At 44.1% G+C, this 66,406-nt stretch overlaps 2 protein-coding genes across 3 annotated transcripts in view; one reads left to right on the top strand and one right to left on the bottom strand.

Annotated features, from left to right (window-relative positions):
• The first annotated feature begins 24,983 nt into the window (after positions 1–24,983).
• On the top strand, positions 24,984–37,143 carry LOC120035053 (CD209 antigen-like protein D). The gene is made up of 6 exons (XM_038981814.1): positions 24,984–25,086; positions 27,398–27,497; positions 35,192–35,229; positions 36,436–36,581; positions 36,686–36,789; positions 37,137–37,143. Exons 1-6 carry the CDS (start codon positions 24,984–24,986, stop codon positions 37,141–37,143), a joined length of 498 nt encoding a protein of 165 aa, XP_038837742.1.
• A 26,770-nt stretch (positions 37,144–63,913) lies between these two features.
• Positions 63,914–66,406, bottom strand: part of LOC120034957 (CD209 antigen-like protein E) — a 7,832-nt gene continuing 5,339 nt past the window's right edge. For both annotated transcript variants that reach the window (XM_038981674.1, XM_038981676.1), the window contains one exon: positions 63,914–64,192. In XM_038981674.1, coding sequence (XP_038837602.1) covers positions 64,045–64,192 — 148 coding nt within the window. In that variant the 3' untranslated portion in view covers positions 63,914–64,044. The remainder of the gene's footprint in view (positions 64,193–66,406) is intronic.

The following is a 66,406-nucleotide window of genomic DNA, read 5'->3' as shown; positions in this document are numbered from 1 at the left end:
TTAAAATCGGAAATGATGGCTGGATTCACAATATGTTTATCTTTCATTTGCTGTACAGCATGTATTTTTCATAAATGTCTTATGATGAGTATTTATGTATTTCACGTTGCTCTCTGTAATTATTCTGTCTGCTTTGGTGCTATTTTTGATGGTGGCTGCAATGCAAAACTATGATTTATACCTCCAATATGCAAATTTTCGAACAAAAGATAAATGTATTGTATAACATGTTATAAGACTGTCATCTGATGAAGTTGTTTCTTGGTTAGTGACTAATTTTATCTCTATTTTGTTGGTTTTGTGAAAGCTACCTATGCGGTGGAAACATGGTGAAAATATGCGGTTGTGTGTTTGGCTATTGTGGTTAGCTAATAGAAATACATATTGTGTTTTCACTATAAAACATTTAAAAAATCGGAAATGATGGCTGGATTCACAAGATGTTTATCTTTCATTTGCTGTATTGGACTTGTGATTTCATGAAAATTATATTATATGATATCCCTGTCCCGTTAGGCTAGGATATGCTAGTCAGCTTTTCTGATGAGGAGGATCTCGGATCCGGGAGGGTGATGAAGTAGAGTTAAGTAAAAATACTTTAGTGTTCTACTTAAGTCGTTTTTTGGGTTATCTGTACTTCACTGTTTATATTTTTAACAACAAACTTTTTCTTCACTGCATTCCTAAAGAAATTAATGTACTCGTTACATTTTGAATGCTGAGCAGTTCAGGAAAATGGTCCAATTTACACACTTATCAAGAGAACTTCCATCCCTGGTCATCCCTACTGACTCTGATCTGGCAGACTCACTAAACACAAATACGTTGTTTGTAAATGATGTCTGAGTGTTAGAGTGTGCCCCTGGCTATCCACAAATAAATAAAATAAATAAAAATAGTGCAGTCATGTTTGCTTAATATAAGGAATTTGAAATGATTTATACTTTTACTTTTGATACTTAAAACTTGTTATGGCTGCAGGGCGGTGCCGGTACACTTATGACAACAGCCCGTCTAAGTGCATGGCGCGAAATTCAAAATATATTTTTTAGAAATATTTAACTTTCACACATTAACCTGTTTGGCGTGCAAGCCCGACGTCGGTACACTTATGACAACAGCCAGCTCAAAGTGCAGGGCGCGAAATTCAAAAGATATTTTTTAAAAATATTTAACTTTCACACATTAACAAGTCCAATACAGCATATGAAAGGTACACATCTTGTGAATCAAGCCAACATGTCCGATTTTTAAAATGTTTTACAGGGAAGACAAAATATGTAAATCTATTAGCTAACCACGTTAGCAAAAGACCCCACTTTTTTACTCCAACAGTTTTTTACTCCATCAGTAGCTATCACAAATTCGACCAAATAAAGATATAAATAGCCACTAACCAAGAAACAACTTCATCAGATGACAGTCTGATAACATATTTATTGTATAGCATATGTTTTGTTCGAAATATTTGCATATTTCAGGTATAAATCATAGTTTACATTTCAGCTACAATCAGAAATTGCACCGAAAGCAGCCATAATATTTACAGACACCAACGTCAAATACCTAATTACTCATCATAAAACATTTCTGAAAAATACATAGTGTACAGCAATTGAAAGACAGGCATCTTGTGATTCCAGACAATATTTCCGATTTATCAAGTGTTTTACAGCGAAAACACAATATAGCGTTATATTAGCGTAGCCACAATAGCCAAAAACACAAGCAATTTCCCAGTAGCAAAAGTAAGCGATCGTAACAAACAGGCAAAAGATATATAATTTTTGACTAACCTTGATTTTCTTCCTCAGATGACAGTCCTATAACATCAGGTTATACATACACTTATGTTTTGTTCAAAAATGTGCATATTTAGAGCTGAAATCAGTGGTTACCCATTATGCTAACGTAGCTACTATTTCCCACAACGTTCGGATATTTTACTGACACTTTTTCTGACACACATATTCTGACCAAATAGCTATTCATAAACATAACTAAAACATACATGTTGTATAGGAAATGATAGATCCATTAGTTATTAATGAAATCACAGTGTTAGAATTCTAAAAATAACTTCATTACGTTATGCAGCTTCGGTATAGCTTAGAGTAGCCAAAACGTTGGCTGCCCACGACTAGTACACAGTTCGACAGATATATGAAATAGCATCATAAATGTTCTTACTTTTGCTGATCTTTCATCAGAATGTTGGACAAGGTGTCCTTTGTCCAGAACAGTCGGTGTTTGGATTTAGAACCTTCATTTTCCCTCTCGATTTAGGAAGCGCACTTGCCAAGTGGCACAAAGTTCTCCAACGTCAACAAAGTCAGAGAACGGAACACGGCAAAACTCCCGAAAATTTTTCACTAATCTGATGAAACTATATTGAAAAAACATACTTTACGATGATATGGTCACATGTATCAAATAAAATCTATCCCGGAGATGTTAGTCGTTCATAACGACAGCTAAACAGAAGGCAAATCCATGTCCTCTTTCGCGCGCTCCAGAAACAGGATATGGACGGTCACGTCAAACAAAGAGCTTTTATTCCACCTCAGACCAAGATAAACACGAAATTCTTTCTCTCACCGCCTCTTGACAACCAGGGGAAGGTGTATGAAGTATACGTAGACTCTTACGTATCATGCCCATGTATAGGCAGGAAGTTGAACAGAGCATCGATTTCTGACATTCCACTTCCTGGTCAGGAAGTGTGCTGCAGAATGACTTCTGTTTCACTCAGAGAAATAATTAAAACGGTTTTAGAAACTAGAGAGTGTTTTCTATCCAATAGTAATAATAATATGCATATTGTACGAGCAAGAATTGAGTACGAGGCCGTTTGAAATGGGCACAATTTAACTGGCTACTCAATACTGCCCCTTGCAGCCATAAGAAGTTAACAAGTCCAATACAGCAAATGAAAGATACACATCTTGTGAATCCAGCCAACATGTCCGATTTGTAAAATGTTTTACAGCGAAAACACAACGTATGCTCGAATTTTAGCTCACCACCAAATACAAAAAACGACAGACATTTTTCACAGCACAGGTAGCATGCACAAAACCAACCAAACTAACCAAGAACCAACCAAATTAACCAAGAAACAACTTCATCAGATGACAGTCTTATAACATGTTATTCAATAAATCTATGTTTTGTTCGAAAAATGTGCATATTTCAGGTATAAATCATAGTTTACATTGCAGCTACAATCAGAAATTGCACCGAAGCAGCCAGAATAATTACAGAGACCAACGTGAAATACCTAAATACTCATCATAAAACATTTCTGAAAAATACATGGTGTACAGCAAATTAAAGACAAACATCTTGTGAATCCAGCCAATATTTCCGATTTCTTAAGTGTTTTACAGCGAAAACACAATATAGCATTATATTAGCTTACCACAATAGCCAGAAACACAAGCCATTTCCCAGCAGCAAAAGTTAGCGATCGTAACAAACCAGCAAAAGATATATAATTTTTGACTAACCTTGATAAGCTTCATCAGATGACAGTCCTATAACATCAGGTTATACATACACTTATGTTTTGTTCGAAAATGTGCATATTTAGAGCTGAAATCAGTGGTTATACATTGTGCTAACGTAGCATCTTTTTCCCAGAATCTCCGTATATGTTTCTGAAACTCAGCTATTCTGACCAAATAACTATTCATAAACGTTACTAAAAAATACATGTTGTATAGGAAATGATAGATACACTAGTTCTTAATGCAATCGCCGTGTTAGAATTCTAAAAATAACTTCATTACGACATCCAGCTTACGTTATAGCGACAGAGTCCCCAAAATCTGGGCGCAAACTATTAGTAGACATGTTCCGACAGATATATGAAATAACATCATAAAATGGGTCCTACTTTTGATGATCTTCCATCAGAATGTTGTACAAGGGGTCCTTTGTCGGGAACAATCGTTGTTTGGTTTTAGAATGGCATTTTCCCCTCTTGAATTAGCAAGCACACTTGCCAAGTGGCGCGAAGCTCTCCATCATCAACAAACTCAGAGAACGGAACACGCCAAAACTCCCGAAAAAATTTAAATAATCTGATTAAACTATATTGAAAAAACATACTTTACGATGATATTGTCACATTTATCAAATAAAATCAAAGCCGGAGATATTAGCCGTCTATAACGACAGCTTTTCAGAAGGCAATCCCAGGTTCCTCCTCGCGTCTTCCTGAAAACAGGAAATTGGTGTCACGTCATGCCAAGAGCTTTTATTCGACCTCAGATCAAGTTATACACTCCATTTCTTCTCTCACTGCCTGTTGACATCTAGTGGAAGGCGTATGAAGTGCATGTATACTAATAAATATCAAGCAAATTTATAGGCAGGCCCTAGAACAGAGCATCGATTTCAGATTTTCCACTTCCTGTCAGGAAGTTTGCTGCAAAATGAGTTCTGTTTTACTCACAGATATAATTCAAACGGTTTTAGAAACTAGAGAGTGTTTTCTATCAATAGTAATAATAATATGCATATTGTACGAGCAAGAATTGAGTACGAGGCCGTTTGAAATGGGCACCTTTTATCCAGGCTACTCAATACTGCCCCTGCAGCCATAAGAAGTTAAGTATATTTTAGCAATTACACTTACTTTTGATACTTAATATATTTTAGAAATTACATTTACTTTGATACTTAAGTAACAATTATTATTTATTATTTATTATTTTGCGTGTGTAAATCTTGGTGGGGCAAACTCCCCCAAATTTTACACAACACAAAGCAATACATGATTTGCACTATAACATTGGCAAACGGCGCCCACAAACTGCTAGGGCCTACATAAAGCTATCCCAACAGCAGAGTCCCAACACCTTAACACTGCTACACCTGGCTGTCAGCGGAGCCTTGTCTGGCAGCAAGTTCATCCAGCCTCATTTACTGCCTTTTTAAAATAATTAGCTGATATGGCTAACTTGCTTAAACAAATATGGTTTCTACTGACAATTGAGATGTACGATGTAAGGGAACGATGAGCGGATAAGCGGCAATCCGTAATTTCGATTAAGACAATCATGAGCGAGCTAAGATGGACGTAGTCAATTTAACTATTTGTTCAGCACTTTGAAATGTACAGCGACATAATTCAGAACATGGGCCGTTCTTACAGTGTTCTGCCTGTACACCAAGTCAGAACCGTAGGATAAATGAAGTGGGCATATAAGCAGACAATGAAAGCTCTTACAATATTCGATGATGACATTTCTCTAAAACTGGCTATAGGCTACATGTGCACCACCAAGTCAGAACAGTAGGCTAAGTTTTGAAATGGAAAGGTACCAAATTATTAGGATGAGGCACATAGGCTAATAACAGCTTACTACACAACATACACTTAGTATTACTTTCTTAACTACAGTCTACATATCTCCCTGGCATATTACATATTCATGTGCTCCTTCTCTGGTTCAGGCTGTTGAAGAGCTCAAAACTGCTTTTCGGTCACTGCAGGCCTCCCTATATGGTCTCAAACTGGTCTTGAATGCACAAAAAACTAAATTCATGACCTTTACCAGAGCTAGAACTCTGCCAGTGAACGTTAGCATTGTCACATCTGGTGGCTTATCCACTGAAAAAGTGTCATCGTACAAATACCTAGGTACTTGGTTGGATGACAAGTTGTCGTTTAAAGTTCATGTGGATATACTTGTGACAAAGATTAAATTGAAATTGGGGTTTTATTTTTGTAGTAATACTTGCTTCCCGCTTATGGCTAGAAAGAAGCTTGTTCAGGTGACTTTTCTCTCTGTAATTGATTATGGTGACTTGTTGTATATGCATGCAACCTCCTCCATCTTACAGAGACTGGACTCTGTTTATCATGCATCCTCCTCTGTCTTACAGAGACTGGACTCTGTTTATCATGCATCCACGCGCTTTATTACAAATGCCAAGTCACTCACCCACCATTGCACCTTCTACCAAATGGTAGGTTGGACCTCACTTTATATGCGCAGAAAGCTACATTTGTATGTGTTCATCTACAAAGCCCTTTTGGGTAAACTCCCTCTTTACCTCTGTAGTCTGGTCTCCTTCACCACCAGCAGTTACCATACCCGTGCTGCTGGTGGTTGCTACTTAAAGTCCCCAGGACATTCACAGTATTAGGCAAGACTGCCTTCTCTTCTTGTGCACCAGACGCATGGAATAATCTACAATCCATGCTTCATCTAGATATGTTAGTGCCACTGAATGAATTTAAAAAATGATGGGAGACTCTGTTTCAGAGGAGTGTAATGCTTTTTTTTTAGGCTGGATCATGTTGTTGTATTGTATTGCTGTATGTTTTAATTATGTAATGTATTGGTTGTTGCTGCCTTCTTGGCCAGGTCTCCCTTGAAAAAGGGACTCTGGGTCTCATTATGCTTTTCCTGGTTAAATAAAGGTTAAACTAAAATAATTTATGCAGCAGCATACAAGACATTTTTGGATTCACCTTGTTTTGCTGTGCTCACCTGAACAGAAAGGTGGCTTGGCGGTCCTTCTTGTGGGCAAATTTTGTCATGAAACTTTGTCGACAAAGTCTGTCATTCTCTGGATTTATGGTGCTTTCAAGACAACTGGGAACATGGAAAAAACAAGGTTGAATCATGACGTCAGTGATCTTCAGGTCGGAGCTCCAGAAAGAGGCTCGAGTTCCTGACTTAAAATTCCGAGTTGGATGACTGTTCAAAATGTATTTTTCCAGTCGGAGCTCGTTTTTTTCAGAGTTCCAATTTGTCTTGAACTCACTGAAGTCTGATTTTCCCAGTTCTGAGTTTCCAGTTGTTTTGAACGCGGCAGAAGTCATGCTGAATGGACAGCATAGACAATGTATTCAAACTTTTCTGGCCCACCTGCCCTGAATTATGAGTTGCCGCTGAACACAGGTAGTCTAGACTCTAACTAACCACCATATAACCAACTAAAATATCCACACAATCCACTAGCCAGCCAGCCATATATCAAGAGTTCGAAGATTATGAATATGGTCCTGCTTTAAATGACGGCAAGCTTATAAAGCCTTCATAAAGCCTTTATAAACACTACATACATTTACATTTTACATTTAAGTCATTTAGCAGACGCTCTTATCCAGAGCGACTTACAAATTGGTGCATTCACCTTATGATATCCAGTGGAATAACCACTTTACAATAGTGCGTCTAAATCTACATGTCTCACAAATGACCTATAACCATATGTCATGCTCTATAAAAGGTTCATAAATGTGGCATAACTGTGTGACATAACCACCAATGTCAAAAGTGACCTAAACCACTACAACAAATATGACACAAACTCGTGCTTTATAAAGGGTGGCATAAGCATTGCTTATTAAAGGCTTTATAAATCATATTACATTGTGGCTTCACAAAGCATGTAAATTGTATATATTATATTACTCTAAAACATTTCTAGGATGGTCCAACCTCTTTCCCTCTTGGGTGCATAGTCAATATTGGACATGACCTCATCTTCCCCCAAAATGCTCTGCTGCAGGATGACACACACTCTGAACTGCACAGCCAAAAAAATGTATTTAACAGAAAAACAACAAAAAAGTGATTTCTTGTGTTCACAATAATGCTTAAACTGGGAATGACTTTTGAGTTCTGGGATAAATCCAAGAAACGTAGATTTTTGACTGTTAGTTTTTAGCTGTTAGTGATATGTATTAATACATTTGTGTTCACATCATAAAGCGTGTGTGTGTGTTTGTGTGTGTGTGTGTGTGTGTGTGTGTGTGTGTGTCTGTGTGTGTGTGTGTGTGTGTGTGTGTGTGTGTGTGTGTGTGTGTGTGTGTGTATGTGTGTGTGTCAGAACCAAGATGATTTGGAGTAGTCCTACCTGAGACTACGGCATCAGGTATTCATCTTCTGTTCTCTGACTGGGCCCAGCACTGCGTGGTACGGCTTGTTATATTGTTTACATTTACATTTACATTTAAGTCATTTAGCAGACGCTCTTATCCAGAGCGACTTACAAATTGGTGCATTCACCTCATGATATCCAGTGGAACAGCCACTTTACAATAGTGCATCTAAATATTTTAAGGGGGGGGGGGGGGGGGGGTTAGAAGGATTACTTTATCCTATCCCAGGTATTCCTTAAAGAGGTGGGGTTTCAGGTGTCTCCGGAAGGTGGTGATTGACTCCGCTGTCCTGGCGTCGTGAGGGAGTTTGTTCCACCATTGGGGTGCCAGAGCAGCGAACAGTTTTGACTGGGCTGAGCGGGAACTGTACTTCCTCAGAGGTAGGGAGGCAAGCAGGCCAGAGGTGGATGAACGCAGTGCCCTTGTTTGGGTGTAGGGCCTGATCAGAGCCTGAAGGTACGGAGGTGCCGTTCCCCTCACAGCTCCGTAAGCAAGCACCATGGTCTTGTAGCGGATGCGAGCTTCAACTGGAAGCCAGTGGAGAGAGCGGAGGAGCGGGGTGACGTGAGAGAACTTGGAAAGGTTGAACACCAGACGGGCTGCGGCGTTCTGGATGAGTTGTAGGGGTTTAATGGCACAGGCAGGGAGCCCAGCCAACAGCGAGTTGCAGTAATCCAGACGGGAGATGACAAGTGCCTGGATTAGGACCTGCGCCGCTTCCTGTGTGAGGCACGGTCGTACTCTGCGGATGTTGTAGAGCATGAACCTACAGGAACGGGCCACCGCCTTGATGTTAGTTGAGAACGACAGGGTGTTGTCCAGGATCACGCCAAGGTTCTTAGCGCTCTGGGAGGAGGACACAATGGAGTTGTCAACCGTGATGGCGAGATCATGGAACGGGCAGTCCTTCCCCGGGAGGAAGAGCAGCTCCGTCTTGCCGAGGTTCAGCTTGAGGTGGTGATCCGTCATCCACACTGATATGTCTGCCAGACATGCAGAGATGCGATTCGCCACCTGGTTATCAGAAGGGGGAAAGGAGAAGATTAATTGTGTGTCGTCTGCATAGCAATGATAGGAGAGACCATGTGAGGTTATGACAGAGCCAAGTGACTTGGTGTATAGCGAGAATAGGAGAGGGCCTAGAACAGAGCCCTGGGGGACACCAGTGGTGAGAGCACGTGGTGAGGAGACAGATTCTCGCCACGCCACCTGGTAGGAGCGACCTGTCAGGTAGGACGCAATCCAAGCGTGGGCCGCGCCGGAGATGCCCAACTCGGAGAGGGTGGAGAGGAGGATCTGATGGTTCACAGTATCAAAGGCAGCCGATAGGTTTAGAAGGATGAGAGCAGAGGAGAGAGAGTTAGCTTTAGCAGTGCGGAGCGCCTCCGTGACACAGAGAAGAGCAGTCTCAGTTGAATGACTAGTCTTGAAACCTGACTGATTTGGATCAAGAAGGTCATTCTGAGAGAGATAGCAGGAGAGCTGGCCAAGGACGGCACGTTTAAGAGTTTTGGAGAGAAAAGAAAGAAGGGATACTGGTCTGTAGTTGTTGACATCGGAGGGATCGAGTGTAGGTTTTTTCAGAAGGGGTGCAACTCTCGCTCTCTTGAAGACGGAAGGGACGTAGCCAGTGGTCAAGGATGAGTTGATGAGCGAGGTGAGGTAAGGGAGAAGGTCTCCGGAAATGGTCTGGAGAAGAGAGGAGGGGATAGGGTTAAGCGGGCAGGTTGTTGGGCGGCCGGCCGTCACAAGACGCGAGATTTCATCTGGGGAGAGAGGGGAGAAAGAGGTCAAAGCACAGGGTAGGGCAGTGTGAGCAGAACCAGCGGTGTCGTTTGACTTAGCAAACGAGGATCGGATGTCGTCAACCTTCTTTTCAAAATGGTTGACGAAGTCATCCGCAGAGAGGGAGGAGGGGGGGGAGGGGGAGGAGGATTCAGGAGGGAGGAGAAGGTGGCAAAGAGCTTCCTAGGGTTAGAGGCAGATGCTTGGAATTTAGAGTGGTAGAAAGTGGCTTTAGCAGCAGAGACAGAAGAGGAAAATGTAGAGAGGAGGGAGTGAAAGGATGCCAGGTCCGCAGGGAGGCGAGTTCTCCTCCATTTCCGCTCGGCTGCCCGGAGCCCTGTTCTGTGAGCTCGCAATGAGTCGTCGAGCCACGGGGCAGGAGGGGAGGACCGAGCCGGCCTGGAGGATAGGGGACATAGAGAGTCAAAGGATGCAGAAAGGGAGGAGAGGAGGGTTGAGGAGGCAGAATCAGGAGATAGGTTGGAGAAGGTTTGAGCAGAGGGAAGAGATGATAGGATGGAAGAGGAGAGAGTAGCGGGGGAGAGAGAGCGAAGGTTTGGACGGCGCGATACCATCCGAGTAGGGGCAGAGTGGGAAGTGTTGGATGAGAGCGAGAGGGAAAAGGATACAAGGTAGTGGTCGGAGACTTGGAGGGGAGTTGCAATGAGATTAGTGGAAGAACAGCATCTAGTAAAGATGAGGTCAAGCGTATTGCCTGCCTTGTGAGTAGGGGGGGAAGGTGAGAGGGTGAGGTCAAAAGAGGAGAGGAGTGGAAAGAGGGAGGCAGAGAGGAATGAGTCAAAGGTAGACATGGGGAGGTTAAAGTCACCCAGAACTGTGAGAGGTGAGCCATCCTCAGGGAAGGAACTTATCAAGGCGTCAAGCTCATTGATGAACTCTCCAAGGGAACCTGGAGGGCGATAAATGATAAGGATGTTAAGCTTGAAAGGGCTGGTAACTGTGACAGCATGGAATTCAAAGGAGGCGATAGACAGATGGGTCAGGGGAGAAAGAGAGAATGTCCACTTGGGAGAGATGAGGATCCCAGTGCCACCACCCCGCTGACCAGAAGCTCTCGGGGTGTGCGAGAACACGTGGGCAGACGAGGAGAGAGCAGTAGGAGTAGCAGTGTTATCTGTGGTAATCCATGTTTCCATCAGTGCCAAGAAGTCGAGGGACTGGAGGGAAGCATAGGCTGAGATGAACTCTGCCTTGTTGGCCGCAGATCGGCAGTTCCAGAGGCTGCCGGAGACCTGGAACTCCACGTGGGTCGTGCGCGCTGGGACCACCAGGTTAGGGTGGCAGCGGCCACGCGGTGTGAAGCGTTTGTATGGTCTGTGCAGAGAGGAGAGAACAGGGATAGACAGACACATAGTTGACAGGCTACAGAAGAGGCTACGCTAATGCAAAGGAGATTGGAATGACAAGTGGACTACACGTCTCGAATGTTCAGAAAGTTAAGCTTACGTAGCAAAAATCTTATTGACTAAAATGATTAAAATTATGCAGTACTGCTGACTGGTGAAGTAGGCTAGCTAGCAGTGGCTGCGTTGTTGACTATGTTTGAAAGTGTTGCTGGCTAGGTAGCCTCGATAACTGGCTAGGTAACCTCGATAACTGGCTAGATAATTACTCTAAACTACACAATTATCTTAGATACAAGGACAGCAAAGACAACTATGTAGCTAGCTAACACTACACTAATCAAATCGTTCCGTTGTACTGTTTCGGTAGAAGTTGGCTAGCTGGCTAGCTAGCAGTGTTGACAACGTTAGGACGGCGAAAATAGCTGGCTAGCTGACTTTGTTTAAAAGTGGAGCTGGCTAGGTAACCTCGATAACTGGCTAGATAATTACTCTAAACTACACAATTATCTTAGATACAAAGACAGCGAAGACAACTATGTAGCTAGCTAACACTACACTAATCAAATCGTTCCGTTGTACTGTTTCGGTAGAAGTTGGCTAGCTGGCTAGCTAGCAGTGTTGACGGCGAAAATAGCTGGCTAGCTGACTTTGTTTGAAAGTGGAACTGGCTAGGTAACCTCGATAACTGGCTAGATGATTACTCTAAACTACACAATTATCTTAGATGCAAAGACAACTATGTAGCTAGCTAACACTACACTAATCAAATCGTTCCGTTGTAATGATTCGGTAGAAGTTGGCTAGCTGGCTAGCTAGCAGTGTTGACAACGTTAGAAGATTCGATAATTCGATAATAATCTAAACTACACAATTATCTTTGATACAAAGACGGCTATGTAGCTAGCTAAGAAAAAAGTGCTAAGATCAAACAAATCAAACCGTTGTACTGTAATGAAATGAAATTAAATGTAATACTACCTGTGGAGCGAAATGCGAAATGCGACCACTCGCTCCAACCCGGAAGTCAATTTGTTGTTGTGTGCGTGTTTGTGTACTGAGGATTATGTAACTTGGTTGGGGGCTTGTGTTGGGGGCTTTGTTGGGGGCTCTCATCAAGGTAGGTGTTGCCTTGTGTAACCTCGTCCCCAGGCTATTGCACAGACGGCAAATAATGTACAAGTCTGGGATATCAACTGTGTAACTAGTGACCATAGCATTCTATGGGAGTGACCTTACTGAGTATGGGAGTGACCTTACTGAGTATGGGAGTGACCTTACTGAGTATGGGAGTGACCTTACTGAGTATGGGAGTGACCTTATTGCTAGCAAAAACATTCCCCTTGGTCGTCACTAGTTAACAAATCCACAAAGTCATTATTATGGCTAAACACTGCCCATTTCCCCCCCAAAAATGATTATAATGTGCTTTTAAACCAAACCCTAACTAATGAAGGCCAAGCTTGATGTGTTGATCTACCAGACTTTCCGAGCATTTGGGCGGAAGTGTCTGGGAACGAGATTAGGTGTTGTCTAAACTTAACTTTAGAGCGTGTGTCATCCTTCAGCACAGCATGTCACCCTTTATATGTTTATATCAAATTCAACATAGTGGGTGTTGTCAAATTTGACATGTGTAATTATGTCAAACAGTTAAGACACATTTATGAACCCTTTATAAAGCATAACATATGCTTTTAGATGCTGTATAACACATGTATGCAGTGCTAATGAAGCTATTATAAAGGCTTTATGAAGCTTTTTTTAAGCTTAACGTCATTTAAAGCAGGACCATGAAGGTATATTTTCTGAAGTTATTATTTGAGAGCAGTGAAGATTAAATCACAATCAGTGACAATCAGTGAAATCAGATTTACATCAATCATCAACATGAATGATCAGCTGATAGTCTGTCCTCTTTTCCCGATGTCAATCATGTCTTTTGTAACCAGCGGTGTAGTGATATTTGTTTATGACATTATCATGTCTGAATCAAAGTTTGTACCGACAGATGGCACCTTTTGAATCTCTTTATAGAATACACATAAAATGCATCCTCAGATAACAACGTCTGACTATATCCACATTGTCTCAATAACATGTTATATTTTTAACACCCTCCGACACCAAGATAGGCATACCTCATTTCAAAATAGACTGTAAACATCAATGTCAATCTTTAATGATAATTCATCATGTTTTACTGGTGAAATGTTCAAACTTCATGCCAATCATCTCAGTCATTATCATGGAATATGCATTTAGATATTATTGAATTTCTGTTTCGTGAGTAAATTAACCAGTAGCTATATGTATCAATCCTTTCCAGATAATAGAGGCAATGTGACTGCAGAGAAAGACCTGCTACAGACCAGTTACAACACCCTGACTGAAGAGAGAGACCAGCTACAGACCAGTTACAACATTCTGACTAAAAAGGGAGACCAGCTACAGACCAGTTACAACACCATGACCAAAGAGAGAGACCAGCTACAGACCAGTTACAACAACCTGAATAAAGAGAGAGACCAGCTACAGACCAGTTACAACAACCTGACTGAAGAGAGAGACCAGTTACAGACCAGTTACAACAATCTGACTAAAAAGGGAGTCCAGCTACAGACCAGGTACAACACCCTGACTAAAGTGAGAGACCATCTACAGACCAGTCACAACAACCTGACTAAAGAGAGAGACCAGCTACAGACCAGTTACAACAACCTGACTAAAGAGAGAGACCAGCTACAGACCAGTTACAACAACTTGACTGAAGAGAGAAACCAGCTACAGACCAGTTACAACCTGATTAAAGAGAGAGACCAGCTACTGACAGAGAGATTTTCTTAGCGGGACTCTTACCAATCTCAGTGAGTAAAGCTATAGGAATAAATGTTAATGTCATCAATCACACACCTGATCATAAGTTTGTATTCTTTCATTACGTGTACAGTGTGATACGTTGAAGGAAATTAATGTGTTCATCTTGCAGAACAACCCTGTCCTAACACCTGGCAGTACTTTCACTAAAGCTGTTGCTTACTCGTTACTGAGACTTAAACCTGGGAGGAGAGCAGACAAACTAGTACATTATATTTGGAATGTTTTAAAGAATGTCATACCAAAGATCGATTTGCTATTTGGTTTTGAATTTTAAGACCCCTTGAAGTATAAAAAAAATATATACACAAATTATTTCATTCAAATTATGTTTTGGCTTTACTGCTATTAGGCAATACATGGAATAACAGATTCACTACATGGAACAACATATACTTCCTTTAGACTTGGGGACTTTGTTCAGAAGTGTCTGTTCTATAACTGAGAGATATAAGAAAGAGCAGGATACATTCGTATTAGTATTTTTGTTGTACATGCATTAAACCCTTTATTTTTGGCACTAAACTGTCTAAGCCCTGTCTAAGCCAGTGGGAGGAGCTATAGGAGGACTGGCTCATTGCAATGGCTGAAATGGAATTAAAGGAACAGAGTCAAACATGTGGTTTCCAATGTTTGATGTCTTTGATACTGATCCATTTATTCCATTGCAGCCATTACCATGAGCCCAACCTTCTATAGCTCCTCCCACCAGCCTCCACTGGTTATGTTGTACTAAAAGACAGGGTGGACATATTGACTTTTTGTCACAATACATGTGAAGGCTTTATTCTTCTTTCTATTCTCTTCAATCTGAAACTATGGAGATATTGTCAGAACTTCTGCTTTTGGTGAAAATCCCCTCTAAACCAAGTTGACCGCCAGAGTTTCATTCTGAATAACTCTTCACAGACATTATAATAGAAAAAAGTCCCCTATATGGGCATTGGTGGCCGGCCACACTGCTTGGTGACGTTTCCTCTAGGTACAGATCTAGGATCAGCTTTCCCTCCCCCAAGCTTAAGCTTAACCATTTGTGGTGGGAATGCAAAACTGACCCAAGACAAAAAAAATTGTATCACTACAGTAAGTCACATAGACACAGGACAGTGCAGGGAGAAGACACAGATACAGACAAACATTAGAGTTGAGGTAAAAAGTAGAAGTTAATGTAATTGAGCACACGTTTGTTAAGATGTCAGAGGGAGTCTATGAAGATGATGAACCTGATGCAATGAAGAACACGACATTGATGGCTAATTATATGGCAACGTAAGAGTCTTCAATCCCAGTCCAACAGATGGTGTTGTTGCTCAACATTCAGGTAAGATCACACACACACACACACACTGTGTGAGCTCCGACCCAATTTTGCTAATTTGTGATTCATTTGGTGTTTATTTTATCTTTATTTTCACTAAATGTATCATTTCTTATGATAGACAAGAACTTTTGAACATCAGATCAGGAATTAGTGAGCTCAATTCTGGCATCGACTTCGACTCATCTGCCGTGGGCTCTTAATGTAATTCCGACCCAATTTTCAGGGTCTCCAAGAAGAAACGCTGGCGATATAGAGGCAAGAGAGGGGGAGTCCTGGCGAGATTAAGGAGAAGGGAAAACCAGGCAACTCTTCCCTCCATTCTATTGGCTAATGTACAGCCACTTGATAAGAAGATGGATGACCTCTGATCGAGGATTTGCTACCAACGGGACTCATGTAACTGCAATATTCTCTGTGTTTCTGAAACATGGCTTTTAGAGAAGATACCCCTCATAGCTATCCAACTCAATGGATTCTCCATTCACCGAGTGGACAGGACACTGGATTCAGGGAAATCGAGAGCCTCTAAATCAACAACAAATGGTGTGCTGACTCGAGAGCAGTGGAAAACTCAACCCATTGCTCACCCGTCTTGGAATACCTGATGGTCAAATGTCGACCCTTCTACCTCCCGAGGGAGTTTTCAGCTATTATCGTGACTGTTGTATACATTCCAGTTTGACAGAGGTGAAGCTGAGCAGAGGATTGTGGATATCTAGATCAGTGCAGACACCCTGAGAGATGGTGAGACCAGCACCAAGTCTCACACACACCAGCACATACACTCATGATAAAAGTCTATGTTATGTGTCCACAGAGCCTGATAGCTCAGGGAAGAGATGTTCTTCAGGGAAGGGGTCCTCCAGGGTTGCTGCAGTGTTTCTGGGGCTGCTGTGTGTTCTCCTACTGTCTGGGGTCATAGGCCTGTCTGTCTACTGTGAGTTTCTGTCCAGATTCATGGCGTATCACCTAGTTGTAAGAAGTGCTGGTTACTAGGCCTAAAGATCCGCAGCATAGGTAACTTCCATGTAGCTGTGAACGATCTGAGAATTTGACAATCCTAAAATTCGACATTCCAATTATGATCTGGCTAAAAATACTTGAATCAGTTATAGAACCCATTGCCCTTCATGGTTGTGAGGTCTGGGGTCTGCTCAACAACCAAGAATTCACAAAATGGGTCAAACACTAAATTGAGGCTCTGCATGCAGAGTTCTGCAAAAAATATCCTCTGTGTACAACGTAAAACACCAAATAATGCATGCAGAGCAGAATTAGGGCGATACCTGCTAATGATCAAAATCCAGAAAATAGCCGTTAAATCCTACAACCACCTAAAAGGAAGAGATTCCCAAGCCTTCCATAACAAAGCCATCACCTACAGAGAGATTAACCTAAAGAAGAGTCCTTTAAGCAAGTTCGTCCTTGGGCTCTGTTCATAAACACAAACAGACCACACAGAGCCCCAGGATAACAACAGCAACATAACTAGAAACAACGAAATTGTGAGAAAACAAAAGATAATTGCATGAGACATTACAAAGAATTAACAAAATAACATGGACAACTACAAAGTTTGTTGGCCCTAAACTGAGAGTACACAGTCACAGAATACATGACTACTGTGACTGACCCAAAATGAAGGGGGAAGACACAGATACAGACGGACATTAGAGTTGAGGTAAGAAGTAGAAGTTACTGTAATTGAGCATACGTTTGTTAAGATGTCAGAGGGAGTCTATGAAGATGATGAACCTGATGCAATGAAGAACACGACATTGATGGCTAATTATATGGCAACGTAAGAGCCTTCAATCCCAGTCCAACAGATGGTGTTATTGCTCAACATTCAGGTAAGATCACACACACACACACACACACACTGTCAGTTAGAAAGGTAATCATACAGTAGATATTACCATTATGAGTCAGTTAGAAAGGTAATCATACAGTAGATATTACCATTAGGAGTCAGTTAGAAAGGTAATCATACAGTAGATATTACCATTATGAGTCAGTTAGAAAGGTAATCATACAGTAGATATTACCATTAGGAGTCAGTTAGAAAGGTAATCATACAGTAGATATTACCATTATGAGTCAGTTAGAAAGGTAATCATACAGTAGATATTACCATTAGGAGTCAGTTAGAAAGGTAATCATACAGTAGATATTACCATTAGGAGTCAGTTAGAAAGGTAATCATACAGTAGATATTACCATTAGGAGTCAGTTAGAAAGGTAATCATACTGTTAGTTAAGATGGATGACTGAGTCAACAAACAGGTTATTGCAACACCCTGACTGAGGAGAGAGACCAGCTACAGACCAATTACAACAACTTGACTGAGGAGAGAGACTGTAACGGTATTCCTCCTCCTCTTCAACCGAAGAGGAGGAGTAGTGATTGAACCAAGGCGCAGCTTTGTGAAATGACATGATTTAATAAAGACACGACAAAACAACTAAGACAGAAAACGAACTAGACTTGAATTAACTAACAAAATAACAAAACGAATGTGTAGACAAACCTAGACATACGAACTTACAATAAAACACGAAGAACGCACGAACAGGGAAAAATAGACTACACAAAAATGACGATGTACAAACATACCGAACAGTCCCGTATGGTGCGACAAACACTGACACAGGAGACAACCACCCACAACGAACACTGTGAAACAACCTACCTAAATATGACTCTCAATTAGAGGAACGCCAAACACCTGCCTCTAATTGAGAGCCATACCAGGCAACCCTTAAACCAACATAGAAACAGACAACATAGAATGCCCACCCAAACTCACGTCCTGACCAACTAACACATACAACAAACTAACAGAAATAGGTCAGGAACGTGACATAACCCCCCCCTTAAGGTGCGAACTCCGGGCGCACCAGCACAAAGTCTAGGGGAGGGTCTGGGTGGGCATCTGACCACGGTGGTGGCTCAGGCTCAGGGCGAGGTCCCCACCCCACCATAGTCAATCCCAGCTTACATCTCCCCCTACAAATGACCACCCTCATATTACACCCACTTAATCTTTTGGGTAACATCGAGACAAGGGGCAGCACCGGGATAGAGGGATAGCTCAGGACAGAGGGATAGCTCAGGACATAGGGATAGCTCAGGATAGAGAGGTAGCTCAGGATAGAGAGGTAGCTCAGGATAGAGGGGCAACTCCGGACTGAAAGGCAGCTCCGGACAGAGAGACAGCTCTGGACTGAGGGGCAGTTCTGGACAAATAGCCGCTCTGGGCTGAGGGACAGCTCATGACTGGCTGACGGCTCTGGACGCTCATGGCTGGCTGACGGCTCTGGACGCTCATGGCTGGCTGACGGCTCTGGACGCTCATGGCTGGCTGACGGCTCTGGACGCTCATGGCTGGCTGACGGCTCTGGACGCTCATGGCTGACTGACGGCTCAGGACGCTCATGGCTGGCTGACGGCTCTGGACGCTCATGGCTGGCTGACGGCTCTGGACGCTCATGGCTCACTGACGGCTCTGGCAGATCCTGTCTGGTTGGCGGCTCTGGCAGATCCTGTCTGGTTGGCGGCTCTGGCAGATCCTGTGTGGTTGGCGGCCCTGGCAGATCCTGTCTGGTTGGCGGCTCTGGCAGATCCTGTCTGGTTGGCGGCTCTGGCAGATCCTGACTGACGAATGGCTCTAGCGGCTCCTGACTGACTAACGGCTCTGACGGCTCGGGACAGACGGGCGGCTCTAATGGCTAGGGACAGACGGATGGCTCAGACGGCGCTGGGGAGACGGATGGCTCAGATGGCGCTGGGGAGACGGATGGCTCAGATGGCGCTGAGGAGACGGATGGCTCAGATGGCGCTGCGGAGACGGATGGCTCAGATGGCGCTGCGGAGACGGATGGCTCAGACTGATCCTGTCTGGCGGAAGGCTTTGGCTGCTCCTGTCTGGCGGAAGGCTCTGTAGGCTCATGGCAGACGGGCAGTTCATGCGGCGCTTGGCAGACGGACAGTTCAGGCGCCGTTGGGCAGACGGCAGACTCTGGCCGGCTGAGACGCACTGTAGGCCTGGTGCGTGGTGCCGGAACTGGAGGCACCGGACTGGAGACACGCACTTCAAGCCTAGTGCGGGGAGCAGGTACAGGGCACACTGGACTCTCAAAACGTACTATATGCCTGGTGCGTGGTACCGGCACTGGTGGCACCGGGCTGAGTGCACGCACCTCAGGACGAGTACGGGGAGAAGGAACAGTGTGTACAGGGCTCTGGAGACGCACAGGTGGCTTAGTGCGTGGTGCCGGAACTGGAGGCACCGGGCTGGAAACACGCACCATAGAGAGAGTGCGTGGAGGAGGAACAGGGCTCTGGAAACGCACTGGAAGCCTGGTGCATGGTGTAGGCACTGGTGGTACTGGGCTGGGGCGGGGAGGTAGCGCCGGAAATACCGGACCGTGCAGGCGTATTGGCTCCCTTGAGCACTGAGCCTGCCCAACCTTACCTGGCTGAATGCTCCCCGTCGCCCGACCAGTGCGGGGAGGTGGAATAACCCGCACCGGGCTATGTAGGCGAACCGGGGACACCATGCGTAAGGCTGGTGCCATGTAAGCCGGCCCAAGGAGACGTACTGGTGGCCAGATATGTAGAGCCGGCTTCATGGCGCTTGGCTCAATGCTCCATCTAGCCCTACCAGTGCGGGGAGGTGGAATAACCCGCACTGGGCTATGCACACGTACAGGAGACACCGTGCGCTCTACTGCGTAACACGGTGTCTGCCCGTACTCCCGCTCTCCACGGTTAGCCTGGGAAGTGGGCGCAGGTCTCCTACCTGCCCTTGGCCCACTACCTCTTAGCCCCCCCCCCAAGACATTTTTGGGTAGTACTCACGGGCTTTTCGGGCTTCCGTGCCAGACGCGTCCCCTCATAATGCCGGTTCCTCTCTCCCGTTTCCTCCGCTCTCCGAGCTGCCTCCAGCTGTTCCCATGGGCGGCGATTCACCTCCACTTTAGCCCATGGTCCTTTTCCTTCCATGATCTCCTCCCAAGACCATAAATCCTGCTTCGTGCGCTGTCCGTTCCTCCCGTTACACCGCTGCTTGGTTCTGGTTATTTGGTGGGTGGTTCTGTAACGGTATTCCTCCTCCTCTTCAACCGAAGAGGAGGAGTAGTGATTGAACCAAGGCGCAGCTTTGTGAAATGACATGATTTAATAAAGACACGACAAAACAACTAAGACAGAAAACGAACTAGACTTGAATTAACTAACAAAATAACAAAACGAATGTGTAGACAAACCTAGACATACGAACTTACAATAAAACACGAAGAACGCACGAACAGGGAAAAATAGACTACACAAAAATGACGATGTACAAACATACCGAACAGTCCCGTATGGTGCGACAAACACTGACACAGGAGACAACCACCCACAACGAACACTGTGAAACAACCTACCTAAATATGACTCTCAATTAGAGGAACGCCAAACACCTGCCTCTAATTGAGAGCCATACCAGGCAACCCTTAAACCAACATAGAAACAGACAACATAGAATGCCCACCCAAACTCACGTCCTGACCAACTAACACATACAACAAACTAACAGAAATAGGTCAGGAACGTGACAGAGACCACCTACAGATCAGTTAAGACAACCTGACTGAATCAATCAGAGAGAGAGAATCAAACCGAGAGAGAGAAAGAAAGAAAGACAGAATGAGAGAAAGAGAGAGAGAGAAAAAGAGAGAGAACATATTTAAATTCACACAGGACACCGGATAAGACAGGAGAAACACTCCATATATAACAGACTGACCCTAGCCCCCCGACACATAAACTATTGCAGCATAAATACTGGAGGCTGAGAGAGGGGGTCGGGAGACACCCTGGCCCCGTCCGACGATACCCCCAGACATGGCCAAACAGGCAGGATATAACCCCACCCACTTTGCCAAAGTGTAGCCCTCACAACACGAGAGGGATATCTTCAACCACCAACTTACCATCCTGAGACAAGGCCGAGTATAGCCCAGGAAGAACTCCCCCCACGGCACAAACCCAAGGGGGGGCGTCAACCCGGACAGGAAGATGACTTAAAGGACTCAACCCACTCAAGTGATGCACCCCTCCTAGGGACGGCATGGAAGAGCACCAGTAAGCCAGTGACCCTGTAATAGGGTTTGAGGGAGAGAATCCCAGTGGAGAGGGGAACCGGAAAGGCAGAGACAGCAAGGGCAGTTTGTTGCTCCGGTGCCTGTCCATTCACCTTCTCACAACTGGGCCAGACTACACTCAATCATGGGACCTACTGAAGAGATGAGTCTTCAATAAAGACTAAAGAGAGAGACCAGTTACAGACCAGTTACAACAACCTGACTCAGAAGAGAGACCAGCTACAGACCAGTAACAACAATCTGATTGGGGAGAGAGACCAGCTACAGACCAGTAACAACAACCTGACTGAGGAGAGAGACAGCTACAGACCAATTACAACAACCTGACTGACGAGAGAGACCAACTACAGACCAGTTACGACACAACCTGACTGAGTAAAGTGACCAGCTACAGACCAGTTACAACAACCTGACTGAGGAGAGAGACCAGCTACAGACTAGATACAACAACATGACTGAGAAGAGAGAACAGCTATAGACCAGATACAACAACCTGATTAAAGAGAGAGATCAGCTGGAGAAGGAGTAGAAGAGATAGCAGAGGAGATAGGAAGAGAGGAGATAGGAGGAGAGGAGATAGCAGAGGAGATAGGAGGAGAGGTATCTAGGAAAGACTAATTGAGATAGAGCCTTAGTGTCAGAGAGAGACATAGAGGAGGAAGAAGTAAATTAAGAGAATGAGGAAGGGAGAAAAAAAATACAAATAATTTATCTTTTTAGATTTAGAGGAGAGTATGTAATCATACTGTACTCAGTAAAATGCTTCTTCATTATTTTTATTCGCAACATTGCCATCTGCTTATGCTTAGTTAAAAATTAATGTTTTCAAAAAACAGTGTGACCTGCAGTTGGACACACACAGAAGGCGGAACAGTACTGAGAGCATACACACACATACTTCCCTTTGAAAATTCTGAGAAAGATGCAGACAGAATTCCCCCACACACTTCTGAATAACTCCTTACACTGATGTCACACACTTCTGAATAACTCCTTACACTGATGTCACACACTTCTGATTAACTCTTCACACTGACGTAACACACAGACAGTATAAAAGACAAAAGGCCCCTATATGGCATAAGGTCATTGGTGATGTATGTGATGAAATAGGTGGCTGGCCACAGAGTACAAGCCATAACGTGACCTCAGTTTGAAGGTTGGGGTGTCAAAGCCTCAGTATTGCTATATGATCTATATGTGAATTCAGAGGGTCACATTTTTTATCCACTAAAATATATGATTACTTCAATTATAACCTGAATCATATGTTTAAAACATATGCACGATGGGAAACAAAAATGTTTCCATTAGAAGGTAAAGTGTGGGAAGTCACGTGGTGGAAAGTGATGAGTTGATTTGACAGTTTCAGTTAAAACAATGTCACTTACAGTAAGGCACAGGAACAGACACAGGGCAGAGGTAACGATATCACAAGAACCTGTGTAGTCTTAAAGGACTAATGAATCACTATGGTATGGAGCAACATGAATGGACTAATGAATCACTATGGTATGGAGCAACATGAATGGACTAATGAATCACTATGGTATGGAGTGACATCTAGTTGTTAAATGACTAATGAATCACTATGGTATGGAGCAGCATCTAGTTGTTAAAGGACTAATGAATCACTATGGTATGGAGTGACATCTAGATGTTAAAGGACTAATGAATCACTATGGTATGGAGTAACATCTAGTTGTTAAAGGACTAATGACTCACTATGGTATGGAGTGGCATCTAGTTGTTAAAGGACTAATGAATCACTATGGTATGGAGTGACATCTAGTTGTTAAAGGACTAATGAATCACTATGGTATGGAGTGACATATAGTTGTTAAAGGACTAATGAATCACTATGGTATGGAGTAACATCTAGTTGTTAAAGGACTAATGAATCACTATGGTATGGAGTGACATATAGTTGTTAAAGGACTAATGAATCACTATGGTATGGAGTAACATCTAGTTGTTAAAGGACTAATGAATCACTATGGTATGGAGTAACATCTAGTTGTTAATGAATCACTATGGTATGGAGTAACATCTAGTTGTTAAAGGACTAATGAATCACTATGATATGGAGTAACATCTAGTTGTTATCCATTTTCTTGCAGTGTTATCACAGTTACCGACCAGTTACCACATCACGACTAAAGAAGGATACCAGATACACACCAGGTACAACAACCTGACTAAAGAGAGAGACCAGCTACATAGGAAGAGAGAGGGTCTCATGAGAAAGTTCTCTAATCATTTACTTAGTAAATGGTCATGACGTGATCATGAGAAAAGAGGTTTTCCATTTATAAGACCAACACAACTGCAGAGAGTGACCTGCTACAGACCAGCTACAAGAAACTGACTGAAGAGAGAGACCAGCTACAGGCCAGTTACCACACCCTGACTAAAGAGATAGAACACTTAAAGCTTATTTAACACAACCTTACTGAGGAGAGAGATCAGCTAGAGACAAGTTTCAACAACCTGACTAAAGAGAGAGACTAGATACAAACCAGATACAACAACCTGACTAAAGAGAGAGACCAGCTACAGACCAGTTACAACAATCTGACTAAAGAGAGAGACCAGCTACATAGGGAGAGAGATGATCTCATGAGAAAGTTTTCTAATCATTTACTTAATAAATGATCATGATGTCAATTGCACATGCCTCATATGCAGAAAACGTGTGTTTGTGTTGTTTAATAATAAGAGGTGCAGAATAATAAAAAGTAAAATGTTTTTGTCTTGTAGAACAAACCTGTCCTGAAGGCTGGCAATTGGAATCCAGTTGGTACTTCATCTCTACAGAGACTGAAACCTGGAAGGAGAGCAGAGAGGACTGTCTGGAGAGAGGAGCAGACCTGGTGATCATAAACAGTGATATGGAACAGGTGAGAGAGAGAATTTTAACAAAAGCACAGATTAATAAATAAAGGAACGATGTCCTTTAACATGGCCTACCAGATTCCTGATTAAATGTGATTGGATGTTTAAAGTGTGACCTGCAGTTGGACACAGACAGAGGGCAGAACAGAACGCTGCACAGACAGAGCCACACGCTGCACAAATGCAATCCCACACGCACGCATAAACGCACGCACGTCTGTGAAGTTCCCCTTTTAAACCTCTGATAAAGATGCAGACAGATTTCTTACAAACTTCTGAATATTTCCTCAAACTGATGTCACACACAGACAGCACAGAGAGGAAAAAATTCCCAAGCCATAATGTCACTTCCTTATGAACAATGTCACAAATAGTTATTGTGAAATATGACGTCTTGCTTGAAAGTAATTGGATACTTAAAACATTCTTTCAACTGCAGTCGACCACAGACAGTCATCAGAGGGTTACCAGTGGAGACGCATATCAAAGCAAATACAGAACTACTAGTCATCATACAGTAGATATTACCATTAGGAGTCAGTTAGAAAGGTAATCATAAGTAAGTTAATACTATAAGTAAATGCTAAAATAATTTATATTACAATAAGAGGTCAAACAGACTGAATTAGTTGATTAAGTGATTGATTGGGGTAATCATTGATATTCGGTACGGTTAGTTAAGATGGCCGACTACGTCAACAAACAGATGATTGAATTAAACAAAGTTAATGAAGAAAACTGTAAAAGAGCAACGAGGAGCGTGAAGACTGAGACCCGTCGCTCAGGTACAAAGAATTATCTTTCTCTCTCTCACACAAAGATGCAGACAGGTATGAACGCACAAACCGAACGCACACGTATGCTGACACGCACACACACACAAATATCACATCATAGAAAAACACGTGTACATGTTTTATTGTTCTGTCTTCTGTGTGGTTCAGCTGGTACGGAGCCTGGGGTTTACAACCTGCTGGGGCCACAAACACTAAAATGCATCAATTCAATTTATTGTTTAAATTCAGTTATTGGAACTATGTGGAACTATTTAATAATCAATTAAAAATAACCTTTTTAAACAACAACACACTGGACACCCCACCGCTGTTATTGGTAAACATCTGAGGGTCTGGTAACCTGAAACAGGCTCTGTGCACCTGGTGACCTGCCTGTTATTGGTAAACAGCTGAGGGACAGGTAACCTGAAACAGGCTCTGTGCACCTGGTGACCTGCCTGTTATTGGTAAACATCTGAGGGTCTGGTAACCTGAAACAGGCTCTGTGCACCTGGTAACCTGAAACAGGCTCTGTGCACCTGGTGACCTGCCTGTTATTGGTAAACAGCTGAGGGTCTGGTAACCTGAAACAGGCTCTGTGCACCTGGTGACCTGCCTGTTATTGGCAAACATCTGAGGGTCTGGTAACCTGAAACAGGCTCTGTGCACCTGGTGATCTGTCTGTTATTGGTAAACATCTAAAGGTCTGGTAACCTGAAACAGGCTCTGTGCACCTGGTGACCTGTCTGTTATTGGTAAACAGCTGAGGGCCTGGTAACCTGAAACAGGCTCTGTGAACCTGGTGATCTGCCCGTTTTTTCCACTCAGAGAAATGTAACCAATCTCAAAAGAATGGACGCTGCAGAAATGTAACCACTCTCAAATTTATAGACAGAACTATGTATGACTGGTACTGTATGTAATTCATAGACAGAACTATGTATGACTGGTACTGTATGTAATTCATAGACAGAGCTACAGTATGTATGACTGGTACTGTATGTAATTCATAGACAGAGCTATGTATGACTGGTACTGTATGTAATTCATAGACAGAGCTACAGTATGTATGACTGGTACTGTATGTAATTCATAGACAGAACTATGTATGACTGGTACTGTATGTATTTCATAGACAGAGCTACAGTATGTATGACTGGTACTGTATGTAATTCATAGACAGAGATACAGTATGTATGACTGGTACTGTATGTAATTCATAGACAGAGCTATGTATGACTGGTACTGTATGTAATTCATAGACAGAACTATGTATGACTGGTACGGTATGTAATTCATAGACAGAACTACAGTATGTATGACTGGTACTGTATGTAATTCATAGACAGAACTATGTATGACTGGTACTGTATGTAATTCATAGACAGAACTATGTATGACTGGTACTGTATGTAATTCATAGACAGAACTATGTATGACTGGTACTGTATGTAATTCATAGACAGAGCTATGTATGACTGGTACTGTATGTAATTCATAGACAGAACTATGTATGACTGGTACTGTATGTAATTCATAGACAGAACTATGTATGACTGGTACGGTATGTAATTCATAGACAGAACTACAGTATGTATGACTGGTACTGTATGTAATTCATAGACAGAACTATGTATGACTGGTACTGTATGTAATTCATAGACAGAACTATGTATTACTGGTACTGTATGTAATTCATAGACAGAACTACAGTATGTATGACTGGTACTGTATGTAATTCATAGACAGAACTACAGTATGTATGACTGGTACTGTATGTAATTCATAGACAGAACTACAATATGTATGCAAGGACTGACCATCCATGAGATCAAAATGATAGTTTTACCCATCTGAGGCTACACAGTGTTTGTTAACAATTCCGTGGTAGAACAAGCTGATATTTGGGGTCCTGATGGGGTTAGAAAGTTAAGCTCATGAGGCATATACAGTATACGTTACCTTATTCATGAATCAATGGTGAAACATAATGAATTTAAAAGTAAAACATATAGATATAGCAATCGCAGATTACACCCTTAAATCATGCTGTAGCAATCGCATATAGCCTCTTTACATCATGCTTCAGCTATATTGTGTAATTTTTGTAATTTCTTCATACAGTAGCTTCCTGTGTATCAGATTTGAGATGACCACAAGCTTTAGAAAACTGTTGCTTCCAACCGTAACTCAATGAAGCAATGGAAATGTTTGGTTCTCAGAATTCTCATCATAGTCTTTTGTGATGTAAGATGATGTTAGTTCTGTTTTCATCATAACATAGGATGGTGTGTGTGTGTGTGTGTGTGTTTCTCTGCAGAGGGAAGACTAAGACTCTACAGGCTGGCTGCTGTGTGTTTAGGAGTGCTGTGTGTACTACAAGTCACTCTCAACATCTCCCTGAGACTTGCTTTCTGTAAGTGAGGCTGTGTCTTAACTGATACCCCATTATCACAGTACTTTTGACGGTGCACTATATAGAGAATAGGGTGCCATTTGGGACTGCGTACCGGAACCTATTTCAGTCAAAGTCAAGCACTGACAAAAATGTGACAACAAAAACAAAAAAACTGCATCAGCTCTGCTTGAGTACACAAACCATGTCTACAGTGCATTCGGGGAGTATTCAGATGTCTTCACTTTTTCCACATTTTGTTACGTTACAGCCTTGTTATAAAATTGATAAGAGGAACATTTTTTTGAATCAATCTACACACAATACTGCATTATGACAAAGTGAAACAGGTTAATAGAATATTTTCCAAATGTATAAAAAAAACAGATACCTTATTTACATAAGTATTCAGACCCTTTGCTATGAAACTCGAAATTGAGCTCAGGTACATCCTCTTTCCATTGATCATCCTTGAGATGTTTCTACAACTTGATTGGAGTCCATCTATGGTCATTTCAATTGTTTGGACTTGATTTAGAAAGATACACACCTGTCTATATAAGGTCCCACAGTTGACAGTGCATGTCAGAGCAAAAACCAAGCCATGAGGTCGAAGGAATTGTCCATAAAGCTCCGAGACAGGATTGTGTCGAGGCACAGATCTGGGGAAGGGTACCAATACATTTCTGCAGCATTTAAGGTCCCCAAGAGCACTGTGGCCTCCATCATTCTTAAAGACACTTCCTAGAGCTGGCCGCCTGGCCAAACTGAGCAATAGGGGGAGAAGGGACTTGGTCAGGGAGGTGACCAAGAACCTGATGGTCAGTCTGACAGAGCTCCAGAGTTCCTCTGTGGAGATGGGAGAACCTTCCAGAAGGACAACTATCTCTGCAGCACTTCACCAATCAGGCCTTTATGGTAGAGTGGCCAGACGGAAGCCACTCCTCAGTAAAAGGCACATGACAGACAACGCAGGAGTGGCTTCGGGACAAGTCTCTGAATGTCCTTTAGAGGCCCAGCCAAAGCCCGGACTTGAACCCAATCGAACACCTCTGGAGAGACTTAAAAATAGCTGTGCAGCGATGCTCCCCATCCAACCTGACAGAGGTTGAGAGGATCTGTGTCACGCCCTGACCATAGAGAGCCCTTGGTTCTCTATGGTGTAGTAGGTCAGGGCGTGACTAGGGGGTGGTCTAGTATGTCTATTTCTATGTTGGTGCTAATATGGTTCCCAATTAGAGGCAGCTGTTTATCTTTGCCTCTGATTGGGGATCATATTTAGGTAGCCATTTCCCCACCTGTGGTTTTGTGGGATATTGATTGTTTGTGTTTAGTTGCCTGTGTGCAAGTCATGACTTCACATTTCATTGTTTCTTTATTGTTTTGTTTGTTTCACGGAGATTAAAAATATGTGGAACTATACTCACGCTGCGCCTTGGTCCGTCTCTCAAAACGATCGTGTCAATCTGCAGAGAAAAATGGGAGAAACTCTCCAAATACAGGTGTGCCAAGCTTGTAGAATCATACTCAAGAAGTCTCAAGGCTGTAATCGCTGCCAAAGGTGCTTCAACAAAGTGCTGAGTAAACGGTATGAATAATTATGTATATGTGATATCTGTTATTTATTTTTAATAAAGTTGCAAAAATGTTTACAAAACTGTTTTTGCTTTGTCATTTTGGGGTATTGTGTGTAGATTGATGAGGGGAGAAAACAATTTAACTTTCGTCGCTCTCACGTGAACGCGCGTGGTCAGCGCATGTTCAGGTCATGATAGACCCGACTCATTCCTCTCTCCTTCGGCCTCACTTCACAGTAGAAGCATCAGTCAAGGTTCTAACGACTGTTGACATCTAGTGGAAGCCTTAGGAAGTACAACATTGAGGAATGCTCAACTGGTGTCGCTCATTCAGCCGACAGAAACTTTCAACCGGTTTTCCCCATTAAGTAGCGAGTCGGAGTCTGAGGCCGAGTCTTCTCTTGTCTCTACTCCTCCCGTTACGGGGTCAGAGACGCCGAAGCTTCCCACCATTAGCTCTGACAAATTGAAAACCCTAGTCATTGGCGACTCCATTACCCGCAGTATTAGACTTAAAACGAATCACCCAGCGATCATACACTGTTTACCAGGGGGTAGGACTACCGACGTTAAGGCTAATCTGAAGATGGTGCTGGCTAAAGCTAAAACTGGCGAGTGTAGAGAGTATAGAGATATTGTTATCCACGTCGGCACCAACGATGTTAGGATGAAACAGTCAGAGGTCACCAAGCGCAACATAGCTTCAGCATGTAAATCAGCTAGAAAGATGTGTCGGCATCGAGTAATTGTCTCTGGCCCCCTCCCAGTTAGGGGGAGTGATGAGCTCTACAGCAGAGTCTCACAACTCAATCGCTGGTTGAAAACTGTTTTCTGCCCCTCCCAAAAGAAAGAATTTGTAGATAATTGGCCCTCTTTCTGGGACTCACCCACAAACAGGACCAAGCCTGACCTGCTGAGGAGTGACGGACTCCATCCTAGCTGGAGGGGTGCTCTCACGCCCTGACTTACATAACTGAGGATCTCAATTTAACCTTGCGCAATACCCTAGATGCAGTTGCACCCCTAAAAACTAAAAACATTTGTCATAAGAAACTAGCTCCCTGGTATGCAGAAAATAACCGAGCTCTGAAGCAAGCTTCCAGAAAATTGGAACGGAAATGGCGCCACACCAAACTGGAAGTCTTCCGACTAGCTTGGAAAGACAGTACCGTGCAGTATCGAAGAGCCCTCACTGCTGCTCGATCATCCTACTTTTCCAACTTAATTGAGGAAAATAAGAACAATCCAAAATGTATTTTTGCTACTGTCGCAAAGTTAACTAAAAAGCAGCATTCCCCAAGTGAGGATGGCTTTCACTTCAGCAGTAATAAATTCATGAACTTCTTTGAGGAAAAGATCATGATCATTAGAAAGCAAATTACGGACTCCTCTTTAAATCTGCGTATTCCTCCAAAGCTCAGCTGTCCTGAGTCTGCACAACTCGGCCAGGACCTAGGATCAAGAGAGACACTTAAGTGTTTTAGTACTATATCTCTTGACACAATGATGAAAATAATCATGGCCTCTAAACCTTTAAGCTGCATACTGGATCCTATTCCAACTAAACTACTGAAAGAGCTGCTTCATGTGCTTGGCCCTCCTATGTTGAACATAATAAACGGCTCTCTATCCACCGGATGTGTACCAAACTCACTAAAAGTGGCAGTAATAAAGCCTCTCTTGAAAAAGCCAAACCTTGGCCCAGAAAATATCAAAAACTATCGGCCTATATCGAATCTTCCATTCCTCTCAAAAGTTTTAGAAAAAGCTGTTGCGCAGCAACTCACTGCCTTCCTGAAGACAAACAATGTATACGAAATGCTTCAGTCTGGTTTTAGACCCCATCATAGCACTGAGACTGCACTTGTGAAGGTGGTAAATAATGACGTCAGACCGAGGCTCTGCATCTGTCCTCATGCTACTAGACCTTAGTGCTGCCTTTGATACCATCGATCACCACATTATTTTGGAGAGATTGGAAACCCAAATTGGTCTACACGGACAAGTTCTGGCCTGGTTTAGATCTTATCTGTCGGAAAGATATCAGTTTGTCTCTGTGAATGGTTTGTCCTCTGACAAATCAACTGTACATTTCGGTGTTCCTCAAGGTTCCGTTTTAGGACCACTATTGTTTTCACTATATATTTTACCTCTTGGGGATGTCATTCGAAAACATAATGTTAACTTTCACTGCTATGCGGATGACACACAGCTGTAAATTTCAATGAAACATGGTGAAGCCCCAAAATTGCCCTCGCTAGAAGCCTGTGTTTCAGACATAAGGAAGTGGATGGCTGAAAACTTTCTACCTCTTGGAAATAGGGGGCGCCCTTTTCACTTCTGGATAAAAACGTGCCCAATTTAAACGGCCTCGTACTCTGTCCTAGATCATATGATATGCATATTATTATTACTATTGGATAGAAAATACTCTGAAGTTTCTAAAACTGTTTGAATTATATCTGTGAGTAAAACAGAACTCATTTGGCAGGCAAACTTCCAAACAGGAAGTGAAAATTCTGAAATGGGTCTCTGTGAAAGGCTTCCCCTATTCAATTGCCTTGTATTTATGGATATGTATGCACTTCACACGCCTTCCACTAGATGTCAACAGGCAGTAGAACGTTGAATGAGGTGTCTAGCCTGATGTGGGACCGAATGAGAGCTTTTGGAGTGACAGGTCAGCCATATTGGCAGTATTTTGCTGCGCACCTGGGTGCACCATATCGTTGTCTGCAATGCCTTAGGTAGACACGAATACATGCTCCGTCTGGGACGTTATTGGATACATATGAGGAAAAACATCCTAAAGATGGATTCTCAACTGAGTTTGACCAGTTTATTCGACTTTTATTATCACTTTTTGAATTTTTCGTTCCAAATTTCATGGACACGTGAGCTACACATGCTAGCCAAAGTTGCTAATTCGACAGAAGAAATGGACATTCTAAAACAAAACAACGATTTATTGTGGAACAAGGATTCCTGGCACTGCATTCTGATGAAAGTTCATCAAAGGTAAGAGAATATTTATGATGTTATTTTGTATTTTTGTTGAATATGTTGACTCCAACATGGCGGAGAATGGCTGAGCGCTGTCTCAGATTATTGTATGCTGTGCTTTTTACTAAAGGGATTTTTTAAAATCTAACACAGCGGTTGCATTAACTTCTTATGGCTGCAAGGCAAAGTGTTGAGTAGCCAGTGAAATCGTGCCCATTTCAAACGGCCTCCTACTCAAATCTTGCTCGTACAATATGAATATTATTATTCTTTTTGGATAGAAAACACTTTCTAGTTTCTAAAACAGTTGGAATTATTTCTCTGAGTGAAACACAAGTCCTTCTGCAGCACTTTTCCTGACCAGGAAGTGAAATGTCAGAAATCTATGCTCTTTTCAATCTGATGCCTATACATGGTCTTAACACCTAGGAGTCTGCTGACAGTCTATACGCCTTCCTATTGGTGTAAAGAGGATGTCAGAGAAGAATTTTTTTTGCTCCTCTTGGTCTGTGGTGGAAAAAAACCTATTTCTTTGACCTGAGCGCCCACTTCCGGTATTCTGAAGGAAGTGGGATGGACTTCTGTTTTGCCTTCCTAACGAACGGCTAACGTCTCCGGCTCGAATTTTTTTGGATATATGTGACCATATCATCGTAATGTATGTTTTTTCAATATAGTTTAATCAGATTATTGAAACTTTATTCGGGAGTTTTGCCGTGTTCCGTCGTATGACTGTGTTTACGTTGGGCCACGGCTACTGGAAATGGTAAATGAACAGGGATATTTCTCATTCTGAAACGAAACAACGACTCATCTGGACAGAGGACGCCTGTTTCAACATTCTGATGAAAGATCAGCCAAAGTAAGACTCATTTTATGATGTTATTTCATATATCTGTCGTGCATGTGAACGGGTCGTGGGCGCCCAAATGTGTCTCTCTATTGTGGCTACGCTAATATAGCGATACATTTTTTTTCGCTGTAAAACATTTAATAAATCGGAAATATTGTTTGGAATCACAAGTTGCCTATCTTTCAATTGCTGCAAACTATATATTTTTCGGAAATGTTTTATGATGAGTAATAAGCTATTTGACGTTGGTGTCTGTTGGTGTCTGTAAATATTATGGCTGCTTTCGGTGCACTTTCTGATTTGTAGCTGAAATGTAAAATATGATTTATACCTGAAATATGCACATTTTTCGAAAAAAAATATGCTATACAATAAATATGTTATCAGACTGTCATCTGATGAATTTGTTTCTTGGTTAGTGGCTATTTATATCTTTATTTGGTCGAATTTGTGATAGCACCTGATGGAGTAAGAAACTGATGGAGTTAGAAAAGTGGTGTCATTTGCTAACGTGGTTAGCTAATAGATGTACATATTTTGTCTTCCCTGTAAAACATTTTAAAAATCGGACATGTTGGTTTGATTCACAAGAAGTTTATCTTTCATCTGGTGTCTTGGACTTGTTAATGTGTGAAAGTTAAATATTTTTAAAAACTAGCTTTTGAATTTCGCGCCCTGCACTTTGAGCTGGATGTTGTCATATTGTGGGCGGTGTCGGGCTTGCAGCCCAAACAGGTTAAGAACCAGTGTATCTTTAATTATATGTCCAACATGTATTTTTCAGCAAAGTTTATGATGAGTTTTTTGGTTAGATTACGTGACTCTCTAAAATTTCTCCGGACAATTTGGAGCATTTTGGCGCCATGTTCACAATGTAAAACCAGGATTTGTAGCTATAAATATGCACATTTTCGAACAAAACATAAATGTATTGTATAACATGATGTTATAAGACTGTCATCTGATGAAGTTGTTCAAAGGTTAGTGATTAATTTTATCTCTATTTGTGAGTTTTGTGAAAGCTATCTTTGCGGTGAAAAAATGGCGTTGTGTTTTGGGCGATTGTGGTGAGCTAACATAAATATATGTTGTGTTTTCGCTGTAAAACATTTAAAAAATCGGACATGTTGGCTGGATTCACAATATGTTTATCTTTCATTTGCTGTATTGGACTTGTGATTTCATGAAATTATATTATATTATATCCCTGTGGCGCTAGGCTAGGCTATGCTAGTCAGGGTTTTTGATGACAAATATCCCGGATCCGGGATGGGGAGTCCAGTGACTATGCATATTTGATGAACAGTGAGTAGCAGTAGCGTAAAAAGAGGGGTTGGCGGGTGTTGGGACACAATGCAGATAGCCCGGTTAGCCAATATGTGGGAGCACTGGTTGGTCGGGCCAATTGAGGTAGTATGTACATGAATGTACAGTTAAAGTGACTATGCATATAAGATAAACAGAGAGTAGCAGCAGCGTAAAATAGGGGTTGGGGGGGGGGGGGGGGGGGGGGCAGACAATGGAAATAGTCCGGGTAGCCATTTGGTTTGGCTAAGCCCTAATTTATCTACTTAAAATGTACTTTTAAATCTAACCTAACTAATGAAGGCCAAGTTTGATGCGTTGATCTACCAGACCTTCTGAGGATTTGGGCGGAAGTGTCTGGGAACGAGATAAGGTGTAATGTGACTAAAATGACTTAACTTTCAGCATGTTTCATCCTTCAGCACAACATGTCACCCTTTATTTGTTTATATCATATTCAACATAGTTCGTTATGTCACATTTAAGACGGGTGATTATGTCACACAGTTATGCCACGTTTATGAACCCTTTATAAAGCATGACATACACTTATAGATGCTATATAACACATTTATGTAGTGCTTATGAAAGCATTAGGAAGGCTTTATGTAGCAATTGATATGAAAGCTTAATGAAGCCTTTATAAGCTGATGGTTATTTAAAGAAGGGACCTTGAAGGTCAGGTTATTATTTGAGAGAATCGAAAATTAAATCCCAATCAGTGAAATAATTATTGATCGAGCTAACTAGCAGATTAACATCAATCATCAACATCAACGATCAGCTGATAGTCTGACAAAATCGGCAAACATCAATGTCAATATTGAAAGACAATTCTTCACTTTTTACTGGTGAAATGTCCACACTGCATGCCAATCATCTCAGTCATTATCATGGGAATATGCATTTAGATTTCTTGAATTACTGTTTCGTGAGTGAATTAACCAGGAGTTATATGTATCAATCCTTTCCAGATAACAGAGGCAATGTGACTGCAGAGAAAGACCTGCTACAGACCAGTTACAACACCCTGACTGAAGAGAGAGACCAGCTACAAACCAGTTACAACATTCTGACTAAAAAGGGAGACCAGCTACAGACCAGTTACAACACCCTGACTAGAGAGAGAGACCAGCTACAGACCAGTTACAACACCCTGACTAAAGAGAGAGACCAGCTACAGACCAGTTACAACACCCTGACTAAAGAGAGAGACCAGCAACAGACCAGTTGCAACAACATGACTGAAGAAAGAGACCAGTTACAGACCAGTTACAACAACCTGACTGAAGAGAGAGACCAGCTACAGACCAGTTACAACACCCTGACTGAAGAGAGAGACCAGCTACAGACCAGTTACAACACCCTGACTAAAGAGAGAGACCAGCTACAGACCAGTTACAACAACCTGACTGAAGAGAGAGACCAGCTACAGACCAGTTACAACACCCTGACTGAAGAGAGAGACCAGCTACAGACAAGTTACAACACCCTGACTAGAGAGAGAGACCAGCTACAGACCAGTTACAACACCCTGACCGAAGAGAGAGAGCAGCTACAGACCAGTTACAACACCCTGACTAGAGAGAGAGACCAGCTACAGACCAGTTGCAACACCAGGACTGAAGAGAGAGACCAGTTACAGACCAGTAACAACACCCTGACTGAAGAGAGAGACCAGCTACAGACCAGTTACAACACCCTGACTGAAGAGAGAGACCAGCTACAGACCAGTTACAACACCCTGACTAGAGAGAGAGACCAGCTACAGACCAGTTACAACACCCTGACTGAAAAGAGAGAGCAGCTACAGACCAGTTACAACACCCTGACTAGAGAGAGAGACCAGCTACAGACCAGTTGCAACACCAGGACTAAAGAAAGAGACCAGTTAAAGACCAGTTACAACACCCTGACTAAAGAGAGATACCAGCTACAGACCAGTTACAACACCCTGACTGAAGAGAGAGACCAGCTACAGACCAGTTACAACACCCTGACTAAAGAGAGAGACCAGCTACAGACCAGTTACAACATTCTGACTAAAGACATACACCAGCAATATAGGGAGAACAAGGATCTCATGTCAAAGTTCTCTAATCTGAGTGAGTTTACCTAATAAATGATCATAACATCACATATCTAATATGCTGTAAACTTGTGTTCGTATTCTACAATAATAGGTGCAGAATAACAAGATGATAATTCATGTTTCTGTCTTGTAGAACAAACCTGTCCTGAAGGCTGGCAGATTAAGTTGGAATCCAGTTGGTACTTCCTGTCTAATGTGAAAAAACCTTGGAAGGAGAGCAGAGAGGACTGTCTGAAGAGAGGAGCAGACCTGGTGATCGTAAACAGTGATATGGAACAGGTGAGAGAGAGAATCAAACATGCCTTGGTCAGTAATGTATCTTCAAGTATTTAACTCATGTAGCCTATAGAAGTTGACAACATCAGTGTCTTTCTCACCAACAGGAGTTTCTCTATGGCCTCAATAAGAGAGCCTGGATTGGTCTGACTGACTCTGTTACTGAGGGGACATGGACATGGGTGGACGGCACACCACTGACCACCCCAAGGTAAGACACTACTGCTGTAATAACACTGACCACCCCAAGGTAAGACACTACTACTCTATAATAACACTGACCACCCCAAGGTAAGACACTACTGTTTTAATAACACTGACCACCCCAAGGTAAGAGACTACTGCTCTATAATAACACTGACCACCCCAAGGTAAGAGTCTACTGCTCTAATAACACTGACCACCCCAAGGTAAGAGACTACTGCTCTAATAACACTGACCACCCCAAGGTAAGACACTACTGTTTTAATAACACTGACCACCCCAAGGTAAAGGACTACTGCTGTAATAACACTGACCACAGTTTAAGGAGTAGGACTGATTCTCTGTGTTGTTCAGAATCTAATGAGTTTAAGGTGAGACTTGACCATCCAGGTGTGATAGAGACTTTTTAACAAATTAGATATTGCTTCAAATCATGTTCATAAATAGTTTTGTTTGCACTCATATATGTCATTCCACGAACACTAAAGATTTATCTTACAATGTCATAAAAAAATTTAAAATGAAAGTTTTGGTTGTTGGTCCAATAAAGGCTATGCTCATATTAATACTGAAAAAAACATGTCTGTATTAACATTGACCCCTTTTTGTATTTTTTCTTATTGGCACTGACTCTATTGAACTCTCTATTGCACTGACTCTATTGACTGACTCTATGCACACTCATTAGACTCTACCCACACACTCACACATATGTACACTGATACTCAAACACACACATCACATACATGAACACACAAAACACACACACACACACACACACGTATATTGACGCTACAATTCATTCCCATTCAAAATCCTATTTCCCCTAACCCTAAACCTAACCCTAGCTCCTAACCCTAAACCTTATTGTAATTCTAACCTTAACACTAATTCTAACCTTTACCCTAAACGCCCTAGAAATAGCATTTAATATATCCACACACAATCTTTCACATTCTTCACACTCACTGTGCTACTCTGTTTATTTCCTCTCCTGATTGCCTAGTCACTTTTTATTTTGTTGTGTTACTATTTTCATTTTTTATTTAGCAAATGTTTTATTAATTTACTTCTTACTGTTTAACTCTGCATTGTTGGGAAGGACCCATAACTAAGCATTTCATGGTAAAGTCTACTCCTAATGTATTTCGCTCATGTGACAACATACCATTTTTATTATTTTATTTTCTCTGTCTTGTTTACCCTGTAGTTACTGGCACTCACAGCAGCTTGATAATGGTTGTGACAACCCAGCAAATCAGGAGAAGGACTGTGTTGAGCTGAACACAGAAACATGGCGTCCTGTAAAGGCATGGAATGACCAGTCATGTTTACACAATCGTTACTGGATTTGTGAAAAAGTGGTTTAACAACACCATGACAACAGAGGAGGCTGGTGGGAGGACGTGCACACATACAGCACCTACAGTGAACACAACTTCATTCTCTCTCTCTCTAAGACACACACACATACAGCACCTACAGTGAACACAACTTCCTTCTCTCTCTCTCTCTAAGACACACACACATACAGCACCTACAGTGAACACAACTTCATTCTCTCTCTCTCTAAGACACACACACACAGTGTGTAGGTACTGTACTGGGGGTAAAAAAAAACAGAAAAGGGTGGTGTACCAAGATGTAACTAGGACTGTGCTGAGGTTGATATTGGGTATTCTGAGCCTGTATATAAATATTCTGACATATCATTTACCTCTCAACATAACAGGATTTGTGAAGAGTTATACAGCATCTCATTATATAGTAGTGCTACAGTGCTAATGCATCTCTCTCTAGTTAAACAGTGTGTTTAACTGTCATCTGTCATCTGTCATCTGTAAAATGATTGTATTCATTGTTTTAAATAGAAACATATTATGTGATTTGCCATAGGCTTGTGCTTTTTTCATAATCAATTATTAGCATAAACGACTTTAGTAAGAAGATGAACAAAGGCTCAGACTAAGTAAGAAAGGAACCTAGCAGGTTCACCAGCTTCCTGATTGAATTGATTGGATTGTTAAAACAATGTGACTTGCAGTTGGACACAGACAGAAGGCAGAACAGTACTGAGAGGATACACACTGCACACAGGGAGACACACACACAGACACACACACACAGACACACACACAGACACACACAGACACACACAGACACACACAGACACACACACACACAGACACACACAGACACACACACACACACACACACACACACAGACATACAGACACACACAGACACATGTGTGAAGTTCCCCTTTTCTGATAAAGATAAAGATGATAAGATAATGTATATGTTGAAAGATAATGATAAAATAATTCCAATCTGAAACCTTACAACTGTATGAAATTGATTAGAATCATAAAATTATAATCTGATGATGTGTGTAGTTTTAGTCGGAATTAGGTTAACAATGTATCTGTATAGTGGAAAAACACAGACTGTCTGAGCAAGGCGTAGCTCAGGATTTGAACTTGTATGGGGGCCGAAGAAAGATGCCGAGAACAGTTACACCAACCTGGTTAGGCCTCTGAGAGACTTGGGAGAGGACAGGGAGTACTTCTCAAGGTCTCCCTAATCTCGGGGGAATGGAACTGTCGGCTGGGTAGTGATACCCAGTGGTGGGAACTATAGAGATAAAACTCACCTACTGTTTGTATGTGAAGGTATGTGCGTAAGGAGCCAGTATAAAATTGATGGTTTTGTACAACGGACTAGGATGTCCTCGGGAATAAACACTTTGACTATTGTAAACTGAGAAGTTCCTTTTTTATGTCTTTATTTTAGGTTGGTCAGGGCGTGAGTTGGGGTGGGCATTCAATGTTGTTTTTCTATGTTTGGTTCTGTGTGTTAGATTTCTATGTGTTTGGCCTGGTATGGTTTTCAATCAGAGGCAGCTGTATATCGTTGTCTCTGATTAAGAGCCATACTTAGGTAGCCTGTGTTCCAGTTTGTGTTTGTGGGTGGTTATTTTCCGTTTCAGTGTTTGCACCATACGTGACTGTGTCGGTTTTCATTTATTTCTCTTGTTCTTTTGTATTTTGTATTCATTCTCGATTAAACAGTATTATGGATATGTACCACGCTGCATTTTGGTCCTCCTCTCCTTCCACCAACGAAAGCCATTACAGAACCACCCACCAACCAAGGACCAAGCAGCGTGGTATGGAGGAGTGCAATCAGGACTCATGGACATGGGAGGAGATTTTGGACGGTAAGGGACCCTGGGCACAGGCTGGGGAATATCGCCGCCCCAAGGAAGAATTGGAGGCAGCTAAAGCTGAGCGGCGGCGATATGAGGAGTTAGCGCGGCAGCGCGACAGGCACGAGAGGCAGCCCCCAAAAATGTTTTTAGGTGGGGAACACGGGGAGATTGGCGGAGTCAGGCGATAGATCTGAGCCAACTCCTCGTGCTTACCGGAAGATGCGCAGTTCTGGTCAGGCACCGTGTTATGCGCTCAAGCGCACGGTGTCGCCAGTATGCGCTCATAGCCCGGTGGGCTATAGGCCAGCCCCCCGCAAGTGTCATGTGAGTGTGGGCATCCAGCCAGGGCGTATTGTGTCGGCCCAGCGTGTTTGGTCTCCGGTACGCCGTTTCGGCCCAGGGTATCCTGCGCCGGCTCTGCGTGCTGTGTCTCCGGGGCGCTGGGAGGGTGCAGTGCGCCCTATGCCTGCGCTCCGCCCATGCCGGGTGAATGTGGGCATTGAGCCTAAGGGAGAGGTGCGAGTGGTATGCACCAGAGCTCCAGTGCTTCCCCACAGCCCGGTTCAACCTGTGCCTGCACTCTGGAGGGTCTGGGCTGAAGTGGTCATCCAGCCTGGGGGAGTGGTTCCAAGGCTGCGCACCAGAGCTACAGTGCTCCCCCACAGCCCGGTCCTTCCGGTGCCTCCTCCACGCACCAGGCCTCCTGTAGGTCTCCCCAGCTTGGTGGGTCCTGTGGCAGCCCCACGCACCAGGCTGTCTCTCCGTCTCCTCCCTCCAGGTCTGTCCGTTTGTCCTGAGCTGCCAGAGCCGCCCGTCAGTCAGGAGCTGCCAGATCCGCCCGTCAGTCAGGAGCTGCCAGAGCCGCCCGTCAGTCAGGAGCTGCCAGAGCCGCCCGTCAGTCAGGAGTTGCCAATGCCGCCCGTCAGTCATGAGCTGTCAGAACCGCCCTTCACTCCGGCGCTGCCACAGTCGCCCTTCACTCCGGCGCTGCCAGAGTCGCCCTTCACTCCGGCGCTGCCAGAGTCACCCTTCACTCTGGAGCTGCCAGAGTCGCCCGTCTATTTGGGGCACGCTGCTAGGGTTCCCAGTCCGGGGTCGGTGGCGAGGGTCGCCACTCCAAAGGCGCCACATATGTGGGCCAAGACTATGGTGCAGTGGGGTCCACATCACGCACCAGAGCCGCCACCGCGGTGAAATGCCCACCCAGGCCCTGCCCTATAGGTTCAGGTTTTGCTGCCGGAGTCCGCACCTTTGGGGGGGGGGGTACTGTCACGTTCTGACCTTAGATCCTTTTTTATGTCTTTATTTTAGGTTGGTCAGGGCGTGAGTTGGGGTGGGCATTCGATGTTGTTTTTCTATGTTTTGTTCTGTGTGTTAGATTTCTATGTGTTTGGCCTGGTATGGTTTTCAATCAGAGGCAGCTGTATATCGTTGTCTCTGATTGAGAGCCATACTTAGGTAGCCTGTGTTCCCACCTGTGTTTGTGGGTGGTTATTTTCCGTTTCAGTGTTTGTACCATACGGGACTGTGTCGGTTTTCATTTATTTCTCTTGTTCTTTTGTATTTTGTATTCATTCTCGATTAAATGGTATTATGGATACGTACCACGCTGCATTTTGGTCCTCCTCTCCTTCCACCAACGAAAGCCGTTACATTACCATTAAGAGTCAGTTAGAAAGGTTATCATAAGTAAGTTAATAGTATAAGTAAATGCTAAAATAATTTATATTACAATAAAAGGTCAGACAGACTGAATTAGTTCATTCATTGATTGATTGGGGTAATCATTGATATTCGGTGCGGTTAGTTAAGATGGCCGACTACGTCAACAAAAAGGTGATTGAATTAAACAAAGTTAATGAAGAAAACCGGAACAGAGCAACGAGGAGCGTGAAGACTGAGACCCATCTCTCAGGTACAAAGAATTATCTTTCTCTCTCTCTCACACACAGATGCAGACAGGTATGAGCGCACAAACCGAACGCACTCACGTATGCTGACACATGCACACACACTAATATCACATCATAGAAAAACACATGTTTTATTGTTCTGTCTTCTGTGTGGTTCAGTTGGTACAGAGCCTGGGGTTGACAACCTGCTGGGGCCACAAACACTAAAATGTATCAATTCAATTTATTGTTTCACTTCAGTTATTGGAACTATTTAATAATCAATTAAAAATAATCTTTATAACAACAACACAGTGGACACCCCACCACTGTTATTGGTCAACAGCTGAGGGTCTGGTAACCTGAAACAGGCTCTGTGCACCTGGTAACCTGAAACAGGCTCTGTGCACTTGGTGACCTGCCTGTTAATGGTAAACATCTGAGGGTCTGGTAACCTGAAACAGGCTCTGTGCACCTGATGACCTGCCTGTTATTGGTTAACAGCTGAGGGGCTGGTAACCTGAAACAGGCTCTGTGCACCTGGTGACCTGCCTGTTATTGGTAAACATCTGAGGGTCTGGTAACCTGAAACAGGCTCTGTGCACCTGGTGACCTGCCTGTTATTGGTAAACATCTGAGGGTCTGGTAAACTGAAACAGGCTCTGTGCACCTGGTGACCTGCCTGTTATTGGTAAACAGCTGACGGTCTGGTAACCTCAAACAGGCTCTGTGCACCTGGTGACCTGCCTGTATTTGGTAAACATCTGAGGGTCTGGTAACCTGAAACAGGCTCTGTGCACCTGGTGACCTGCCTGTTATTGGTAAACAGCTGAGGGTCTGGTAACCTGAAACAGGCTCTGTGCACCTGGTGACCTGCCTGTTATTGGTAAACAGCTGAGGGTCTGGTAACCTGAAACAGGCTCTGTGCACCTGGTGACCTGCCTGTTATTGGTAAACAGCTGAGGGTCTGGTAACCTCAAACAGGCTCTGTGCACCTGGTGACCTGCCTGTTATTGGTAAACAGCTGAGGATCTGGTAACCTGAAACAGGCTCTGTGCACCTGGTGACCTGCCTGTTATTGGTAAACAGCTGAGGGTCTGGTAACCTGAAACAGGTTCTGTGCACCTGGTGACCTGTCTGTTATTGGTAAACAGCTGAGGGTCTGGTAACCTCAAACAGGTTCTGTGCACCTGTTGACCTGCCTGTTATTGGTAAACAGCTGAGGGTCTGGTAACCTGAAACAGGCTCTGTGCACTTGGTGACCGGCCTGTTATTGGTAACCTCAAATCAAATCAAATTTTATTTGTCACATACACATGGTTAGCAGATGTTAATGCGAGTGTAGCGAAATGCTTGTGCTTCTAGTTCCGACAATGCAGTAATAACCAACGAGTAATCTAACCTAACAATTCCACAACTACTACCTTATACACACAAGTGTGAAGGGATAAAGAATATGTACATAAAGATATATGAATGAGTGATGGTACAGAATGGCATAGGCAAGATGCAGTAGATGGTATAGAGTACAGTATATACAGTGGGGAGAACAAGTATTTGATACACTGCCGATTTTGCAGGTTTTCCTACTTACAAAGCATGTAGAGGTCTGTAATTTTTATCATAGGTACACTTCAACTGTGAGAGACGGAATCTAAAACAAAAATCCAGAAAATCACATTGTATGATTTTTAAATAATTAATTTGCATTTTATTGCATGACATAAGTATTTGATCACCTACCAACCAGTAAGAATTCCGGCTCTCACAGACCTGTTAGTTTTTCTTTAAGAAGCCCTCCTGTTCTCCACTCATTACCTGTATTAACTGCACCTGTTTGAACTCGTTACCTGTATAAAAGACACCTGTCCACACACTCAATCAAACATATTCCAACCTCTCCACAATGGCCAAGACCAGAGAGCTGTGTAAGGACATCAGGGATAAAATTGTAGACCTGCACAAGGCTGGGATGGGCTATAGGACAATAGGCAAGCAGCTTGGTGAGAAGGAAACAACTGTTGGCGCAATTATTAGAAAATGGAAGAAGTTCAAGATGACGGTCAATCACCCTCGGTCTGGGGCTCCATGCAAGATTTCACCTCGTGGGGCATCAATGATCATGAGGAAGGTGAGGGATCAGCCCAGAACTACACGGCAGGACCTGGTCAATGACCTGAAGAGAGCTGGGACCACAGTCTCAAAGAAAACCATTAGTAACACACTACGCCGTCATGGATTAAAATCCTGCAGCGCACGCAAGGTCCCCCTGCTTAAGCCAGTGCATGTCCAGGCCTGTCTGAAGTTTGCCAATGACCATCTGGATGATCCAGAGGAGGAATGGGAGAAGGTCATGTGGTCTGATGAGACAAAAATAGAGCTTTCTGGTCTAACTCCACTCGCCGTGTTTGGAGGAAGAAGAAGTATGAGTACAACCCCAAGAACACCATCCCAACCGTGAAGCATGGAGGTGGAAACATCATTCTTTGGGGATGCTTTTCTGCAAAGGGGACAGGACGACTGCACCGTATTGAGGGGAGGATGGATGGGGCCATGTATCGCGAGATCTTGGCCAACAACCTCCTTCCCTCAGTAAGAGCATTGAAGATGGGTCGTGGCTGGGTCTTCCAGCATGACAACGACACAAAGCACACAGCCATGGCAACTAAGGAGTGGCTCCGTAAGAAGCATCTCAAGGTCCTGGAGTGGCCTAGCCAGTCTCCAGACCTGAACCCAATAGAAAATCTTTGGAGGGAGCTGAAAGTCCGTATTGCCCAGCGACAGCCCCGAAACCTGAAGGATCTGGAGAAGATCTGTAGGGAGGAGTGGGCCAAAATCCCTGCTGCAGTGTGTGCAAACCTAGTCAAGAACTACAGGAAACGTATGATCTCTGTAATTGCAAACAAAGGTTTCTGTACCAAATATTAAGTTCTGCTTTTCTGATGTATCAAATACTTATGTCATGCAGTAAAATGCAAATTAATTACTTAAAAATCATACAATGTGATTTTCTGGATTTTTGTTTTAGATTCCGTCTCTCACAGTTGAAGTGTACCTATGATAAAAATTACAGACCTCTACATGCTTTGTAAGTAGGAAAACCTGCAAAATCGGCAGTGTATCAAATACTTGTTCTCCCCACTGTACATATGAGATGAGTAATGTAGGGTATATAAACAAAGTGGCATAGTTTAAAGTGGCTAGTGATACATGTATTACATAAAGATGGCAAGATGCAGTAGATGATATAGAGTACAGTATATACATATACATATGAGATGAGTAATGTAGGGTATGTAAACATTATTTTAAGTGGCATTGTTTAAAGTGGCTAGTGATATATTTTTCCATAAATTTCCATCAATTCCCATTATTAAAGTGGCTGGAGTTGAGTCAGTATGTTGGCAGCAGCCACTAAATGTTAGTGGTGGCTGTTTAACAGTCTGATGGCCTTGAGATAGAAGCTGTTTTTCAGTCTCTCGGTCCCTGCTTTGATGCACCTGTACTGACCTCGCCTTCTGGATGATAGCGGGGTGAACAGGCAGTGGCTTGGGTGGTTGTTGTCCTTGATGATCTTTATGGCCTTCCTGTGACATCGGGTGGTGTAGGTGTCCTGGAGGGCAGGTAGTTTGCCCCCGGTGATGCGTTGTGCACACCTCACTACCCTCTGGAGAGCCTTACGGTTGTGGACGGAGCAGTTGCCGTACCAGGCGGTGATACAGCCCGACAGGATGCTCTCGATTGTGCATCTGTAGAAGTTTGTGAGTGCTTTTGGTGACAAGCCGAATTTCTTCAGCCTCCTGAGGTTGAAGAGGCGCTGCTGCGCCTTCTTCACAACGCTGTCTGTGTGGGTGGACCAATTCAGTTTGTCCATGATGTGTACGCCGAGGAACTTAAAACTTACTACCCTCTCCACTACTGTCCCGTCGATGTGGATAGGGGGGTGCTCCCTCTGCTGTTTCCTGAAGTCCACAATCATCTCCTTTGTTTTGTTGACGTTGAGTGTGTGGTTATTTTCCTGACACCACACTCCGAGGGCCCTCACCTCTTCCCTGTAGGCCGTCTCGTCGTTGTTGGTAATCAAGCCTACCACTGTAGTGTCGTCCGCAAACTTGATGATAGAGTTGGAGGCGTGCATGGCCACGCAGTCGTGGGTGAACAGGGAGTACAGGAGAGGGCTCAGAACGCACCCTTGTGGGGCCCCAGTGTTGAGGATCAGCGGGGTGGAGATGTTGTTACCCACCCTCACCACCTGGGGGCGGCCCGTCAGGAAGTCCAGTACCCAGTTGCACAGGGCGGGGTCGAGATCCAGGGTCTCGAGCTTGATGACGAGTTTGGAGGGTACTATGGTGTTAAATGCTGAGCTGTAGTCGATGAACAGCATTCTCACATAGGTATTCCTCTTGTCCAGATGGGTTAGGGCAGTGTGCAGTGTGGTTGCGATTGCGTCGTCTGTGGACCTATTGGGTCGGTAAGCAAATTGGAGTGGGTCTAGGGTGTCAGGTAGGGTAGAGGTGAAATGGTCCTTGACTAGTCTCTCAAAGCACTTCATGATGAAGGAAGTGAGTGCTACGGGGCGGTAGTCGTTTAGCTCAGTTACCTTAGCTTTCTTGGGAACAGGAACAATGGTGGCCCTCTTGAAGCATGTGGGGAACAGCAGACTGGGATAAGGATTGATTGAATATGTCCGTCAACACACCAGCCAGCTGGTCTGCGCATGCTCTGAGGACGCGGCTGGGAATGCCATCTGGGCCTGCAGCCTAGCGAGGGTTAACACGTTTAAATGTTTTACTCACCTCGGCTGCAGTGAAGGAGAGCCCGCAGGTTTTGGTAGCGGGCCGTGTCAGTGGCACTGTATTGTCCTCAAAGTGAGCAAAAAAGTTATTTAGTCTGTCTGGGAGCAAGACATCCTGGTCCGCAACGGGGCTGGTTTTCTTTCTGTAATCCGTGATTGACTGTAGACCCTGCCACATACCTCTTGTGTCTGAGCTGTTGAATTGCGACTCTACTTTGTCTCTATACTGGCACTTAGCTTGTTTGATTGCCTTGCGGAGGGAATAGCTACACTGTTTGTATTCGGTCATGTTTCCGGTCACCTTGCCCTGGTTAAAAGCAGTGGTTCGCGCTTTCAGTTTCGCGCGAATGCTGCCATCAATCCACGGTTTCTGGTTTGGGAATGTTTTAATCTTTGCTGTGGGTATTACGTCACTGATGCACTTTCTAATGAACTCGCTCACCGAATCAGCGTATTCGTCAATGTTGTTGATGGACGCAATGCGGAACATATCCCAATCCACGTGATTGAAGCAGTCTTGAAGCGTAGAATCAGATTGGTCGGACCAGCGTTGAACAGACCAGAGCGCGGGAACTTCTTGTTTTAGTTTCTGTTTGTAGGCTGGAAGCAACAAAATGGAGTCGTGGTCAGCTTTTTCGAAAGGAGGGCGGGGGAGGGCCTTATATGCGTCGCGGAAGTTAGAATAACAATGATCTAGGGTTTTACCAGCCCTGGTAGCACAATCGATATGCTGATAGAATTTAGGGAGTTTTGTTTTCAGATTAGCCTTGTTAAAATTCCCAGCTACGATGAATGCAGCCTCAGGGTGAGAGTCATATTCCTGGTCGTAATGATAGTGAGTTGACGTTGCTCTTATATTCAGTAGTTCCTCCCGACTGTATGTAATGAAACCTAAGATTACCTGGGGTACCAATGTAAGAAATAACACGTAAAAAAACGAAATACTGCATTGTTTCCTAGGAACGTGAAGCGAGGCGGCCATCTCTGTCGGCGCCTTTTGTCACAAAAAAAACAACTAATGAAACATTTCGCTAGTTAATATTTTTGTTCACCATTTCATGACTGAGGCAGCACGGAAGCGTGGCTGGAAGCCAGAGAGGCAGCCCCAAAAATGTATTGGGGGGGGGGATAAAGGGGAGTGTGGCGAAGTCAGGTGGGAGACCTGCGCCAACTTCCCGGGCTTACCGTGGAGAGTGAGAGTACGGGCAGACACCGTGTTATGCGGAAGAGCCCACAGTGTCTCCTGTACGTCTGTATAGCCCGGTGCGGTACATCCCAGCTCCTCGTATCGGCCGGGCTAGAGTGGGCATCGAGCCAGGTGCCATGAAGCCGACTCAACGCATCTGGTCTCCAGTGCGTCTCCTTGGGCCGGTGTACATGGCACCAGCCTTACACATGGTGTCCCCGGTTCCCCAGCACAGGCCTGGCTACGGGGAGCATTCAACCAGGTAAGGTTGGGCAGGCTCGGTGCTCAAGAGCTCCAGTACGCCTTCACGGTCCGGTATATCCGGTGCCACCTCCTCGCCCCAGCCCAGTACCACCAGTGCCTACACCACGCACCAGGCTTCCTGTGCGTCTTCAGAGCCCTGTTCCTCCTCCACGCACTAGCTTTGAGGTGCGTGTCTCCAGCCCGGTACCACCAGTTCCGGCACCACGCACCAAGCCTCCTGTGCGTCTCCAGAGCCCTGTACGCCCTGTTGCTGCTCCCCGCACTAGCCTTGAGGTGCGTGTCCTTAGCCCGGTACCACCAGTTCCGGCACCACGCACCAGGCCTACTGTGCGCCTCAGCAGGCCAGAGTCTGCCGTCTGCCCAGCGCCGCCTGCGCTGCCCGTCTGCCCAGCGCTGCCTGCTCTGCCCGTGTGCCCAGCGCCGCCTGCGCTGTCCGTCTGCCCAGCGCCATCTGAGCTGCCCGTCTGCCCAGCGCCATCTGAGCCGCCCGTCTGTCCAGCGCCATCTGAGCCGCCCGTCTGTCCTGAGCCGTCAGAGCCGTCCGTCAGTCAGGAGCTGCCAGAGCCGTCCGCCAGTCAGGAGCCGCCAGAGCCGTCCGCCAGTCAGGAGCCGCCAGAGCCGCCCGCCAGTCAGGAGCCGCCAGAGCCGCCCGCCAGTCAGGAGCCGCCAGAGCCGCCCGCCAGTCAGGAGCTGCCAGAGCCGCCCTCCAGTCAGGAGCTGCCAGAGCCGCCCGCCAGTCAGGAGCTGCCAGAGCCACCCTCCAGTCATGAGCTGCCCTCCAGTCATGAGCTGCCCTCCAGTCATGAGCTGCCCTCCAGTCATGAGCTGCCCTCCAGTCATGAGCTGCCCTCCAGTCATGAGCTGCCCTTCAGTCATGAGCTGCCCTCCAGTCCGGAGCTGCCATTCAGTCCGGAGCTGCCATTCAGTCCGGAGCTGCCATTCAGTCCGGAGCTGCCATTCAGTCCGGAGCTGTCCTTAGTTCGGAGCTGCCCTTCAGTCCAGAGCTACTTCTCAGTCCTGAGTTACCTCTCAGTCCTGAGCTACCTCTCAGTCCTGAGCTACCTCTCAGTCCTGAGCTACCTCTCAGTCATGAGCTACCTCTCAGTCATGAGCTACCTCTCAGTCATGAGCTACCCCTCGGTCATGAGCTACCCCTCGGTCATGAGCTACCCCTCGGTCATGAGCTACCCCTCGGTCATGAGCTACCCCTCAGTCATGAGCTACCTCTCAGTCATGAGCTGCCTCTCAGTCATGAGCTGCCTCACAGTCATGAGCTGCCCTTCAGTCCGGAGGAGTTTCCTCAGTCATGAGGCGCTCCTCAGTCCAGTGGGGACCTTTGTTAGGGTTCCTAGGCCAAGGTCGGCGGCGAGGGTCGCCACTCAAAGAACGCTAAGGAGGTGGACAAAGACAATGGTGGAGTGGGGTCCACGTCCAGCGCCAGAGCCGCCACCGCGAACAGATGCCCACCCAGACCCTCCCATATAGGTTTAGGTTGTGTGGTCGGAGTCCGCACCTTGGGGGCGGGGGGGGTACTGTCACGTTCTGACCATAGTTCCCAGTTCCCACCCTCCAGTCATGAGCTGCCCTCCAGTCATGAGCTGCCCTCCAGTCATGAGCTGCCCTCCAGTCATGAGCTGCCCTCCAGTCATGAGCTGCCCTCCAGTCATGAGCTGCCCTTCAGTCATGAGCTGCCCTCCAGTCCGGAGCTGCCATTCAGTCCGGAGCTGCCATTCAGTCCGGAGCTGCCATTCAGTCCGGAGCTGCCATTCAGTCCGGAGCTGTCCTTAGTTCGGAGCTGCCCTTCAGTCCAGAGCTACTTCTCAGTCCTGAGTTACCTCTCAGTCCTGAGCTACCTCTCAGTCCTGAGCTACCTCTCAGTCCTGAGCTACCTCTCAGTCATGAGCTACCTCTCAGTCATGAGCTACCTCTCAGTCATGAGCTACCCCTCGGTCATGAGCTACCCCTCGGTCATGAGCTACCCCTCGGTCATGAGCTACCCCTCGGTCATGAGCTACCCCTCAGTCATGAGCTACCTCTCAGTCATGAGCTGCCTCTCAGTCATGAGCTGCCTCACAGTCATGAGCTGCCCTTCAGTCCGGAGGAGTTTCCTCAGTCATGAGGCGCTCCTCAGTCCAGTGGGGACCTTTGTTAGGGTTCCTAGGCCAAGGTCGGCGGCGAGGGTCGCCACTCAAAGAACGCTAAGGAGGTGGACAAAGACAATGGTGGAGTGGGGTCCACGTCCAGCGCCAGAGCCGCCACCGCGAACAGATGCCCACCCAGACCCTCCCATATAGGTTTAGGTTGTGTGGTCGGAGTCCGCACCTTGGGGGCGGGGGGGGTACTGTCACGTTCTGACCATAGTTCCTTTGTGTTTTCCTTGTTTTAGTGTTGGTCAGGACGTGAGCTGGGTGGGCATTCTATGTTGAGTGTCTAGTTTGTCCATTTCTATGTATGGCCTGATATGGTTCTCAATCAGAAGCAGGTGTTAGTCATTGTCTCTGATTGGGAACCATATTTAGGTAGCTTGTTTTGTGTTGGGGTTTGTGGGTGGTTGTCTTCTGTCTTTGTGTTCATTGCACCAGATAGGACTGTTTCGGTTTTGCCACGTTTGTATTTGTATAGTGTTCAAGTTATTGTCTCTTTATTAAAACATGTTGAACACGGAATACGCTGCGTCTTGGTCCGATCCCTGCTACACCTCCTCTTCAGACGAAGAGGAGGAAGGCTGCCATTACACTCTTCTTAAAATGTGATTTTGAATGTAACCTTAACCTTAAACACACTGCTAACCTTATACCTAACCCTAACCTTAAATTAAGACCAAAAAGCTATTTTTTGTTTTAATTATTTTTACAACCACATGAAACATGAAAGTAACATTTTGCGCTGTTTAAAAAGTTTGTAACGTGCATAAGTACAATGTATGTCTTAGAATAGTAAATAACATTGTTAACTAACTGTTTCATGAGTTTTAGGACCAAGTTGGAAAACGTGTTGACAACAATGTGGTAGGGGCTTAGCTACATAGCTAGTGGATAATGAAGGGATACTAGCTAGCTAGTGACTAATGGTTATAAAATAGTTATTGCTGTGAGTCTAAAATGGGGAGTTTAATTTGAGTCTTTGTTCACTGTCAATAAAGGCAAGATTTTTTTCTGTTGCTTATAATAGTAGGATTCTTCAGCAAAGTCCTCAGTACTGTTTTCTTGTTTTCTAGAAAATGGAAATACAATTTTCCTTTCAATTTCCTTTAAATGTTTACGTATTATTTTCCTTTTTAGTTATTCATGTTTTTATAAGGGCTTTATGCTTTATGGGAAAATAGAAATGACAGTACATTGACTGAAAATAATTCATACATAGCTAAAGTAAGATTGTTCATGTTTTTATAATAGATCAGAGTGGCAAACTGCACATTTACAGTGCATTCGGAAAGTATTCAGACCACTTGACTTTTTCCACATTTTGTTACGTTACAGCCTTATTGTACAATGGTTTAAAAAAATACAAATCCTCAGTCTACACACAGTACCCCATAATGAGAAAGCGAAAACAGGTCTTTTAGAAATTTGTGCAAATGTATTAAAAATAAAAACAGAAATACCTTATTTACTTAAGTATTCAGACCCTTTGCTATGAGACTCAAAATTGAGCTCAAGGGCATCCTGTTTCCAGTGATCATCCTTGAGACAAGGACCTTGAGACAAGGATGATCACTGGAAACAGGATGCACCTGAGCTCAATTTTCAAACAGTTTTCTGGTTTGAATCCCTGAACCAACTATGTGAAAAATCTGCCGATGTGCCCTTGAGCAAAAGTAATGCATTATAAAAGGGTATAGGGTCCCAAATGGAATATTGTTCAAAATTTAACAGGGTCCCGAATGGCACCCTATTCCCTACACCCTACACCCTACCCTAGTGCACTGTCCAAAGTACTGTGCTAATACGGTGTCATTTGGGATACAACCTCACTCACAGAAAGCCAGTCTCAGGGAGATGTTGACACACAGCACTCCTAAACACACAGCAGCCAGCCTGTATTGTTTTTGTGGTCACATTTTGGCAGTGCTTGACTTTGACTGAAATAGGTTCCGGTACGCAGTCCCAAATGGCACCCTGTTCCCTATATAGTGCACTGTCATAAGTACAGTGCTAATAGGGTGTCATTTGGGCCTCACTCACAGAAAGCCAGTCTCAGGGAGATGTTGAGAGTGACTTGTAGTACACACAGCACTCCTAAAACCACAGCAGCCATCCTGTAGAGTCTTAGTCTTCTATCTGCAGAGAAACACACACACACACACACACACACACACACACACACACACACACACACACACACACACACACACACACACACACACACACACACACACACACACACACACACACACACACACACACACACACACACACACACACACACACACACACCATCCTACATTATGATTACAAACATCATCCTACATCACTACTGATTATCATTAGAATTCCGATAACCAAACCACCCTCCCCCCCAATTTAGGGTTGGTAGCGACCGTTTGCTCAAAAGTCTGGTCATCTCAAATCTGATAAACAGGAAGCAGTCATTGTGTAAAATAAATATTGTATATTCTGCTGTTTGAAGTTGCTGTACAAAACCGGAAGTAAAAGATGCAAATATGCAACTTCAGAAAGGGAAGCATAGAAATAGCACACACAGAACAGATCTACCGCTTCTTAGACTTGCTTTCGATGGGAACGAAAGATCTATAACATTTCTATGTGAATTTGGTCAGGTCGCCCAAAAATGTACTGTAGCTAAAAGATAATACAGAGTTTGTACGATTGCATATTTTACAATTCCAGAGTAAACAAGCTTACACTGAGCATACATAGCTCTTCTGTCTATGAAATTGAGAGTGGTTACGTTTTTCCAGCCCCTCAGCGGTTTACCAAAAACAGTGGCTGGGAGTCCACTTTGTTGTTGTTTAAAAAGGTTATTTAAATAGTTACAGTTACTGAAGGGAAACAAAACACATGCATTTTAGTGTACGTGACCCAGCATGTTGTAAACTCCACGTTCCGTACCAACTGAACCAGCCAGAAGACAGAACACTCAAAAAGATACAGTTATTTGTCCTTACCTGAGAGATGGGTCTCAGTCTTCACGCTCCTCATTGTTCTGTTCCGGTTTTCTTCGTTAATCTTGTTTAATTCAATCACCTGTTTGTTGACATAGTTGGCCATCTTAATTAACTAACCGTACCGGATATCAATAATTACCCAAATCAATCAATGAATCCACTATTCAGTCTGTCTGACCTCTTATTGTAATATCTATGAGTCTAACTGACTTTTACTTACAGTATTAACTGTACTTCTCTGTTTTCTGTCTGTGTCCAACAGCTGGATGTTTCAAGGCTCTATCCACCAATAAGAAGGCTGTAGGTGTCAGGAGGTTTCAAGGCTCTATCCACCAATAAGAAGGCTGTAGGTGTCAGGAGGTTTCAAGGCTCTATCCACCAATAAGAAGGCTGTAGGTGTCAGGAGGTTAAGGCTCTATCCACCAATAAGAAGGATGTAGGTGTCAGGAGGTTTCAAGGCTCTATCCACCAATAAGAAGGCTGTAGGTGTCAGGAGGTTAAGGCTCTATCCACCAATAAGAAGGCTGTAGGTGTCAGGAGGTTAAGGCTCTATCCACCAATAAGAAGGCTGTAGGTGTCAGGAAGTTTCAAGGCTCTATCCACCAATAAGAAGGCTGTAGGTGTCAGGAGGTTAAGGCTCTATCCACCAATAAGAAGGCTGTAGGTGTCAGGAAGTTTCAAGGCTCTATCCACCAATAAGAAGGAGACTCTTGAGATATGTTCCAAATGGCACCCTATTCTCTATACAGTCACTTCATAGGGAAATAGGATACCATTTGGGACGTAAACTTGTTAACCTGTTATGGCTGCAGGGCGGTGTCGGTACACTTATGACAACAGCCCGTCCAAGTGCAGGGCGCGAAATTCAAAATATATTTTTTTGAAATATTTAACTTTCACACATTAACAAGTCCAATACAGCCAATGAAAGGTACACATCTTGTGAATCCAGCCAACATGTCCGATTTTTAAAATGTTTTACAGCGAAAACACCACGTATATTTATGTTAGCTCACCACCAAATACAAAAAAGCACAGACATTTTTCACAGCACAGGTAGCTTGCACAAAACCAACCTAACTAACCAAGAACCAACCAAACTAACCAAGAAACAACTTCATCAGATGACAGTCCTATAACATGTTACACAATAAATCTATGTTTTGTTCGAAAAATTTGCATATTTGAGGTATAAATCAGTTTTACATTGCAGCTACCATCACAGCTACCATCAAAAATAGCACCGAAGCAGCCAGAGTAATTACAGACACCAACGTGAAATACCTAAATACTCATCATAAAACATTTCTGAAAAATACATGGTGTACAGCAAATGAAAGACAAGCATCTTGTGAATCCAGCCAATATTTCCGATTTCTTAACCTGTTTGGCCTGCAGGGGCAGTATTGAGTAGATGGATAAAACCGTGCCCATTTAAAACGGCCTCGTACTCAATTCTTACTCGTACAATATGCATATTATTATTACTATTGGATAGAAAACACTCTCTAGTTTCTAAAACCGTTTGAATTTTGTCTGTGAGTGAAACAGAACTCATTTGGCAGCACACTTTCTGACCAGGAAGTGGAAAGTCTGAAATCGATGCTCTGTTCAAGGGCCTGCCTATAAATGGGCATGATACGTATTAGTATACATGCACGTCATACACCTTCCCCTAGATGTCAAGAGGAAGTGAGAGAAGAAATGAGGTGATTATCTTGGTCTGAGGTGGAATAAATCCTCTTGGCACCACGAGTCACCCATTTTCTGTTTTCTCGAAAGCGCGAAGTTGGACCTAGAATTGCCTTCTGAAAAGCTGTCGTTATAGGCGAATACTATCTCCGGCTTTGATTTTATTTGATACATGTTATAATATCATCGTAAAGTATGTTTTTTCAATATAGTTTTATTAGATTATTGAAATTTATTCGGGACATTAGACGTGTTGCGTTGTGTGACTTTGTTCAGGAAGGAGAGCTTCGCGCCACTTGGCTAGTGTGCTTGCTAATTCAAGAGGGACAAAGGACGTTCTAAATCCAAACAACGACGGTTCTGGACAAAGGACCCCTTGTACAACATTCTGATGGAAGATCACCAAAAGTAGGACCCATTTTGTGATGCTATTTCATATATCTGTCGAACATGTTTACTAATAGTTTGCGCCCAGATTTTGGGCACTCTCTCGCCATAACGTAAGCTGGATGTCGTAATGAAGTTATTTTTAGAATTCTAACACGGCGATTGCATTAAGAACTAATGTATCTATCATTTCCTATACAACATGTATTTTTTGTTAGAATTCTAAAAATAACTTCATTACGACATCCAGCTTACGTTATGGCGAGAGAGTGCCCAAAATCTGGGCGCAAACTATTAGTAAACATGTTCGACAGATATATGAAATAGCATCATAAATAGTTCCTACTTTTGATGATCTTCCATCAGAATGTTGTACAAGGGGTCCTTTGTCGTGAACAATCGTTGTTTGGTTTTAGAACGTCCTCTTCTCCAGTCAATTAGCACGGAAAGCTAGCAAAGTTCCTGAACAAAGGCACACAACGCAACACGTCTAACGTCCCGAAAAAAAATTCAATAATCTAATAAAACTATATTGAAAAAACATACGTCACATTTATCCTAAGAATCCTCCCCAAGGCCCCCACCTGATTTAGGAGGTAGCTCAGGACAGAGAGGTAGCTCAGGACAGAGAGGTAACTCCGGACAGAGAGGCAGCTCCGGACAGAGAGGCAGCTCCGGACTGAATGGCAGCTCCGGACTGAATGGCAGCTCCGGACTGAATGGCAGCTCCGGACTGTAGGTCAGCTCATGACTGTAGGTCAGCTCATGACTGTAGGGCAGCTCATGACTGTAGGTCAGCTCATGACTGTAGGTCAGCTCATGACTGGAAGGCAGCTCATGACTGGAAGGCAGCTCATGACTGGAGGGCAGCTCATGACTGGAGGGCAGCTCATGACTGGAGGGCAGCTCATGACTGGAGGGCAGCTCATGACTGGAGGGCAGCTCTGGCAGCTCCTGACTGGCTGGCGGCTCTGGCAGCTCCTGACTGGATGCCGGCTCTGAAGGCTCGGGGCAGACGGATGGCTCAGATGGCGCTGGGCAGACGGATGGCTCAGATGGCGCTGGGCAGACGGATGGCTCAGATGGCGCTGGGCAGACGGATAGGCTCAGACGACGCTGGGCAGACGGATGGCTCAGACGGCGCTGGGCAGACGGATGACTCAGATGGCGCTGGGCAGACGAGCAGTGCAGGCAGCTCAGACGGCGCTGGGCAGACGAGCAGTGCAGGCGGCGTTGGGCAGGCAGGCAGTACAGACGGTGCTGGGCAGACGAGCAGTGCAGGCGGCGTTGGGCAGACGGCCGACGCTGACCTGCTGAGGCGCACAGTAGGCCTGGTGCGTGGTGCCGGAACTGGTGGTACCGGACTGGAGACACGCACCTTAAGGCTAGTGCGGGGAGCAGAAACAGGGCACACTGGACTCTCAAAGCACACTATAGGCCTGGTGCGTGGTACCGGAACTGGAGGTACTGGGCTGGAGACACGCACCACAGGGAGAGTGTGTGGATGAGGAACAGGGCTCTGGAAGCCTGGTGCGTGGTGTAGGCACTGGTGGTACTGGGCTGGGGCGGGAAGGTGGCGCCAGAAATACCGGACCGTGCAGGCGTACTGGCTCCCTTGAGCACTGAGCCTGCCCAACCTTACCTGGTTGAATGCTCCCCGTAGCCCGTCCAGTGCGGGGAGGTGGAATAACCCGCACTGGGCTGTGTAGGCGAACCGGGGACACCATTCGTAAGGCTGGTGCCATGTACACCGGCCCGAGGAGACGTACTGGAGGCCAGATATGTTGAGCCGGCTTCATGGCACTTGGCTCAATGCTCAATCTAGCCCGCCCAGTGCGGGGAGGTGGAATGACCCGCACCGGGCTATGCACACGTACAGGAGACACCGTGCGCTCTTCCGCATAACACGGTGTCTGCCCGTACTCCCGCTCTCCACAGTAAGCATGGGAAGTGGGCGCAGGTTTCTTACCTGCCTTCGCCACACTACCCTTTAGCCTCCCCCCAATACATTTTTGGGTGAGCCTCTCGGGCTTCCAGCCGCTCTGCCTTGCTAGCGCCTCATAATGCCGCCGCTCCGCTTTCGCTGCCTCCAGCTCCGCTTTGGGGCGGCGACACTCCTCTGGCTCTGCCCAGGGTCCTTTACCGTCTAGGATCACCTCCCATGTCCATTCCTCCTGGTACCGCTGCTGCTGTCGCTGCTGCCTGTTTCCACGCTGCTTGGTCCGGGTTTGGTGGGTGATTCTGTAACGGCTTTCTTCCTGGGATGAAGGAGAGGACCAACATGCAGCGCGGTTAGTGTTCAACATGTTTAATTTGACGATAAACTGTGAAACATTAACAAAATAACAAAATAACAAACGTGAAAACCGATACAGTCCTATCTGGTGCAGAACACAAACACAGAGACAGGAAACAATCACCCACAAAATCCCAACACAAAACAAGCCTCCTATATATGATTCTCAATCAGGGACAACGATTTACAGCTGCCTCTGATTGAGAACCATATTAGGCTGGACACAGAAACAGACAAACTAGACACACAACATAGAATTCCCACCCAGCTCACGTCCTGACCAACACTAAACAAGCAAAACACATAAGAACTCTGGTCAGGACGTTACACAGCTGTCAATCGTTGTCCCTGATTGAGAATCATACTAAGGCAGCCGGGGTTTCACGTGTTTTTTGTGGGTGTTTGTTCTTGTGTCAGTGTTCCGCCACACAGGACTGTCACGGTAGTTATTTTGTATCGCATATTGTTTTTGTTAATTATTAAATCACTATGGAAACTAACCACTCTGCGTATTGGTCCGATCCGTCTCGCCTCTCCTTGTCCGAGGAGGAGGATTACGACTGCCGTTACAGTGAAACTTAAAAAGTTGGAAAATTTGTTTGAAGTCATGTCTGAAAATGTCTCATTGCATTGTCACATATTAATGATGTCCTGATTATTTCATTTTTTTCATTGTATTCACAGGAATGTCCCTGTATTGATGTGTAATATTGTTTTTATTGTTGCAATAAATAAAATTAAAACATTTAAAACATTAAAAAAATAATAATTGTGATTTAAAACAATCAATAGCATTCTTTTTAAAGAAGTTAATGCACCATACAGAGGGTAGTGCTTACGGCCCAGTATATCCCTGGGGCCAAGCTTCCTGTATCCACAAACTACATACTAGGCGGTGTCAGAGGATGGCCCAAAAAATTGTCAAAGACTCCATTCACCCAAGTCAGAGACTGTTCTCTCTGCTACCACTTGGCAAGCAGTACGCCAAGTCTAGGAACAAAAGGCTCCTTAATAACAGTGTCCACCCCCAAGTATCGTTATTGTTAGTGTTCTGCCATGGCCAGCGAAGAGCCCGGATCTCAATCCCATTGAGCACATCTGGGAGTTGTTGGATCGGAGGGTGAGGGCTAGGGCCATTACCCCCAGAAATGACCGGGAACTTGCAGGTGCCTTGGTGGAAGAGTGGGGTAACATCTCACTGCAAGAACTGGCAAATCTGGTGCAGTCCATGAGGAAGAGATGCACTGCAGTGCTTAAAGCAGCTGGTGGCCACACCAGATACTGACTGTTACTTCTATATTTTTACCCCCCTTTTGTTCAGGCACAATTTATGTTAGTTCCATTTCTGTTAGTCACATGTCTGTGGAACTTGTTCAGTGTATGTCTCAGTTGTTGAAACTTGTTATGTTCATACAAATATTTACACGTTAAGTTTGCTGAAAATAAACGCAGCTGACAGTGAGAGGACGTTTCTTTTTTTGCTGAGTTTATGTATATATGTATATATATAAATCAACATGGACCCTTTGCAAATGTACATAACACTGGAAATATCACATTTACATAAGTACTCAGCCACTTTACTCAGTACTTTGTTGAAGCACCTCTGGCAGCGGTTACAGTCTTCTTGGGTATGACGCAACAAGCGTGGCACACCACCATGCTTCACCGAGGGATGGTGCCAGGTTTCCAAGCGTGGCACACCACCATGCTTCACCGTAGGGATGGTGCCAGGTTTCCAAGCGTGGCACACCACCATGCTTCACCGTAGGGATGGTGCCAGGTTTCCAAGCGTGGCACACCACCATGCTTCACCGTAGGGATGGTGCCAGGTTTCCAAGCGTGGCACACCACCATGCATCACCGTAGGGATGGTGCCAGGTTTCCAAGCTTGGCACACCACCATGCTTCACCGTAGGGATGGTGCCAGGTTTCCAAGCTTGGCACACCACCATGCTTCACCGTAGGGATGGTGCCAGGTTTCCAAGCTTGGCACACCACCATGCTTCACCGTAGGGATGGTGCCAGGTTTCCAAGCTTGGCACACCACCATGCTTCACCGTAGGGATGGTGCCAGGTTTCCTCCAGACGTGACGCTTGGTCTCATCAGACGAGAGAATCTTGTTTCTCATTGTCTGAGAGTTGTCATGTCTCTGACTATATTTAAATGATATGACATGCTATTTTATCAAATTGATTACCTAACATTTAATTGATTACGTGATTGAATTAAACCATGCAACAATTAACTCGTTAATAACCTGGGTTACCACGGAAGAGTGTTTATAGAGCTGCTGGCTTCTGAATACACTCAAAAATCTGAAGATCTTTTATATCAATAGCAATCAATGAGTCATTAATTATTCTTTACCTTCTATCAGTCTCATCTGAACATTGTTAAATTCTTGGTTATCTGCACGAACCCTGGCTCAAATTATGAATCAGCAATATAAAATTTGGCTTAATTATTTATTTACTAACTAATCAAATCACAGAAATACATATATACACGCAGAATGGATCATACATTGATTACTAATAATGTCATGAAAAGCCCCTAGTGGGCTAACCTGATATGACGGCTTGTTACACAAAGGAAGGGGGTTGGGTTTGAATGAAAGAGCGAGAAGACTGATGAACAAAATAATTGGGTCTCTATCGGTTCTTGAGAAGCTATGCTACCGTAAATACAGAATCTTATGCATTCTAATAATCGCCCATTTGGAAAAGGAAAATGCAAGATATATATTTACACTGAGCTGCGCTTCGATAGATGGGTCGAAGATGGAAGACTGGTTTGCCCAGCAGAGATTGCCATTGTCCTTTGAAGAATCTTTCTGGTCGTAGTGTTGTAGTGCAGATACGTTGAAGTATCCTGTCGTTCTCAGGAGATTGTCTGTCCATTCCTAGGCCACGTACGTTTACAGCTGCAGCTGACAACTCGGCTTCTAGGATGTATCACTTCTTCTTTAGTGAATAAGAGTTCAAAATTCATACCAAGTTTCCATAATCAGCTCACATCCTTCCAGCGTGGTGATCGTCACCTCCACGTGATCTGGTCTCATGTAAATTTCGTTACGTACAGTGGAGATTCAACCATTCGCAACCACAGCTCACGCTGGGGTTTGATTAATCTGATGTGAATTAGGTCACGGGGGCTTTAAACTGGAGAAGAGAAGGGCGTGTTTCATAGTTCTCAACCAATGTCTGTTCACTTGGGCGTGGCCGCTGAGTGAGCATCAGTTTACTTATGAAAACAATTCTCTCATTTAGAAGGCTAAAATTACATTCACATTCACATTCACATTCACACATAGTTTCATATTTAAACATTTAAATTGCTCAACAATTCCATGTGAATCTGATAACTAGAATGTGTAGACTTTCCCAGATATATTTTATGTCGTTCTATAATCAGTAATAATGTCTCAGACGACAACTGATCTGACATCATATTCTTTAAGTACCAACGGATACTTTCAACTGGTTGGATTACCAAAATATTGTTCCATTCCCAACCTTTTGATGTTACTGTATTGCAAAGTCTCTCTCTGTGGATTTTCAAAAGTCAATTTTTGTAGAGTGGAGAGAGAAGGGGGAAAGGTATTTATGGGGGGGGGGTCATAAATCGGTGGGGGAAAGAGAGGGAAAGGGGGTTTCATGACCCTCACCCAACAGGGCAAAGTCACGACAGAGTCTTTAGTTGCCTTTTGACAAATTACAAGCAGGCTGTCATGTGCCTTTTAGTGAGAAGAGGCTTCCATCTCAAAGAAGATCAATGGATGCACTTGAGCTCAATTTCTAGTCTCATAGCAAAGGATCTGAATACTTATGTAAATAAGGTACTTCTTAAAACCTATTTTCACTTTGTCATTATGGGGTATTGTGTGTAGATTATTTTATCCATTTTAGAGTAAGGCTGTAACGTAACAAAATGTGGAAAAAGTCAAGGGGACTGAATACTATCCGAATGCCCTGTACCGTTAATTCCTCATACAATGCAAGGTTTCTCGTGTTTCATTTCGGAATATGTTAACAATAGATGAAGGTTAGGGTTAAGGGTTTGGTTCAGGTAAGGGTCAGGTTTATGTTTTGGATAATCTAGCTGCGTCATTTACTTTCGGTTTTATACACCAGCTTCAAACAGCTGAAAATTCTATATTTTTGGTTATGGAAAGTATATTTCACTGCGGTTTAGATGGTACAATGATTCTCTACACTGTACTTCCGCATTTTGTCACACGAACTGCCAAATAACAGTCTAAAAACGACTTGTGGGCAAACAAATCAGATTTGACGTTCAGACACGTCACATAGCCAAATATTCAATTCCATTTGGATTGTGGCTGTTCAGACTGCAGGAAAAAGAACAGATTCAAATCAGATATGCAAAACAATAGGATTTTAGTCATTTCAAACTGCTAATGTGAACAAGGCTTTAGTCTCGCCTGTTACATGTGCATGAATACCTACCTTTATAAGTGTTTGTCTCCCCCTACTGGCTGTTTTCTACAAGCTCAGTTTCTCAAATCAAATATCATTTTATTTGTCACATACACATGTTTAGCAGATTTTTTTGCGGGTGTAGTGAAGTGCATGTAGTACTGCAAAGTTGCTTAGGAGCTAGAAGTAGAGCTGCCATCTTGCTTGTATCTGGCTTAGCTCTCATGTCATGTGACCTGTAAACAGGAAGTTGATGTTTCTGATGGAAGATAACCTTGTATTTGATTCTGCAGTCTACATATACAGTACCAGTCAAAACATTTGACACACCTACTCATTCAATTTTCTTTATTTTTTACTATTTTCTACATTGTGAATAATAATGAAGACATGAAATAACACATGCAAAGAAAAAATCGAAATATATTTTATATTTGAGATTGTTCAAAGTAGACACCCTTTGCCTTGATGACAGAAGGCCAGCATCCCGGAGTCGCCTCTTCGCTGGTGATGTTGAGACTGGTGTTTTACAGGTACTATTTATTGAAGCTGCAGGTTGAGGACTTGTGAGGCATCTGTTTCTCAAACCAGACACTCTAATGTACTGTAATGTACAGCTGTGCATCGGGGCCTCCCACTCCTCTTTCTATTCTGGTTAGAGCCAGTTAGCACTGTTCTGTGAAGGGAGCAGTACACAGCGTTAACTATTTATCGGATCATCAAGAACTTCAAGGAGAGCGGTTCAATTGTTGTGAAGAAGGCTTCAGGTCGCCCAAGAAAGTCCAGCAAGCGCCAGGACCGTCTCCTAAAGTTGATTCAGCTGTGGGATCGGGGCACCACCAGTACAGAGCTTGCTCAGGAATGGCAGCAGGCAGGTGTGAGTATATCTGCACGCACAGTGAGGCAAAGACTTTTGGAGGATGGCCTGGTGTCAAGAAGGGCAGCAAAGAAGCCACTTCTCTCCAGGAAAAACATCAGGGACAGACTGATATTCTGAAAAAGGTACAGGGATTGGACTGCTGAGGACTGGGGTAAAGTCATTTCTCTGACGAATCCCCTTTCGAATAGTTTGGGTCATCCGGAAAAAACCTTGTCCGGAGAAGACAAGGTGAGCCCTACCATCAGTCCTGTGTCATGCCAACAGTAAAGCATCCTGAGACCATTCATGTGTAGGGTTGCTTCTCAGCCAAGGGAGTGGGCTCACTCATAATTTTGCATAAGAACACAGCCATGAATAAAGAATGGTACCAACACATTCTCTGAAAGCAACTTCTCCCAACCATCAAGGAACAGTTTGGTGACGAACAATGCCTTTTCAAGCATGATGGAGCACCTTGCCTTAAGGCAAAAGTGATAACAAAGTGGCTCGGGGAACAAAACATCAATATTTTGGGTCCATGGCCAGGAAACTCCCCAGACCTTAATCCCATTGAGAACTTGTCGTCAATCCTCAAGAGGCGGGTGGACAAACAAAAACCCACAAATTCGGACAAACTCCAAGCATTGATTATACAAGAATGGGCTACCATCAGTTAGGATGTGGCCCAGAAGTTAATTGACAGCATGCCAGGGCGGATTGCAGAGGTCTTGAAAAAGAAGGGTCAACACTGCCAATATTGAGTTTTTGCATCAACTTCATGTAATTGTCAATAAAAGCCTTTGACACTTATGAAATGCTTGTGATTATACTTCAGTATTCCATAGTAACATCTGACAAAAATATCTAAAGACACTGAAGGAGCTAACTGTGAAAATTAATATTTGTGTCATTCTCAAAACTTTTGGCCACGACTGTAGATATTCCATAAAAAATCTGCCGTTTCCAGCTACAGTAGTCATTTACAACATTAACAATGTCTACACTGTATTACTGGTAATTTTATTTCATTTTCATAGACAAAACATTTCATTTTCTTTCAAAAACAGGGACATTTCGAAGTTACCCTAAACCTTTGAACGGTAGTGTAGCTATTTCTGTCTTTTCTCACAGATCCAGTGCAGCATGCGGTCGCATGGTGCATCGTTCCAGTTGGCCAAAACGTCGTCCCGATGGTAGACCTCGACACAATCCTTGTTGTTGGTACCACCATGGTCCGGCTGACCACTCTTCCAGTACCTACAGACAACACACACACACACAGAGTCCACCATATTGGTTTTCTAATATTCAGATCTGGGTTGCGTTCCAATAATCTCTCCTTTCTCCTGAAGTGTGCGTTCATCCACTACTTCCCACAAATATAAAGGCATTGGGTTGGTGTAGGCATGTGAGCTAGAGGGAATTCCCATATACTGGTGATTTCCTTTCGAATCCATAAATGGAAGTGAACAAGTGCACACTTCTGGAGAAAATATAGAATATTGGAACGCACTCCTTGGTTCTTTCTGAATTCACCTTCCCTCAACTCCTTGTGTCCTCTCTCCTCACTTCATTCTCAAAACGCATTGGAAGAGAATATCCAAGGTCCCTCCCCTCAAAGTTCTCCTCCAATGTGTTTTGAGAAGGAGTCAAGGACAGGCAGCGGCGAACCGTCATTCAGGGCAGGTGGGGCAGAAAAAAGAAGGCTGTTTTGCATGTTATTTTAGCATTAATTAATGTCACATGTCAGTTTGCAAACAACGTAATAAAAATAAACATTGAGTTAATAACGCTGCATGCAAACATGGTATCTTTTTTGTTTTCTTGAGTAAGACAGCTCCAAAATGCAGGTGTTTCAGCCGAGCTCAGTGCTTTGTGTGGCGGTGTTATCAGCCAGGGGAATATACAGAGCGTTGGGGTTGGTAGAGTTCTTTAGTTGCACCGTGCTTGGCTCAGTGTTCTGTTACTAATGGGGACACTACGTCACAGCAGAATCTACAGGGACAACTAGTCAGTTCAAGCCCCCTTGGGTGCTGCCATACATTTACATTAGAAGATCCCATCAAGAAGACTCAAGGCCATTTGCCACAGATGAAATTACATCAAATCACGTTATACATTGCATTCTGAAAGTATTCAGACCTCTTGACTTGTTCTACCTTTAGTTACGTTAAAGCATTATTCTGAAACTGATTAAATAGTTTTTTTCCTTCATCAATCTATAGAATTTACCGCATAATGATAAAGAAAGAAACAGCTTTTTAGAAATATTTCCAAATGTATAAAATAAAAAAAACAGAAATATTACATTTACTTAAGTATTCAGACCCTTTATGAAGCAACAAGCTTGGCACATCTGTATTTGGGAAGTTTATCCCATTGTTCTCTGCAGATCTTCTCAAGCTCTGTCAGGTTGGATGGGGAGTCACTGCACAGCCATTTTCAGGTCTCTCCAGAGATGTTAGATCGGGTTCAAATCCGGGCTCTGGCTGGGCCACTCAAGGACATTCAGAGACTTGTTCCAAAGCCACTCCTACGTTATCTTGGCTGTGTCCTTAGGTTCGTTGTCCTGTTGGAAGGTGAACCTTAGCCCCATTCTGAGGTCCTAAGCGCTCTGGAGCAGGTTTTCATCAAGGATCTGTCTGTACTTTGCACTGTTCATCTTTCCCTCGATCCTGACTAGTCTCTCAGTCCGTGCCGCTGAAAAACATCCCCACGGCATGATGCTGCCACCACCATGCTTCACCGTAGGGATGGTGCCAGGTTTCCTCCAGACATGACGCTTTGCATTCAATCTTGGTTTCATCAGAGAATCTTGTTTCTCATGGTCCGAGAGTCCTTTAGGTGCCTTTTGGCAAACTCCAAGTGGGCTGTCATGTTTCTTTTACTGAGGAGTGGCTTCCGTCTGGCCACTCTACCATAAAGGCCTGATTGGTGGAGTGCTGCAGAGATAGTTGTCCTTCTGGAAGGTTCTACCATCTCCACATAGGAACTCCAGAGCTCTGTGAGAGTGGCCATCGGCTTATTGGTCACTTTCCCGACCAAGACCCTTCTCCCCTTATTTCTCAGTTTGGCCAGGCGGCAGGCTCTAGGAAGTGTCTTGGTGGTTCCAAACTTCTTCCATTTAAGAATGATGGAGGCCACAGTGTTCTTGGGGACCTTCAATGCTGCAGAAATAGTTTGCTACCCTTCCCCAGATCTGTGCCTCGACACAATCCTGTCTCAGAGCTCTATGGACAATTCCTTCCACCTCATGGCTTGGTTTTCGCTAAGACATGCACTGTCAACTGTAGGACCTTATATAGACAGATGTGTGCCTTTCCAAATCACATCCAATAATTTGAATTTACCACAGGTGGTCTCCCATTAAGTTGTAGAAATATCTCAAGGATGATCAATGGAAACAGGATGCACCTGAGCTAAATTTCGAGTTTCATAGCAAAGGGTCTGAATACTTATGTAAATAAGGTA

This window comes from Salvelinus namaycush, chromosome 42 (assembly GCF_016432855.1).
Source record: "Salvelinus namaycush isolate Seneca chromosome 42, SaNama_1.0, whole genome shotgun sequence".
Taxonomy (NCBI): Eukaryota; Metazoa; Chordata; class Actinopteri; order Salmoniformes; family Salmonidae; genus Salvelinus; species Salvelinus namaycush.
Note: the sequence above shows the minus strand (reverse complement) of the source record. Positions and strands in the feature narration are given on the sequence as shown.

What these genes read in the sequence shown, in the direction of transcription:
- LOC120035053 (XM_038981814.1), top strand. Translation starts at nt 24,984, where the DNA reads ATGGCCGACTACGTCAACAAACAGATGATTGAATTAAACAAAGTTAAT. An exon ending in GACTGAGACCCGTCGCTCAG is followed by an intron (nt 25,087 to 27,397) that starts GTACAAAGAATT and finishes GTTTCTCTGCAG; the next exon opens with AGGGAAGACTAAGACTCTAC. An exon ending in CTGAGACTTGCTTTCTGTAA is followed by an intron (nt 27,498 to 35,191) that starts GTGAGGCTGTGT and finishes TCCAGATAACAG; the next exon opens with AGGCAATGTGACTGCAGAGA.